At 38.6% G+C, this 72089-nt stretch overlaps 1 protein-coding gene across 3 annotated transcripts; it reads left to right on the top strand.

The window, feature by feature from the left end:
* The first annotated feature begins 7300 nt into the window (after nucleotides 1-7300).
* LOC114373477 (E3 ubiquitin-protein ligase BRE1-like 1) lies at nucleotides 7301-42594 on the top strand. 3 transcript variants are annotated; one of them, XR_003658407.1, is made up of 20 exons: nucleotides 7301-7797; nucleotides 8960-9121; nucleotides 9236-9320; nucleotides 13299-13526; nucleotides 13624-13785; nucleotides 20834-21024; nucleotides 21098-21181; nucleotides 21301-21420; nucleotides 21535-21721; nucleotides 21814-21974; nucleotides 22055-22126; nucleotides 23146-23222; nucleotides 32913-33107; nucleotides 34373-34445; nucleotides 34576-34662; nucleotides 39321-39458; nucleotides 39532-39734; nucleotides 39824-39989; nucleotides 41668-41986; nucleotides 42103-42594. XR_003658407.1 is itself a non-coding variant. In XM_028330939.1 (19 exons), the coding sequence occupies exons 1-19, from the start codon at nucleotides 7681-7683 to the stop codon at nucleotides 41797-41799; spliced, it is 2640 nt and encodes an 879-aa protein (XP_028186740.1). In that variant the 5' UTR covers nucleotides 7301-7680; the 3' UTR covers nucleotides 41800-42594. The 3 variants fall into 3 exon arrangements, 2 of the variants coding, with proteins under 2 accessions (XP_028186740.1, XP_028186741.1); XM_028330939.1 differs by having other exon boundaries at nucleotides 41668-42594; XM_028330940.1 differs by lacking the exon at nucleotides 7301-7797 and adding an exon at nucleotides 8470-8600 and having other exon boundaries at nucleotides 41668-42594.
* Nucleotides 42595-72089: the final 29495 nt, after the last annotated feature.

Consider the following 72089-nt stretch of genomic DNA (forward strand, 5'->3'; position numbering starts at 1 on the left):
AATTATCACAGACTGAGTAATAGATTTGATTTGGGATAACAACTTGGACTTGATTTGGATAGCAGATTGGATTTGATTTGGATAAAAGATTAGATTTGATTTGGATAATATATTAGATTTGATTTGGATAACAGATTAGATTGGATTTCGATAACAGATATGATAACAAATAAGATAACAGATAGGATAACAGATATGACAAGTAAACTTCAAATGCTCATAACTTTTGCTACGGTTATCCGTTTGAGGCCCACTATATATCAAAATGCTCAGAATTCAGAGGAGAATCCTTGGTCAAATTTACAAAGGGGATTTGGCCCCACAATTTTTCCAAAAAATGCCTCTAACTGCCTTAATTTTGTGTTCAAAGATCAAACACCCAAATCTCTTCCAAACTTTTTTTTTACAACTATTTTTTGTTTCTTTTTTTTCTTTCTTTCCTTTTTTTTGTATCAGACGTTCATCTATTAGAATTCGTTCAATAGGCAATCATCATTAGGCAAATTTGACAATTTAGCAATTCGGCAATTAGGCAATTTTTACCCAAACAGAATTCGAATAGGCTGAAACAAAAGTTATGAACAGAAGACAGAATACAATACGACAGGCACAAACAGAATACAATACGAAAAAGAAAACAATGACAGAAGACCAAAAAGAATGAAAAACGAAAAAAAAACAGAAGACGAACGAAATACGAACGGAGTAGCAACGACAAATCGAACTTGAACAATAAACAAAAATAAACGAAATTGACAATCAATGAAAATGAAAACAGAACCTGTATCAAGACCCGAAGCTCTGATACCAGATGATGTGATCCTGACTAGGAGCCGATCACTTGATACAGGCTATAGAGATTTGGATGACGCCACTTCCAGTGAAGGAAGATAAGTCAGGGTAGACGCCACTTCCAGTGAAATAGATTGCAAGCATCTATTTGATCGTTTGCATGCACAAACAATATCAGATAATGAATTAGGAGATGTTATTGGAGCTTGTAGCAATGCACTTGCCTTGATAAACAACTCATGTGTGAGTTTGATACGTAGACAAGCTAATCTAATTGCTCACAACCTTGTTAGGGTGTGAAGATTTCATGATAGTCCACATTCTTTTGATAGCATGCCTCATTGTATTCATCATTTGATTATTAATGAAATGAATTAAGCTCATTGAATAAAAAAAGACATGAGAAAGAGAGAGAGAGAGACAAAAGGAAAAGAAAGTGAGAGAGGGAAAAAAAGGTAGGGGGAACGAAAGAGAGAGAAAAGAAGGGAGGGAGTGAAGCCAAAGAGAGAGAAAATAAATTGTATAAGTTTTATAAAATACAAGAAAAAATAAAAAATACCTCTACATGTATTCTATAAAATTATAAAAACAAAAAATAAAACTTAAAACTTAAAAAAATGAGACATAATTTATCAGTGAATACTCTAAGGATTCTATGAGCAAATTTGACTCTTTTACCTTAACCATTATTTTATTTATCTCTCATGTTTTATTCCCATTAAAATACATAAGTATTAATATAATATAAGTACATGAATTATAGAATATATATGCAATATGAATTATAGAATATAAAATGTATTTGTAGATAAAAATTAAAAAAAATGAAAAAAAAGTGAGGGAGAATAATTTTTTTTATGAAATAATAAAAAGAAATAAAAGAAATAAAAGAAAAAAGAGAGAAGGGTGAGAGTATGAGTATGGATGACAATGGCTAGGGTCCTACTGTACTTGTCCCATACTCGCATTTTATAAAAAATACTTGTATCTGATCTCATACCTGCATGGGTTGTAATACCCTAAAATTTTATTAATTATAAGTTGATGTTTGATTTTATTTATTGTGTTATTTTATCCATGTTTTATTTCAATGGGGTAAGCTTAGTTATTAGAGAAGTGAGTGTAGTTAAACTCAATCTTCTCAAAGAATCCTCTCAAGGAAGCTTCTCAAGGAAGCTGCCTAAAGCTCTCTCGGTAAAATTGCCCTCCTTCATTTGTTAACCGTTGGATCATCTCGAAATTTGTTCAGGAGGTTCATAGGACAACTGTCCACATTCTGACCATTGTGATCTGCGATATGACTTCTGGAGTGTGAGAGATGTTCCTTTTCCCGAGAGCAAAAACACTTGAGTGTTGCGAGCTTTGTTTTCGTGTGGTAGTGGAAAAGCAACCATTTCTTTCCCTTTCTTTTCCCCAAGACCCTTCCCAACATCCCAAGCTTCTTCTCCACAACCCAAAACCATCGGTGGCCGCCACAAACCGCCGTAATTCTCTGTTGAAATCCCACATCGAGAGGAACCCTTTAATTGGAGCGGAATCTTCCAAGCTTATCTCGAGGTTTTGGTAGAGAACGAAGCCTCCAATCTGACCTTCGTGGTTTTCTTCGAGGTAACCGTGATTCTAAGCTTGTTCCTTGGTAGTTTAAGCTTATCTTTGCATCTTTTCTGACTTTGGAACCATCATTGGACATTTTTATGCTTCCTTTGAAAAACCCTAGAGAAAGAGATATTACAAAAGTTATCTTTTTATGAAATGGATGTTATTTTCGTGACCTCCACTGAACCCCGGTCACATTGGTGTGATCAGAATTTCAAAATGATGTTCCTTTTGTAGAATCTGAAACGCCCTCAGCCCTTTCATGTAGTGACATGGGTATTTGACTTAGAGTATTGTTGTTAACTTTATTTTTGAAATCCATAGTAATTTCCTTCGTTTTGGCATAATAGAGACTCGAGTTGGACCATCAAGCGTGAACAAGATAGAGACCTCTAAGTGACGCAAAGAGGAACCGACAGGGAGCTCACGATAGGTGATGGGAGTTTATTATAAATTTATTATTTTTGATACCATAGTTAGGGCCAGGGAACCTAACTATGGGAATATATGTTTGTCCCTGTTGCATGCAGATTTTTTTTATAAAACAATATTTTTGACGAATGGGATGCGATATATCTATTGTTGATGAATAACATTATTGTCTTGATTAGATTCATGTTGTTTGAAGACCTGAGGAGTGTGAATCTCAAGCATTAAAGATATATGTATATGCGAAATGTGACTTATTGTTGATGTTGCTATTGATGAATTTGATTGATATGTGGTGATGTTGATATTTATGATGATATTGATTTGAGATGAAGTTGATAATGATGATTATGTCAACATGGATTGATGTTATTATTGGTGAGTATGTTAATATGAAATGATGTAGTTGTTGTTGATAATGTCATTGAGATGAGATGATATTTATTTGAGTGATATTGAAATGAAATGTTGATGATGTTGGAAATGTATTGAGATAATGCATGTTGTGTATGTTCATGGGGGGTGCATTGACCTTGTCGGATGTCCCTTGTGGGGGAAACAGAGTGGTTAAAGAGTCTAAGCATCTCTGAGGGGATGACTTAGGATCTTTAATTCATCCATGGTCATTGTACTTGATGGTGTCCACGTTCATACGTTGTATGTTGTGTATGTTCAAGGGGGTGCATTGACATTGTCGGATGTCCCTTGTGGGGGAAAATAGAGTGGTTAGAGAATTTAAGAATTTCTGAGGGGATGCTTAGGATCTTTAATTCATCCATGGTCATTGTACTTGATGGTGCCCATGTTTCATGCCTCATATGACACGAAAAATAGTATAAACTATGACAGTATGTACTTATAGTTCCTCGTGAGGAGGACTACTTGTACTAGGGGGTGCGTCACTCGGTTTGGGAACTCCCTTGTGGCCTAGGCTGATCACCATGGGGGGGGGGGAGTTATAGTGCACGATAGGGTGACCTCGACACTTATTGCATAGTTTCCCTAAGTGAGGTGTCGTGTGGACATGCTTAGGCTATTTCCTTAGGAATGGTATGTACCACATTGCATCTGAGAGTTGAGGTCAGGTGCATGCATCATGCTGAACATGATTGATTGGAACGATGGACTGTTGATGATTGTTTGTTGAGTGTGTGCTGGACTAGTAAATGTTTGTGTATTCTTTTGATAATTGTTAATGTTTTTCTTCTACTCATGATTATTTGGTCTTTGTGTTAATTCTTTTTATAATGAACTTACCCTTGTAATTTTGTATCGTGTGGTTATACCTCTGATGATCACGAACCTTGTTCATGGGAGCAGAATGACAGCAGTAGGGTGCAGTAAGTGAGATTCTGTTGAGGAGTCGCCTAGCCAACGTGATGAGGTTGAGATTAATTTGGGAGAGAGTTGTGTTTTGTTAATCAACTCCTGCATAGTTGGTTCCATGATTCTTTTGTTGAACTAAGGATGTAAATCACAAATTTAATTATATGTATGAACTAATTTAATTCCCATTATGTGTATGATGTGTACTGAGTTACTATTCCTATATATATATATATATATATATATATATATATATATATATTCACTTAAGTAAAGTCGTGTATTTTGGTGAATGTATGTCGAGACAGCAAATTACTTTTATTTTCATAAGCAAGGCGGGTCATTACATGGGTAGCAACTTTAATCTCCATCCGCGTACCCATTACATACCTATATACCGATACCCGCACCCACTACCTTAAGTAATCCAAACATAACATTAAAAACATATACACATAATATTGCCTCTATTTATATATATATATATATATATATATGTATTATAAGAACCAAAGACTAATATAAGTGGTTAGATTGGTTAATTTGTCATAAATTTTAATTTTATTTCAAGACTACCGATAACATTAAATGATTTAAGAGGTAATTATTTTTCAAACATAATTTTCTTGACTAATGAGTATACATTATTATGTTGATAGCTCAATAAATATATTCATTTTAATGGAGAAGTGAGTGCATATCATTGATAAACTTCATAATTAATTAGGGGTAAAAAGAAAATTTAACAATAGAGTAATCTTATATTTCTTATGATTAGGACCAAGAAAATATTGCATTTTATTTCTTATATATAGGAATGAAGGTAGTATTAAAATAAAACAAACATAACATATTTATTGAAACTTTAGTCATAAATAAACATTACAAATATAATTATTCATTACAAAGTCAAGTCATTAAATAGGTGCAAATCTACATAACTAATTAAACCACCAAACAACATAAAATATCATTCACAATTTGAAGTCAATTTTAAAATAACTTGTCAACAAATTCATAAATTTATACATAAAAATAAATAATACATAGTTTAATATTCTTAAATAAAATATAAAATAAATTTAATATAAGGTATGTTGAATTATAATTCACTATTCTATGTTAGATTGTTATTGTTAGTTATAAAATTAAGAAAATATATTTTTTATAGAAAAATATATATATATAATATAAATAATTTATTTAAGTAACATATTTTAATACATTAAAATTTATAATATATATATATATATCTGCACCCATCCCCAATAAAAATTGCGGGTAAATATCCATCCCCATCCTTAACCACAATAAGTAAGGGGGTGTTTGGTTTGGTTGTTTTCTGTTTTCATTTTCACTGAAAACAGAAAACGGTGATGAAAATGTGTTTGGTTGGATTTCTGAAAACATTTTCAGTGAAAATGAAAACAGGAAACAACCAGAAAATGAAAACAATAAATTTTCGTTTTCAGTGTTTTCAGTTGAGAACAGAAACCTTATTTCGGGTAAAATGAAATTGTGGTAACAATAAATGTACTTTTAAGCAAATCTAAAAATACAAAAAGACAAGAAGTCAATATATCATAAATTTTCAGTATTTTTATTTCATGAAAACAGAAAACAATAAGTAAAACCAAACATATTTTCAGAATTCTAATTTTTTGAAAATGAAAACAGTTTTCAGAAAATGAAAACAGAAAATGAAAATGTAAACCAAACACACCCTAAATAATTACTCTCTTAGTTATAGATGCTTTTGAGGGCATGATCCATTTTATCATCCCTATGCACGAGTTTAGATAGAAAAGAAAAAAAAAAGTGAGAGGGAAAAAATGAGTAAGAGGAATATATGAGAGAGAAAAAGAGGAAAGGAGTGATGCCAATGATTATGTTCAATTGTCAAGAAAGAAAAAGAAAAAAGTGTACAAAAAAAAAATAAAAATAAAGATAAAAGAGAGTAAAAAATGTGAATGTCAGTTAGAGAGATAATAGAGTGACGAAATGAGAGAAAAAAAAGTGATGCAGTGAATAATAAAATAAAAAAATATAAACAAAGTATTTGTGAAATTCAATTATACCCGGACGATTTTTTGCTTTAATATTTTTTTTCCAAAATAATTTTTCTTTATTGAAATAAAATAATTCTAATTATATATAGAGATACACCAACTTAACTTCATTTTTTAATACATTTTATTATATTACCTAATATTTGATTATATATATAATACATTCTTTTTTGCTTTAATATTTTTTTTGGTAATACATTATATATACCAAACCCAATATTCAATTGTGCACAACATAAAAAAATATTCAACTTTGTAGCATAGGTTGAATTAAAAAAATTGTCCCCTATGAATGTGTCCCATGAGTGATAAACTTTTTCATTTCACCTCAAATGAACGGTGAAAAGTTATAATTTCTTTGCTTTTCATTGCTCCTCTAACTTTTCACGCTTTCTTTGCTTGGAAACCAACTGGGCTTAATTGTGTAATTTTGCTAGCCTAAAGAATGTATATAGATATATTAGATATTAGATTAGATAAAAAAGTGAAATGACAAAAAAATCCAATTAAAGAACCCTTGTCACCAAACTAAGATATAGTTTTTTTGGTCAATTGTGGTATTTGGCTAACATAAAAAAATATATAGATAAATACACATAGAATATAAATATTAGATGTAGTTATTTTTAAGATTTAAAAGCTTAATCAACATATCTATGTTCTTTCTGTTTTGTGTTATCATATATATGTTATTGCTTTTTAAGATTTTAAAAGTTATTTAATATATTTATAATTATAAACATTGGTACAAATATTTATAATTATAAATTTTAATCAATATATGTATCTTTTTTCTGTTTCTTGTCATTAATATAAATATATGCTATTTTTTTTTCACAATTTAGAAACTTATTTTTTAAAATACATTTATATTATATAATTAATAGTATTATCGTAAATATTTATAATTTTTTATAATAATAATATTAAATAATTAATCCTCTGGAATAATATATCCCAACTCATGGAACGGATACATCATGCGTTACAAACGGCGTGGAGTCTTAAACTACGAAAATATCCTCATAACCTTTCCCATATTACGTTATAACCATTTCGTTGAAGAAAAATACAAATGAAGTTCTCTCTCCCTCTTCGGTTTTCACTTAACAGAGAAAGAGAGAAAACAACTATGCACAGAACTGAGAGAGAGAGAGAAAGCGCAACACTCACAGAGATTGGAAAACCCTAGGTTTTATTCCTCTCGATAAGTTCTCGAAGTAGATAGATAGACACATAGAAAAAGATATTTTTTTTCCTTTTTTGTTTTTTCATGTTTGTGTTCTACTTTTGGGTTTGAATTAGGGTTTTGAGGGATGAGTTAAATTCGGTTCGTTTTGAAATTGGAGTTTGTGATTGGGTTTGGGGCATCTTGTGGATGATGGTTTTTCCACAAATGAATTTGAAATTTTGTGATGTGAGTGAAGTGGGTGCTTTCTAGGGTTTGTGTTTTGTGTGTGTGGTTTCAATGGGGAGTATGAATGATTCAGACAGAAAACGACGTCATTTTAGCTCCTTGTCCCCTACACCTGCAGCTGCTACTGCCAAGAAGCTACCCTTCTTGCCCGTTTCAGAAGACAAAAAGGTGCCTGTTTTTGTTTTTTTTTCTTCATGATTTATTTAGTTAACTTTTTCCTTAATATCTGAAGCTTATGTTTCAAATATCTAATTTCTAATACGAAGCATGTGACTGGTTTCCTGTTTTTCTGGGGGTTAGTTTTTGTCCCTTGTGATGAACTATACGGTTTTTAGCCTACTTTATTGAGAAAACTAGTTCAACTTGGTTTAATGTTTTGACTGAAAATTATGTAAGATGCATATGTTTCTACCGAAAGTAAAGCTTGATTTGATTTGGTCTGAACCTCTGATTTAACCACAGAGCAATGCTGTCTGACATTTCTGTTGATCTGAACCTGGTTTTAAGCAAATGCCCTATGTAATTCGTGTATTAGACATATATCAATAGGTTCTTCTACTATTTTGTGTAATTCCTATAATGGATGATATTTTAGTTTGTTAGTTAGTGCATTAATGGTTATAACTCTATGCAACGCTTTTTTAACTTTCTTTTATGCTTGATTGTTTTTTGATTAGTAGTATAACCATTATTGCACTCACTACTCACTAGATTTGCAATAAAAAAGCAAATTCTTGGAGTTTTATCCAATAATGCACTCACAAATCAATGGTTATAACATATGCTATTGTGTTGCTCTAATCAATTTCAATATATATTTATGGCTTTGGGTTGCTTTGGATATAATATTTATTTTTTATGGTTGCATTTCCCTTTGCTCCTAGCAATCCCCTTACTAACTTTGAGTTGAGGATGAAAATGATATTGTTGTATGGGAAGTGAAGATTGATCTGTTACTCTTACTCTGTGAGGTAGTACTTTTACTGGTCTAAACTGCAAATTCTTTTACTAAATTCATTTGATTCCTTGATTAGCAATGCACACTGCTGAGTAATTAAGAAAGATAAATTTATGTGTATGTAGGAAAATGCTGATTTAGTTCCATTTCTTCTAAAACTAATGCTTATACAATGATCCTGAATAAACGTTATTACCCTATTTTACATCATGGGACTTTAAAATAACAACAATATCAGTAATGTATCTTGTACAGCATATGCATTTCATTTACTGATTTACTTATTACTGATCCACTACATAGGAAAAACTGAACTAATAAGCAGTGTCACTGTTTATATTTGAACTTATGCTTTATCTTCTTATGTTGCAGCTTGATATTGTTGTACTTCAGTATCAAAATCAAAAGCTTACACAAAAATTAGAAACTCAGAAGTTAGAGTATGCAGGTCTTGAGAATAGGTTTTCTCTTCTGAAGGAGAGTCAAAAGTCATATGATTCCACTTTAGCAGTGGTCAAGAAGTCTTGGGAGCAGGTAATTGGCTCCCATTTCATTTTTGCTTATACTATTACTGTTATATACTTGATTAATTATTTTTCAATGATTTGTATCACAATGACATCTGGGTATTGTCCATCTTGTGCTTAGCTGGTTGATGATCTGGAGTTGTGTTCTGAACGTACGAGAGAGTCAAGCAGAAAAATAAATTCTAGATTTGCATCAATCATGGAAGGTGAGATCATTTGCAAATTGCGATTGATTTTTTTTTTTGTCTTGTTACAAGACTGATTTAATTCTTCTTTTTATTGCATGCATTGACACTAATATATATTTTTTGTTCAAATAACATCTGTTCCATAATTTTTCTTTATGGTGGAAAGGATTGAAAACTTTGTTCAAAGGTTTCAGTTTATATAATTTGATGAACATTAACTGCTAGCAAGTTGGTTCTATGTATATTCTATAAATTTTAAATGAACGGATTAACGAAAGACCAAATCATTTTGCAGAAAACATTACTTTCTGTAAACATTAATTTTATACTTCGCTTTTGGGGTTTATAATTTTGCTCCTTCATAAGTGTGACCTAAAAGTAATATTTTACTTGCCACATTGATGTGAATTGAAGTCAGGAGGCATAAATGAACTGATTAATGAAAGACCAAACCATTTTAGAGAAAACATTACTTTGTGTTGGATGTAGCTACAAACATTAATTATATAATTCTCTTTTGCGGTTTAAGTTTGCTCCTTCATAAGTGTGATCTAAAAGTAATATTTTACGTGCTTCATTGATGTGAATTAAATCAGAAGGCATTAAAAAAGGTAAACTAAAATTTTGGAGTTTTTCTTTTAAATTGGCAACATGCATCTCATGCATGCATTACTTTTGGGTTAAGCATAAAAATCAATCAGAGTAATCAATTGTATGCTAACTTTCCAGAAAAACCAACCACTTAATGATCTCTAGTTGTGTTCACAGTTTCTTTTGTTCATGTATCAATGAAAGCCGTGTGATTTATCATTCTTGCAAGAGCTTTTAAAGCTCTTGTGCTTGTTTGGATTACTTTCTTTGCTTCAAATTTCAGCCAAAACTTTTCTCTTAGCATTTTAGGACTAGAGCTCTAGCACCGTCTTTGGATGAATTTGGATGAGTCTATTCATAGATGTGTATAAGTTTAAAGAGGGAGAGATAAATTCTAATGATGAAACTTAAATTTTATTAAAATGAATTGAATTGACTACAAGTACAGTGAACTCCTATATATATATATATATATATGTCTAGACCCATTAGTTAGAAACCTAACTAACTTGGCAAATCACTAAACTGCCATGCCATCTCAGCATAATAGAGTCTGACACCTTACAACTATTAAAGATACAAGATACTATTACATTTACAACTTGTACTCCGACAAGATGTAATGTGATTCAATTGATTAAGATTAGGAATTAATAAACTGGAATGTGAATCCTATTCTGATTTCTGGATTGGTAATAGAAATTAGAATAAAATGACATTGAAAGCAATTTGTACTTTGGTGTGTGAGAATGGGTACTATTTAGTGTAGGATCTACTTGATGTAAATGAAATAATTGCTCTTAATTAGGTTAGGAAAATAAAATAAAAGCTTAACTATTTTTCTTCCATGTATATATTCAATACATAATTTGAATGCACATTTTTTATAGCAATATTCAAGTTTCTAGAATGGTACTTGCTACTTAGTATCATCCTATAAATTTAGAAGGGCTTATTAGGAAAGAAAATATCTATTCAATATTTTTTGGAGGACTGAGTTCTTATTTTTTAGAATAGGAATGCTAAACACACTCACACCGCATACACTTTACAAAGTCTAATTTTGGAGGTCCTTTATTGTGGTACTGTGCTGCCGCAGTTCATGCACCTTCTTTACTGTTATTGTTTTAATTGTTGTATATCTTTTTGAGCTTATTTTGTTTTTAAAATTATTTAAACACGATTAAAATAAATAAAATTCTGAAAAATAATAAATGATTTTTTAATCTTGCATTGATTGCAAATTTTGTAAGATTGTGATAAAAGAATAAAGATAGAAAATTGGAAAAAAAATACTTCTTTTCAAATTTGGTGATAAAATAGAAACATAAAATGTGTAAAGAAAACTTTGTTCACTTTTAACATTATTGATAATTAATAATTTCTGTTGTTTAAAATATTTAAATGTAATATTTGTGTTCATATACGATAAAAAAATAATAAAAGTCTAGAAAAAAAACTTTCTTTTCAGATTTGGTGAAAAGTTGAACAAGTAATCTCATTTTAGATTATGTGATAAAGATGTAACAATATAAAAAAAATTAAGTTTTCTTCAATTTGATTTCTTTTACCTTGACGTAAAATTACAAATTTGTAAATTAAAAAAATGGTATAGATATATCATATATGTTTGGTCTCTAAACCATGACCTTTTATGGAATAAATTCATATTCATTTTTGTTTGTTTTTTTTGTCCATGAAAATATTTGAATTATTCATTTGTTGTTCCAATTCTGGTATTGGGCAACCTATCATATTATTCATGCTCCAAGCCTAATAGTACTGAGCATGAAGTGTATTGGGAAAAATCCAAGTCCTACTCCTACATTGACTAGAGATAGGGCCAAAATAGAATGTACAAGTGGGGGGGCAACTCTTACATGAAATAACTTTTGTGGTTGAGTATTGAGTTAGAGCCTATACCCAAAATTGTATTGTTTAGGGGTTTATTAGACCACCCATAGATGTCTAGTCCTGTAAACTTCATGCTTAAGATGTCTAGTCCCTGATATGAGGTGTGTGTGTTGGAGATTCCACATCGATTAGTGATGATGCCAAAGTGGTAAATATAAGTGGGGGCACAACTCACCTCATAAGCCGGTTTGTTGAGTTGAGTTAGGCCCAAACCCAAATTTGAAGATAGTATTAGAATCTATCTAAGATTAATTATTTGCCATTGGAATATTTACAACTTTGTAGGGTTGCTGAAATTATAAACTTTTTCCATATTCTAAAATGCAATAGTAGATCAATTTACTTGAGTATAATTGTTTGCCATTGAAATATTTCCAACTTTTTAGGGTTGTTGAAATTATAAAATTTCTGTGTATTCTAAAATGACTATAGATCAATTTACTCGAGTATTCTGAATTTTATAATAGGTAACCTTTTTTTTTTGATCAGTAAAGATAAATATATATATAAATCTGAGTACCAGAGGTACAAAGGTTACAAATTTAGGAAAGACCATACATTTGGTTCCAATTATCAGACTTAATGTAGTCTTGATAGGAACCAATATCTGGATACAAAGATGAGTGTAATTTCTACTGTTAGTCTATGTTGCTAACCTCAGCTAATAAACAAACCCTGTTCTAAGATTACTAGACCAATGATTATAATGAGTTGCAAAATCCTTCTCCAAACTTCTAAGCCATGTCCAGAGTAGGAAAGCTGCGTCATCCATCACTTTGTTGCCATTTATTCTCTTACAGTGACAGTATTTTTGGCAAACTTTAAATTCAATAGTGTTCGTAATCAATAGGCTTACTGGTAACTGTATTTCATCCGTGGCATTACATTATTGTTGGTTGCCATGTCTGTATATTATAAATTAAGCTGTGAAGATAAAGTGATAAACTTGCTGGAAATATTTTATTTTGAAGGGAGAATCCCATTGGCTGTTACCACTTCTTGTTTACTTATTTTGGAATTAGGTAAATAAAAATTGCACTAAGTTGAGTTAAAGAGATGATATATAGAGAAAGTTTTGAAGTTTTCTATTCATATATTGTCTTATTTTAAACAACATATGTAATTGAAAGTGTTGGATATTTGTTTCTTATTTTAAATTTTAATATGCCCCATATTGGCCATATTTTCTTAATCTGTTTGGGATACTTACTTGGAACTAATGGCCTGGAAAGATGTTTGGACACTTCTGTTATTTTATTTATTTGTCTCTTAAACGTGCAATAATGTGTCTATTTTTCAAGACTCCCTTGAAGTTTGAATTATTTTCAGTGTATGAGTGTTGGTGCTACCTGTGTTTCTGGGGATCGCAAAATCTCTCTTTGAATTACTTGTTTTTTTTTTTTTTTTTTTTATATATTATGCCAGAAGCTTTATAAGTCTGAACCTTGGAAAAATGTATATCTAATGAGGATCCTTTGATCTATTTGCCAGATGGCAGTCCATCTACTGTTCAGGATGTGTTTCTTAGCCGACTAATGCAAACTGATGCAACTGAATGTGCGTCCACATATAATTTTGCAAATCAGATGGAAGAGCATAGAGAAATTACTACTGAAAAAGCTAAAAGCATTTTAAAAAATATGGTGACAGCTGTTAATAACCTTTGGGTTCTGATGGATGGATTGCATACTGCATTTTTGAAAAAGCTTCCTGGAGGTGGTAAGATATGAGTGCTTGTTGTATATGATTGTTGAATTTTGGGCTTATTCTTTCTGAGCAGCCTCTCTGCTTTATTGGTTACACTGCTTGTTTATAGATTTGTGTAGGCAGAAATTGTCCTCTGATCTTGAGGTGATAGTTAAAAACTTGAGATTGGAATTCAGTGAACTTCATTCAAAGCACAAGTCTTTAGCAAGTGAGTTCCAAATTCAGAGAGATCTTAATGCCAAAAATAAAGCTGACCTTGAAAGATTAAAAGGTAAATTGTCTCTACTGTGTCATTTAATCCCTACTGTGAACTATGAAATCTTGACGTTACTTGTTTCAACCATGAAATTTTGTGTTAAAATCATATAGAAATTTCGATGCTTGTAAAGTATGGAGAAATTTCGATGCCTGTAAAGTCCACATTTCCAATTATTTAATTGGCAGAAAGGAAGAAAAAATCAATGTCAATGATCTGCTATTGTTTGAAATAGAAAAAATAAAAATGACACGTATAAAAGCTTTAAGCTCTCAATAATGTGTCTGTCTTCCTGTCTTTAATAATGGAAATCAGTGCTTCTCTAAATCACGTGTACGATAGGAAAATCGCAATATCTTATGCATTTTGGAAAGCCTCCTGTGCTGCATCAGAACTGGAATCAGTATTTGGTGGGATCAAGTGGTATATCGAGTAAGATTGCAGGATCATGGGATCTATGTGTGTCCAGTCCTGCTCTGTTGTTTTACCTGCATAGCAGGTTGGGTTTTGCGACCCACTTCTCTAAAGCAAACCCACTTATCTTGACCTATTTTCCTTTAATTTCTTGTGGCCTCTTATTCCCATGCTTGTGTGCATTTCTCTGCATCTTCACACTCTCCATCCTTCTCATTCCCTGTTCTGTCCCCATTGTTTGTGGACTTATGGACTTTGGTCCTTGGTGAGTTGCCGACTGCTTTGGTCTCTATTCTCTGTTCCTCTGCTTTGTGTTCTGGTCTTTGGTCCATATACTTGTGTTCTGAATATGTTGTCTTTGGCCTCTATTTCTGTGTTCTTCATTTTGGCTTTTGTGCTCTCTGGTTTTTGGAGGACATATTATTGGGGTAGAGCAATAACAAAAAGGAATAAAGGGAAGAGAGAAAAGGCAAAGTGTTTAACGTGGTTCAGCACACAATGTATGTGCCTATGTCCACGGCTACAACTAGGAGAACTTTTATTTCTTGTGTACATAAAAGCGCTTACAAGGTGTCTCTATATATAACACTAATGAGACACAAGTTTTTACAAACCAAGCGATGTGGGACTAAGACTACAAAACTCTAACAATCCAAGCGATGTGGGACTAAGACCACAAAACTTTAACAATTCTCTCACTTGGGGTCTAAGTTCCACACTCTAGCAGTTCCTTGTAAGCAATAAGTTCATCGACTCTTTACCTAGTGTAGCGCCTTCATCTTCAATTATCCTTGAAGGCCAACTGAGACAATGCAAAACCTCAGCTTGTCAGTTGTAACAACTTTAGTCAACATATCTGTTGGATTCTCTGCAACTACAATACTCAGAATAACTTTGATGGTAGTCATCTTTACAATTGGAGAGAAAATCTCTGTGAAATCAATTCCTTGTTTCTGCTGAAACCCTTTCACCACAAGTCTCGCCTTGTACCTTCTTCTATCGTCAGATTCTTCCTTTAGCCTATAGACCCACCTATTCTGTAACGCTTTCTTTCCTTCTGGCAATTTAGTTAAGGACCATGTCTTATTCTTCTGAAGGGATGTCATCTCATCTTTCATTGCTAGCTCCCACTCAATAGAGTCATTCCCCTGCATAGCCTCACTGAAACATTCTGGCTCACCAGCATCAGTTAACAACAAATAATGCAATAAAGAGGAATACCTATCTGGTGGTACTGAAATTCTACTAGATTTTCTTGGAGGAGTTGATGGTTCTGGTTCTGATTCAACCTCTATGCCTGTACTCTGGTTTCTGTTGGCTACATCACTTTTTGAAATTTCTTCAAGTGTTGCTTTCTCAAAAATTTCTGACAGTTTACCTGCACATGTAGATTCTGCAGAGAATTCGTCCTTATAAAATAAGTTCTCATTAAAAGTAACATTCTTGCTTCTGATAACTTTCTTGGTTTGGTCATCCCAAAACCTGTAGCAATACATGTCAGATCCATAACCAATAAAATAACACTTCCTCGCCTTTGGATCCAATTTATCTTTACTATTAGAGTTTATCAGTATATATGAAACACAACAAAAACTTCTTAAATGTGAAAGTTTTACCTCCTTTCCAGACCATACTTCTTCGGGCAACTGATAATTCAAAGGAACTAATAGTCCTCTATTGATGAGATATGCTGCTGTGTTTATTGCTTTTGTCCAAAATGCTTTAGGCAAGCCAGATTGGATCCACATACACCTTGCTCTCTCGTTCAAGGTTCTATTCATCCTTTCTGCAACACCGTTTTGCTCAGGTGTTCTTGGTATTGTCTTGATCATTCTGATCCCATGTTCTGAACAGAAGTCTTTAAACTCCTGATTATCATACTCCCCGTCATTGTCAGATTTCAGACTTTTAACCTTTAGATCTGTCTGATTTTCAACTTCTCTTTTCCATCTTTTAAACACAAAAAACACATCAGATTTATTTTTAAGAAAATAAACCCATACCTTTCTGGTAGAGTCGTCGATAAAGGTGACATAATAGCGTGAGTTTCCAACAGATTTCATTGGGGCTGACCCCCAAACATCTGTGTGCATCAATTCTAGCTTTTCAACTTTAGGAGTCTTCCCTGCCCTTGAGAAGTTGACCTTTTTCTGCTTTTCAAGGATACAATGTTCACAAACACCAACATCAACATGCTTCAAGCTTGGTAGCTTACCCTTTGCTGTCATAAGCTTCATTCCCTTTTCACTCATGTGTCCAAGTCTTTGATGCCACATGGTTGAATTATTGACAGCCTTAGTAATTGTTACCATATCCTCATCTACAATCATGTAAAGAGATCCTCGCTTCTTTCTACGAGCCACAACGAGATTGCCTTTTGTTACCTTCCAAGCTCCATCTCCAAAAGTGGTGTGATGCCCCTCATCATCCAACTGCCTTATAGATATTAAATTTCTCTTTAAGGCAGGAATATGTCTGACATTGTGCAATGTCCATAGGGATCCACTGGAGGTCTTGATGTCAATATCACCTCTTCCGACAATGTCCAGAGATTTTCCATCTGCAAGGTAAACTTTCCCAAATCTTCCAGAAGTATAGTTAGACAACAAATCTTTACAGGGAGTGGTGTGAAACGACGCACCTGAGTCCATGATCCATGAGTTAACAGGACTATCCAAACTGCAAATTAATGCATCATCAAGTTCATCAGTTGCTGTATTTGTGGATTCATCATCATCGCGCTTCTTGTTTTTGTGCGACTTGTTCTTCTTTGGTGCCTTGCACTGATTGCTAAAGTGACCTCTCTTGTCACAATTCCAGCAAGTAATGTCACTGTGAAATTTTCTCTGACCTTTTCCCTCTTGACTTTGATCTGCCTCGACCATTTTGACCCCTCTGAGTAGTCCTTCCCCTGCCTTCAGTATTCAATGCTAAATTGGAAACATGACTTGAAGATTCTCCTGAATCTCTCTTGCGAACATTTTCGCTTAAGATCAAGTCACGGATGTCACTAAGCTTTAATGTGTTCTCCCTTGTAGAATTACTAACTGCAGTAACAGTTGCAACCCAACTATCCGGTAGTGATGACAATAGAATCAATGCCTTCACCTCATTCTCAAATTTAATCTGAACTGATTCCAACTGGGAAAGAATAGTATTAAATTCATTAATATGAAGTGACAGAGATACGACCCATCTTGAGGTTGAACAACCGGCGCATCAAGTATACTTTGTTGGCTGCCGACGGCTTCTCGTACATATCTGATAATGCCTTCATTAAGCCTGCAGTAGTCTTCTCGTTTACGATGTTGAACGCGATGTTCTTGGCTAATGTCAATCTGATCACGCCAAGAGCCTGTCGATCTAGCAAGTTCCATTCTTCTTGCTTCATGTTGTCTGGCTTAATCCCTGATAGGGGCTGATACAACTTCTTCTGATATAGATAATCCTCTATCTGCATCTTCCAAAAGTTGAAATCTCTGCCATCGAACTTCTCGATCTTGACTTTCCCCTCTTCTAATGCCATTGCTCCCACTGGCTCCTCTAAACTGAGAAGACTCCCACTAATTCCTTTAAACTAAGAAAATCCCGTGGAGTAACCGAAAGCTCTGATACCAATTATTGGGGAAGAGCAATAACAAAAAGGAATAAAGGGAAGAGAGAAAAGACAAAGTGTTTAATGTGGTTCAGCACACAATGTATGTGCCTACGTCCACGACTACAACTATTGGGTGTTTTCCAATAGACCCTATAGAAAGATGATGGTCTTGCCGGTCTTTATTAATTTGTTCCAATTGATGCTCTTCCATTCTCTTGAAGCTCTAATGCTGTTGCCTTCATTCTTTAGTTTAATGGATGTGAGCCTATTTGTCTGATGTTGTCACTGTTAAAATAATTGATTTGAGAGAAAGAGAAAGTTGAGTAATGAGTTCAATACTGAATTCAATGAATGGGATATTACAATGAGATACTTAAAACTGAAAATAGAAGTGCTGCAGTTGGCCTATAACTGAAGCCCTATTAGCAGAAACCACAACTAAAGTTTTCTATTCACATATTAGTATGCAACAACCCGAACTTATATTCTAACAGTCACTAACAGGGAGAAGCTTCTATGACTCTGCTTTATGCTTTTTAACTTTGGATACGTGATGAATAATCTGATTTTGACTGTTAACATTTCAACATTTTAATAGTTGAATGATCAATTATGTTTATCATGTAAAAGATGTATTGTATATGCATAAAGATATAAGGATGACCCTAAATCCATTGAAATTCCAACAACACTAGACCCTACTTTGAGAAAGATAAGGCAAGCCACATTTGTTTTGATCCATAGAAATCGAAGACAGGTATACCAAGGGGTTTAAAACAACTCATGTACCCTGCTCAACCAATTGAGGTAGACTCCCTTGGTATATGCCAAGCCATATGAATTATGATCAAATAGAAGAATCCTGTAATTTTGTGTTTGCACTGCTATTACCTGGTTAAATTGGATGATTTTTGTTATTCAAATGGGCTGGACTTTGTCAATTCTCAGTGAGGTTATAACATATTGGATATGTAGCTTGCTAACTGAAATTCTTATCTTTTCTTTCTGCTGGTTAAACTATTCATATTTTTGATAGCACATTTGATGTCTTATTTTTTCCTCCCTAAATTAAAATGGGAATCAGACAGTCATTGCAATTCTAGTGTTTGGTTCCATATGGAGTGATTTCTCATTTTATTTAATTTAGTGTGTCTATCTTCATTACGTGGAATTAGGATGTGATGGACAAATAAATATAAATGAGTGATTGTAAGTTAAGGAACTACACAAAAATGAAACCAGTGCCACTCCTTTTGTTTGAAAGAATTGCAGAATTTAAAATTTTATTCATTTATTGTAATTTTAGATCTGTTTCTTCTCCTTGATTAACATAGGAAATTAGGAATTCTCTATTCGCATTCTTCTGCATTTGAGCTTGGAATGGACCTGCAATCAAATATGTTCTTAGAGTTTAAAATTTTTATTTTTTCTGATTGGAATGCTGATTGGGTAATACTTGAATTGTTTTTTTTTTTTCTCAATTACAGGGGTTGGGTATATTAACCTAGTTTAAGGAAGACAAATAATCTGAAAGAGATCTCTATAAAAAAAATAGAAGTTTAGGACAAATTGAAAAAAAAATATTTCATCACCTTAAGAAATGAATTTTTTTTCTTTTCAAGGAATTTGGAAGTAAATCAAATCATGGTAAAATGTTAATAAATAAAATATGACCGTGTTAATAGAATTGATTTGCTTTTTGGAGAAATGGTAGAGTTGTCTTTCACTTAAGTTCCTCAAGCCTGACCTAGATCTTAGCATGACCCCAGTCGGCCGTTCCTAGTTGTCTGTAGAATTTCAGGACAGAAATTGAAAAAAAAATTTCATTTCTTATGAAATGAAATGTTTATTTTATTTTCAAGGAATTTGTAAGTAAATAAAAATTTATCATAAATAGTTTAATAGAATTGAATGTGACGGTGTTAGTAAAATTGAATTGCTCTCTGGAAGTTTTGTCTCACTCAAGTTCCTCTAGCCTGACATAGGTCTAAACAGAACTTCAGTCATGTGTGGGTATCCTAGGTGAAAGCTGAGCCCCCTTTTCAGTTGCAAACCCCTCTTTTTGTAAGCTCTTCCTGGTCTTCCTAGAATCATCATCTTGGAATCATGAAAGGTTGTCAAAATATGAGGTATATTGTGGTTAACTGCCTAGCCCATGGACCATGTAGCAGGTTGTGTCTGGCTTTGTTGGATGAGGATTACACCCGACTTTTGCTAATAGGTTGGATAACCTGGTGAGGGAATGTATTCCGCATGATTCAAATTACTATTTGGTTACAACTTAACAGTGATGGTATAAAGAAGAGCAGAACTGTAAATGTGAAGGAAACCATAAAAGAGTGAACGGAGAATGAGAGATGCTAAAAACATGGAAACTGCAATTGGGCCACAGTGGGTCTAATGGGAGGGAAAAGACTGGCTCATTTCTTCTCATTTTCGCTATTTTCTTTAAAAAGATCTGTCTTTTTAGAGTTTTAAAGAGTCTGGTCCCGCATAACCTTACCCAGTTTTGGTACGTGACCCACTTTGCCAGCTGCTGCTCCAGACTTGTGCAATTCAGAATCAATTCACAAATCATGGCATTCTGGAGTGATACAAGCGATTTGCTTGTGATTCATACCCAAAAATGATTCAACCTTCAGCTTGAATCGCCTACCATGAGACTCGTAATGTATAGTACGATTCGTATCGCAACTCATACAATATTTACTACCATGGGTTTACTAGTAGTGTAATATATTGCTTTTGGTATTTTCTCAACTGTCCAGTTCTTATATAGTTAGGTTGATTTACTTTTCTGTTTGTTCTCTTCATCTTTCAAGACTCTTTTATACATATTTTTGCCTTATTTGGTTGCAATTGATGGAGATGTATATAATTTTGTTGTTTTAGACAGAATTTTCACTTTTAACATTTATATTCCATTGCTCTGTCTCAAAAGGACATAGGAAAAGAGAAAAGAAATATCTGCTTCTACTAGTTATCTATTTTATTCTTTGATGGTTGGCATGTAATGTGCAATATATTTGTCTTACTCATTGATTTACTTAGGGGAACTGGCAAGCACTGTCAAAGAGTTAGAAGAAAGCAATCACAAGCTTGCAACTCTTAAGGCAGAGAGAGATGCTGCAAAAGGGGTTCTCCCACTCTTAAATGTTGGAAGTACACACATTCCTAGTGATAAGATCAAAGACAAGCAAAAGGATTTGCAAGATATGGAATCTACTTTGAAGGAGCTATTGGTATTGTTCTTGGATTCTTTGATTTTGTTTTAAGATTCATAGGATATTGTACCTTAATTGTTGAGTTTCTCAGGACCAAGGTTCAGCTCGATTAATGGAACTGAAAAGTCTTCACGAGGAAAGAATAAGAATATTACAGCAGTTGTGTGATCTACAGGTATTTTTTTCCCTTAATACTATGTACTCCAGTATTTTAACTAGTATTTTTTTCCTACAATGCATGTATGTGTATTTTCTTTTTGCTTTTATAATGTTTGATGTTAATGATTGGATCAGAACACTTTGAAGAATTTGAAGTGTATTACTTCTTCCCATGCTTTCCAATTGGTTAGAGATCAGATAGAAAAGTCGAAAGCAGAAGTCCTGGAGTATCAGGCCTTATATGAGAAACTACAGGTTGTAACTGGTCGGTAGTTTCATTTATACCTTTTGATTGTTGTCTCTTTTGCTAGGATATATTTCTGATGATGAACCCCTCCTTCCAAATCAATTTTTTTTTTTTATTCATAGGTTGAGAAGGATAATCTTGCATGGAGGGAGAGGGAGTGGTACATTAAAAATGATTTAGCAGATGTTTTTCAAAGATCTGTGGCAGTTTCAGATTTTAGGGTGGCTGATCTACGCTTTGAGATACAGAAAAAGATAGAGGAAAGATATGTGATTGAAAATAAGCTGAAAGAGGAAGCAAGAGGGCCTGGTTTGGATTCCTTCTCCACCTTTTTCTGTAAAGCATGCTATCTCTTCACTGTTTGGTTTTATTATTCGTGATTCCTTTTGATTTGGCTTTAGGAAGGAAGCAAATTATTGCTGAATTTAAATCTCTGGTTTCTTCATTTCCTGATGAAATGGGGTCTATGCAAATCCAGCTAAGAAAATATAAAGAATCGGCTTCAGATATCCATTCACTGCGTGCAGATGTGAAGTCTGTTTCTAGTATTCTTGACAGAAAGGTTGGTGTATTTGTTTACATGAACTGCACATTTGGTAGCATAAATTCACAAGCCCTGAAAAGTTTGTTTTTAAATAACAGGTAAAAGAATGTGATGTATTTTCTGTTAGGTCTGCTGGTCAACTTGCTGAGATAAAAAGACTGCTTGGTGTGGTATGTTGCATTTGACTCAAAAACTTCAGCTGTGCTGCATTTGTGTGGTTTATTTGAGCTTGTGTCATTCAATGTGTTGTATCATAAAACATTATTTGATATTCTTTGCATTATTGACATTTCAATTTACTTGGATAATATGTAGGGATTATTAATTTGAATTATTATGCACTCTGAAGCATGGGTACTCCTAAAATCATGCCACACGTATTGGGTACGGTTACTTGTAAATAAGTACCGGATACGTACCAATATTTTTTTTAAAAAAAAATTGGGTACTTTTTGGGTACGTATTGGGCCCGTACCCAAGTTCAATAATTAAAAATATTAACCTTTCATAAAGAAAGAGTAAGAGTTATAAAGAGGGTGAGAGCCAAATGTGGAATATTGGTGGAGATGAATGGGATCCACTTGAAGGGACTGGAATTCTTGAAGTTGCTACTCTTTCTCTTGATGAACCAGATTTGGAGTCAATTTTTTTCACTGACTATGGACAAAAAAATGATGAGATTGAAACTGTTCATGTGTGATATCATAGTTATGTTTAGGTTTCGTAAGTTTTATTTGAACATTTACTTATTACAGTTTTTTATTATTAGATACTTTTTTTGTCATGCTGAAGAATTTAATCTTGTTTTATATTATAAATTATGCTTATTTGTGTTTTTTTATCATTTATAAAATGTAGTCACACTTCTATTAAATTCTATTGTTAATATATACATATTTTATTATTTTTTTAAGAATTTGTATTAACGTACCTGTACCCTAGATTCATGGAAAATCCAGTATCCCGTACCCGTATCTGTTCCCGGGACTGGTACCGTACCCGTATCCATGCAACATAGATTATGCAAGATATATATATCTTAAATTGTCAGTTCTGACTTGAGAAGAATACATTATGAAATTAATGATGCATTCAAAGTCATATTATGTAGGCAGATAGAGTTGATTTTCTATTCCGCCATTTCCTTTCATCAGTTCATGTTAAAATCATTCCTTTGCTTTTGATTCAGGTTCAAGATTTGAGGGAGAGTGAGCGGGACTTGAAGTTGATATTGGTAATGTTTAGACGTGAGTCCATTGATTCAAGGTTCGAGTTTCAATCATCATCTTGAATTCAGTTGATATTCTGTATCGTTCTGCTTTTCATATTTTTTCTAACTAGGTTTTGACATTGCAAGGAACCTTCAACAAATGCTTAGAAACTAATGAATTGTGGAAATAAGTTAAAAATTATTTTTATTGGACATGAGAAGAAATGTTAGCAGCATAGTTTTTATCTATCCTGAATAGCAGTGTTGACTTGATGACCTTGGAACTGCTATAGTGGGATAGTGGGATGGCCATTATTGTGAAACTTTAAATACATATGTTAGAACTTATGGCAGAGAGAATTTTGTGAATCAAATTATAGATAGAAAATGAAAGTTCTATGTATTGATTTGAGCTGATACAATATGCATTTTATAGACAGAGATTGGGATGACTGATCCCAGTTACAGTTGCACCAAACTAGTGGACTATAACTGTCACTACATCTGACAGCTGTCAATGACAGCTAGGGGTGATTACACCCTTTTATATTCTAAGCCATACAGACAATACATATTCACTAACATCTACCCTTCAAGCTCAGGGATGGTGTGAGGAAGACAAATGATCACACATTGAGGTCTAATACCTCTGCTCGATGCTACATTCTATGGATAATGGATGTGAAAATTCTAGCATGGCTGGAATGGGAGCTGTAGTAAAACAGTTAACAGTATTGTAGTGTCTAAAGGCGTGTCCAGCTTCAAAATTCCTTAGGAAAAATTATGAGTGGCTTTGCGATCTTAGTATCTTACCATAGTTCTTCATGAAATGCTTGTAAGTAGCTGTTAAGCCCCGGAAATCGACGTAGGTTTTTAAACGAATCTCAGAAGAGAGAAAAACACTAACAGAAATGAGGTGAAAGATTGTGATATTCAACCCAAATGAGAATCAGTTACACCTCACCTTATATAGACAGTTACAGTTGAAACTGTCAACTGACTCTAGTCAGTTAGTTAACTAACTATGAAAGTACAGAAAACCATAGTTAAGCCTATACACAGTAGCATATGAAAATAACAGACTAAATCGAGGGCTCAGGAGGTTGGAAGTAAACTTCTCAGCCACTCTGAGCTTGGATCTGTAAGTAGCAAAGTTGGAAGGAGTTAGAGCCTTGGTCAGAATGTCAGCTTTCTGATTAATGGCAGGGGCATGAATCACTTGAAGCTACTTGTCCATAACCTTTTCTCTGACAAAGAAGAGATCCAGTTCCATATGCTTAGTACGGGAGTGCATAACCGGATATTGAGCAAGAGCAACAGTGCTCAAATTGTCACAAAATGACTGGAGAGTGACGAGGAATTTGCAGTTCTGACAGAAGGGACTTAATCCATGTAACCTCAGCTATGGCCAATGCTAAACTTCAATCACTTGTGAGTAACAGCAAGAGAGAGAAGAATTCTGACTGTGACAGGTTTGATTACAGGAGAAAAGGTCTCATTGTAATCATAACCAAACTGTTGGTGTAAGCCTTTGGCCACAAGTCTGGCTTTGTATTTGCTGATAGTACCCATCAGGATTTTCTTTAACCTGAAAGACCCATTTGCAACCCACAAGTGATCTGTTAGGGGGCAGATCAGTGAGACACCAAGTTCCATTATTCATCAATGCCTCATATTCAGCTTTCATGGCTGCTAGTCATGTCGGATTAGAAAGAGTAGACTTTGTAGACTTAGGTTCAGTATGAGCTAAGAGAATTTTAGGCTGCAATCTGGGCTTAACAATACCAGCCTTGGCCCTAGTGCACATTGGAGGAGTGTTTTCTGGTCTGACAGGAAGTAGCGACAGTGGATAAAGACTCTTGGTTTAAGGATTCATGTGAATCTGGGAGATCAGAAGCAGGACCAACATCCACTGAGGATGGATTTGGTGGTGACTGGTGAACAACTACCTGAGAACCAGATTGAGAAGCAGATGTATGATCTACTGGTGTGGCAGAAGTTGCTGCTGTAGAAGGAACAGACAAGACAGTCAAGGATTGCTGAGGAGAAGCAGGTGCAGCAGCTGGAGAGTCTAAGGCTGGGTCACCAAACAGCCGAAGAAAAGAAAAACTGAATTCATCAAATTGCACATCCTTGGAGATATACATTCTTCCATCTGCAGCCATGCACTTGTAACCTTTGTGAGAAAGGGAATACCCCAGAAAAAGGCATTCTTGAGACCTTGGCTGAAGTTTGTGCTGGTTAGGGCCTTAGAGGAGGATAGCGAGCACAGCCAAACACTTTTAAGAACTTTTAATCTGAAGTCTTTTGAATAACTTCTGATAAGGTAAGTCTTTATGAATAGATGATGATGGAAGGCGATTAATGAGATACACAGCAGAAGTAACAGCATTATACCAATACTCAAGAGACATGGAAGCTCGAGACATCATGGTTAAAGCAGTCTGCTCCTATGTTGCACACCAAGAAGCAACAGAAGTAACTATGTGTCTCTGCACTTCCTTTCCACCACTCCATTCTGATGATGGGTATGTGGACAGATCAACCTATGTTGCACACCAAGTTCTGCAAGATAATTGGTAAATGGCCTATACTCTCCCCCAGTCAGATTGTACAGCTTTAACAGGTAAATTGAATTGAGTTTTAACTAGAGTATGAAACTGTTTAAACAGATCAAGAGTTTCAGATTTACTTTTCAACAAATAAAGCCAAGTAAATCGAGTGTGAGCATCAACAGAGGTTACATAATATCTGTAACCAGTGCTGGATAAGAAAGGGGATGGGCCCCACAAATCTGTATAAATGAGTTCAAAGGGAGTAGAGTACTCAGTAAGGGAAGGGGAAGAGGGAAGACGATGAGACTTGCCAATGCAGCAATGAGAACAGAATTCAGAACCTGTTTTATTGATAAAGGGTATATTACACAATTTGGACACAATTTTTGTAACATTAGGATGACCTAATCTGGAATTCCAAGTGGCAAAAGAAATAGCACTACTAGAGGCAGTATTTACATGAGACACACTAGGACAGATTCTATCTACACAAGTTGCAGAATCTGATGAAGCGCTTGGCATAGGTTCTGAGCTAGCAGAGGAAATGGTATTGACGGTGAAAGAGGCGGTTGAATTGCTGTCTAGTTGACTGAAGCAAGTCAGGGAATTAATAACGGCAATCACAGCCTACCATCCCTTTAAGAAGCACCTCTTTAGATACCCGAGATTTGACCAAACATAGGTCAGAATGAAACTCTAAAAAGACAGAATTATCCCTACTGAATTGACTGACACTGATTAAGTTTTTGGTAATTGAAGGAACAAACAAGAGATTATTAAGGACAAGAGGAAATTTAGGATTAAAGGGAGAGACAACCTGAAGAGTTGATATTCAACCCTTGGACATTACCAATTGTTATTTGATCTGGTCCTTCAAAAGGAGTAGTCTGATGAGTATTCTGAGAAACATTTGTGACATGATGGGAAGCCCCAGAATCTGGATACCAATTTGGAGAGGGGGTCAAAGCGACACTAGTCAGATTAGCCTATGGAGGATGCTGATTCTGATGTTTCAGATAATTGTTAGAATTCTGACTGACTTTGATACTCATTGGGATTGGCTGAGTTCTGGGATTGGTTCTGGTCAGGATATTCCATAGGCTGAGTAGGAACATAATCATCATTGTGCCTTTGATAACAGTATGTTGCTTCATGACTATACTTGTGACAGATTTGACACTGAATGTTAGCATAACGATCTCCGCCGCGTCCACCAAGGTGACCACCACGAGAGAAATTCAGGCCGCCACTGCCACCACGGCTGGTGCCGGTGTTGACATAACGATTGCCTCTGTTGTAATTGCTGTAGCTTGAACCAGAACTCGACGAAGAGCTAGAATTACTGGGAGCAACATATGCTTGCGGATTAGAAGAGGCCGAGGAACTGGAAGCTTCTTGTGCAGAACTGAGACTGAAATTGGGGCTAAAATTAGGTTTAGCTCCTTCGGTGAGATTGATTGAAGCAATAAATGAGGCAAGAGTTTTCTTGCGAGCAATGCGAGTCTCATGCGCAAGGAGAGGCACAACCTCATCAATGGACATAGACTCAAACTTTCTAGTGACAAAAGTAATGAGCGATTCAAACTTGTCTGGTAATCCATCAAGGATGATATCTCCGATCGATGAGAGCGAATCAATTATAGTTTGAATACAAAACAAATAGTCAGAAATGGAACAGTTGTTGAAAAAATGTTACGCAAATCGTTGTGGAGTTGTCTCTTCTTCGCATGAACAATGGAGTAGAAATGCATATGAAATTTATCCCAAAGATGCCAAGCAGTTTTGCATCCGATGAGTTGCAGTAAAAAACCAATTGATACTTATCTAACTACTGTTGAAACTGAATGTCTGGTTCTAAAGTGATCTCAGCTCCCATTGACTGCCTTTCTTCATTGACTGCCTTTCTGTCAGAGATGAGAGAATAACCGGAGCAGAGGCAAATAATACATCCTGTTCCCATACCTTCTTCATCAAGTATTTAGAAGAAAGCACTGTTTGAGTTAAGCAGGGGTCACCAGTATCTCAAAGGTTTTTCGCTGCTGCATACAGGACACAGATATTGTTCCGATTCACTTTTGCCTCCTACAATGTCTTCGACCATGCAACCACGATCACTATGTCCATCCCTAAGTCCAAAAATTTAGAAGTTTGCGGAGAATTCGTAGTTAGTAGTCAAATTTAGTTTCAAATCCTTACAGTATCCCTATGATTTCTTGTGAAATCCACCACCTAGCTGAACTCCGAAGGGGGTAGTAGTTGTCACCTTCAACCTTAGTTTTTGAACAAGCCCTTGAGCAATGAGTTATGGCTTGCACATCTATCAAACATCACCAAGACAGAAACATCTCTAGTTAATCCCCTCAATTGCATGGGCTCTGGTTGAATCAAGCCTCGGGCAGAATATAGATATAAATCAAGCCATTGACAAGAAGTGACAGGTTTGCCAGAAAATGGCCAGAGGTCAGAGTTGACTGAAAACTCTGGCGAACATAGGCTGAGGTTGGGGATGGCTAAAACTGCCAGTCTTAGGATCCGATAAGGTGTTGGACTTGATTCCCACATTGGAAGTATGAGATTCTAGCATGAGACCTATAAGCCATTAACTCTTCAACTAAATGGCTAGCTTTTGTGGTGTGGTCCTCCCAAGGTTCTTATCAATTGTTATTAGAGCTCTCCATGTGTCTTTGTGGTGTGGGTGGTGATGCCGGCATTGCGATGTTTGCTCAAGACTAGTCGAAGGACTAGTATTACCACAAGCTGATTCTCATTTTTATTTGGGGAAAAATTCAACAAGCATGTAGTGCCACAAGTCACTTCGTAACCTGAAAACTACCAGCCAGGGACAGATCCTGAAAATTTGTTTAGTGGGGGCAAGAAAATAATATTTTATTATCAATGTCCAAAGAAAACAGTTGAAGTTGAGTGTAATTTTGACTCACTGAACTTGCTTTATTGATTTCAAATACATGTATATATAGGATACAAAAAGTAGGAGAGAGACAGCTCATGACAATGACATAACACTGCTGTCTCTCTGAATAAAGATGAATCACTAAGCAACCATACATAAACTACACATATATTTAACACTCCCTCAAGCTGGAGCGTACAAATCATATGCACCAAACTTGGTGAAAATATCTGCTGGCTGCTCATTAGAATTAATGAACTCAGTGACAATCTCCTTGGACAATAATTTTTCCCGAATGAAATGACAATCAATCTCTATAAATAGGATGAATATGAAGGAGACAAACGATGATAGTTCAAGAAGTTATAAATAGGATGAAGATTACGAGTAGACCGAGTACCTTTTCTGATGGCAATGGGCCAGTCTGAATCAGAGTGATGAGAAGAAGAAGAAGAAGGATCCATGGTTTGAGGATTGGTTGAAGAAGGATGAGGATCACGAGGAGAGACTTCAGGCACTGTAGAACCAACTTGCTATGCCCCGTGTTGATAAGTAATAAGAGGTGGAGGAGCAACTTCAGTTGAATTTGGTGAAGAAGATGGGGCTTCACCAACATTTTGGTCTGAGTTACCTAGAGGACTAGGAGAAGGAATTGGAAGTACGTCCTGGAGAGAAGAAGAATGGTCTATGGAAGGTGAGAAGAAGGGTGTGTCTTCAAAGGTTACATCCATAGACATATAATATCATCTTGTGGTTGGAGTAGCACTTGTAACCCTTTTGAAGACGAGAATAACCCAAAAAGACACATTTGATGGCCCTAGCAGAAAGTTTGTCTAAACCAGGAGAAAGATCATGGACAAAACAAGTACAACCAAACACTTTAGGAGAAACATGAAATAATGGATCATGAGGAAAAATAATAGAATGAGAGATTTGGTTTTCAAGGGAAGAAGAAGGCAGCCTGTTAATTAAAAATCAAGCAGTAAGCACTGCATCTCTCTAATGGTGTGTAGGAACATTGGAGTTTAACATTAGGGAACGTGTAGTTTCAAGGAGATGACGATTCTTCCTTTCTGCTATACCATTTTGTTGTGGTGTATGAGGACATGTGGACTGACGTAGAATACCTTTTGAAGATAAAAAGGAAGACAAATCATGAGAAAAATACTCTTTAGCATTATCACTCCTGAAAATCTTTTGTTTTTCCAAATTGATTTTCAATCTCATTAAAGAATGACATGAACATAGGCAAAAGTTCAGATCTATCTTTCATTAAATAAACCCAAGTACATCTAGAGAATTCATCAATAAAGGTTACAAAATATCGTAAACCAAAAGATGTAACACGACTTGGTCCCCAAATATTAGAGTGAATGGTAGAGAAAGTCGAGTTACATCTTTGTACAGTTTGAGGGAATGATGACCTAACATGTTTTCGTAGTTGACAAGACTTTCATTCTAAGACTCGAAGATTCTTAAGACAAGGAACCATCATTTTCAGTTTTGGTAGACTTGGGTGACCCAGACGATCATGCAAAAGTTTGGGTTTTGAAGTTGCAAAACAAGACACAGGGCAATTGGACTCTAAGTAGTAAATTCCTCGTGATTCATGTCCTTCTCCAATTAGTTGACTTGTGTCATGTTCCTAAATAACAAAAGAATTAACAGTAAAAGTTACTGAGTAATTTAATGAACGAGTCAACTGAGGGAGATAAAGAGACTTGACCACTTCCTTGAGATGCAACTTTGGAATCATTAGCTACAGTAACAAGGTGAGGAATTTTTGGATAAGAAATGGATGAAAAGGAAGACTTGTTACCAGAAATATGATCAGAGGCACCTTCGATAGATTGAGAAATACATGCTGTTGAAAAACATGGTACGGAGGAAGAGCTTGCTTTGTTGTTGGACTTCTTAGATTTGAGCTTCAAATACTCTTGGTACTTCTCATCAGAGAATCTAGACTCTGATTTGTCTGACTTAGACACTTGTGTTACTTTGTCAGGGAAACCATGCAAAGAATAACAATTTTCTTGAGTGTGGCCCATCCTCTTGCAATAGATGCATTGAGGACGTCCACCTCTTCCACTGCGGCCTCCTCTATTGTTACTGCCTCCTCTTCCACGAGGTGCAATCATGGCTGATGTTTCCACAATGTCAGCTACATTTTCATCTTTCAATGCATGAGGCACACAAAGAAGTCTAGTGATGAGAGAGTCCATTGACGGAACTTGGTCTCCAACAAGAATTTGATCACGCACATGATCAAAATCTGAGTGTAGGCTCCTCAAGATAAGAACCATATAAAACTTGTCCAGCTTCCTATTCACTTCCTCCAATGAATTAGCCACAAGAAACCTTTTTAGCTCTTCCACTGCTGCTCGAGCTTTTCCTATATGTGCAATCATGTCATGACTAGTTTGCTTGAGAGCTGTAACTTTCATGGTTGCATCAAATAGACTTTGAATATCGTTGGCAAAAATCTCTTGGGCCTTCTTCCAAAAAGAGCAACATGTTTTGAATGATCTAAGAATTTTCAGAACATCTGGCTCAATTGATTGCCATAGCACAACACAGAGCTGAAAGTCAAGCTTTTCCCATTCACGTCTCATGTCGTTTGGAAACACATCAACACTTTTCTCCAAGTAGTCATGATATCCTTGACCAAGAAACCACAGCTCCACTGAAGTAGACCAAGACATAATTTTTCAGTTGAGTTTTGTAGTTGTGATGGTTGGAGTTCCAGAGAAAGAAAAAACAGGACCAGCGGAAGCCATTTCTGATAAAAAAAGGTAAAACGTAACAAAGAAGTGGAGGGAAAGCAAGGGCTGGCACATGCAACTTGCCAAAAAGCAAAGACGAGGTCTGAAACGTGTCCAGGAGAAGAGGACGAGGCTGTTGGAGCAAGTCCGGTGACCGGACGGCGGCGCGTGGACTACACGCGCCGAAATTAGCGCGAGATTGTGGCAGTGTGTGGCGGCGCGACTTCCAGGGGTGAGTCGCGCCCTTCAAGGCGCACCTAACCCTGGCTTCATCGGAAAAAATGGTGGCCGGCGGCAGCGACGGCGGACGGAGGCAGCGAACGACCCCGGAGAACTCAGCTCTGATGCCAAGTTGAAGTTGAGTGTAATTTTGACTCACTGAACTTGCTTTGATTTCTAATACATGTATATATAGGATACAAAAAGTAGGAGAGAGACAGCTCATGACAATGACATAACACTGCTGTCTCTCTGAATAAAGCTGAATCACTAAGCAACCATACATAAACTACAAATATAAAAAAAAAAAAAAACTTCGTACCCCATTGCCTAGAGGCTCTTCGCTATGCGAAGGTATGGGGGAGGGATGTTGTACGCAGCCTTACCCTTGCATATGCAAAGAGGCTGTTTCCGGATTCGAACCCATGACCAACAAGTCACCAAGGCACAACTTTACCGCTGCACCAGGGCTCGCCCTCACATAAACTACACATATATTTAACAAAAACAGTATATTATATCTTTACAGAAGAAAAATATTATATATTTCTACCAAATATATAATTTTATGATAAAAAATCGAATTTACTTATATAAGCTTTCACAAATTACAATCGAGTGAAGGTGTGTTTCTCACGAACTTCATGCATGTGTTTAGTATTATAGGAGCAAAATAGTAAAAATAAAAAGGTTAAATTATTATCTCTTCGCCATAACTTTCTACATTCTTCTAAAAAAATATTCTCTCTAGGGAAACACCTGTTTTTTATGGGAGCAAAATCTTTTTTTATCAAATACATATAAGAAAAAAAAAATTATTGTGGGGTAATTGCCCCCTTAGTCCCTAACCTACATCCTTCCCTGCTACCAGCTACTACTTTTTCTAAGCCACATAATGAGAGCAGAGTTAATCGTGTCTGCAATAAGTTTGGCACACATGATTCGTGCCCCATCTTTAGCAAGATTGTTAAGAGTTGAGGATATTTTAGTTTTTATATTTTATTTGTAATATGCGTGTATGTCTGTAACTTCATTAGTTGTGAATAGTCTGGCACCCAATTGATACATAATTTTCTAAACTACAACTTCTTTCAAATGGAATTCTTCTAACAACTTGTTAGATAACAAAACTTTGAAAAATAATATAAAAGAAATGTAAGCTTTGGCTGTGGTTGACATTTTGGTTGAACTAATAACATGGTGAAGTTGTGTGTCTCATCTAGTCCTTGTTTGCCATGCTAGGTTGCCCAATCCATCTAACAGAAAATGTGGAATACTAATAGAGATCTGTGTCTGCAGGGATGTCATGGATGCACGGGAAGCAGAATACAGAGCTTGGGCTCGGGTTCAAAGTTTGAAATCATCTCTTGATGAGCACAACTTAGAACATCGAGTTAAGACAGCCAATGAAGCAGAGGCAAGATCTCAACAAAAGCTGGCTACTGCTGAAGCTGAGATAGCAGACATGCGACAGAAATTAGAAGATTCTAAAAGGTTAACCACCAAATTGATGCTACTAATTGAGAGTTTTGTCTAATGTAATATGCATCTTACACATGCTTACCATAAGATGCATTATCTATTCTATTTTGCCTATTTGCCTCTGATTGCATTGGTTTCATGAATGATGAGATGTTCTTTTGTTCTTCTTTCGTTTTGGTTGCTTGATTTTGTTTATCAAGAATAAAGGCAGTTGACAAAAGTTATAATAGGTCTTTTTTTATTTCTATATTATTTATTTTATTGAGTTTTTGTTTGATAAACAATACTTGCTTTTTTCTTAATCCTTTTCTACATGAGCTTCTCTGTACTTTCTCTGAGCTTCCAATTGTTGAAGCCAAATTACTTTGTCATTGTATTCTATCAAATAGTGCTTTTGTTAATTCTCCTAATTGGAAAAATCCAAGTCCCACATTGGCTAGAGATAGTGTCAAGATAAAGTATATAAGTGGGGGGCAACTCTCATCCTATGAGCTAGCTTTTGAGGTTGAGTCATGTCCAAATTCACCTTTTAAGGTTGTATCTGAGCCTATCTTAGATCCATTAAACAGGCCACACACTAAGCCCAAAAGTGTCGGGCGTGAGGGGGTGTATTGGGAAAAATCCAAGTCCCATATCGGCTAGAGATAGTGCCAAGATAATTAGAATATATGAGTTGAATTACTCCTGTTCTGTTATAACTATAGTTAGCTATGTTAGTTATGATAGATAACCTCTACTAACTTTAGGTTAGTTAGTAGTTTCCACTGTTAGTTACAACATTTGCTTAGCTCTTGTATAAATACTAGAGATGTAACAGAATTCAGTAGGAGTTAGTTAATATCAAAAAGTCCATTTCTGAAGTTTGAGCATTTCTCTCTTTTCATTTCTGAAATCCTTTTAGGATAGGGTATATAAGTGGGGGACAATCCTCACCCTATGAGCTAGCTTTTGGGGTTGAGTTAGGCCCAAATCCACATTCTTAAACTCCTGATATTTTAACATGCGAAAAATACAGTTTGACACGATGTGTACCTACTTATGTTTGTGTTCTTGGAATTTGAAACTTGATAATTATCTTTTTTGTGTTATTTGATGAATTTGCTTATCCTTTATGTCAGTAAGGTGCAAGTTGATCCATGTTTTATGTGAAAGCAGCTGAAAGGATCTTATGAGACCATGTTTTAGTCCTTCATCTGTGTGCAACTGTATGCCCTTAACCATGCTGTATTATTTTAGTGATGGTTAACACTATTTTTCCATATTGTTTTCTATTTCAGGCAAATGTGTGATCTGTCTGATGTCTTGAAATCTAAGAATAAACAAAATGAGAACTACATGTCTGAAATAGAGGTTGGATTTCTTATCTGAATGGGGTGGAATTCTTTGCTGCATAATGCCATTTTTTTTACTGATTATTCTGTTAGTAATTGTTTTACAATTTTAATTTTGATCTGTTGCCATTGGGATAATTTTCCTGCAGAGTATTGGACAGGCATATGACGACATGCAAACTCAAAACCAACATCTGTTGCAGCAGATTACTGAAAGAGATGATTACAATATTAAGGTAATTTGTCTTGAAATTGGTTGCACCTTTATAGTTTTACTTTTAAAGTTATGATGATTTATTTCTATGGTCTTTGCCATCTACATATAAAACAAGACTCTCTGTATTTCACAAAACATACATTCTCTGATGAGCATTGGTTTGGTTTGGCAAAACATGGAGCTAATCTGTTGATATTGTTCTATTCTGGTTGTTCTGCATCTGTCATTTGCTTTGCCTTTCTTTATTCCAACTATTATAATTTTAACTTTTGGTATTCAGCTGTTATTACTGGTTGTTGTTAGAGAGCATTCCATGAATTAATTCCCCCTCCGCTAATGTTTGTAGACATCCATTTTATCTTAGACTTAATAATATTTTTGAAACTTTGGTTTTTAACTGTACTGAATGGCGTTGTGTGATTAATGTAGCCAACCTAACCTAGAGTGATAAGGCTTTGTTGTTGTGGTTGTATAGATATGACTGTAAAATCAAATAAATAGTATTAATTTGAGTTAACATAAAATACTAGGTTTGAGATTGGTACATATCAACTTGAATTAAAATTGTTACTTGCAAAACAAAGTGAAGGCAGCAAAATGTGTCACAAGAAAGGGAGAGAGGGTTTAAATGTGACTTGTCAAAAATTTGAAACATGATAACTCAATTTTTATTGATTTCTAAAGTCTTATTGTTTAGGATCCTTCTCTCACTTCAAAAGATTCCGAGTAACTTCAGCTTTTGCACTTTCAGTATTTGAACTTATAAGATTTTAATATATTTAAGAGATGCTTCTGAATAATACTTAAAAATCGTTTTGATGATTTTCATGATTCCATCCATATAGACATTTTCATTTTTGCTGCTAACCTGTATAATGATAAGATGAGTGATAGCAACACACTCTCTAATACACTCCTTCAAGCACACTCTCTAATTGGTAAGTTTATTGAAAACTACAAAATTAGGAGATAGAATCAATGAATATGAAGTCGGACCTACAAAATTGTCATTTTCAGTAAATTTTTACCTATAAGAGAGTGTGCGCAAAAGAGTGTTTCTAATATTTCTCTAATGATAAATAGTATTTTCAATATAGTTTGTTAATCATCAAAACATATTACAAAATTCTTTCATTCAAAGGGACTTTGGATCTTGTTTGCCAAAAATTGTTATACACTGAGCATTTATTATTCTTGAAGATCAGTTATATGTTTATATAATGATATTTGTCATTTTTCTTGGATTTTATTAGAGTATTGTAAAGAGAGTAGCAGTATTCAACTGCACTCTCGGGTAGTTTACTCTAGTTAATTCAGTTAACTCTAGTGAGTTAGTTACTGACAGCTGTTGACAGCTTTCATAACTAACTATCCAAGTCTATTAATATCAAGCTGTAATACAGTATTCAGTGGCCAATAATATATCCCATTTCTCTCCTAAAGTTTTTTTTTCTCAAAATATCTTCTCTTGGATTCTGTTAGAAATCTGTTATGGTATCAGAGCTCGGTAAGATCATCAATGGCGGCACTAAACTACACATTCCTCACTTCTTTTCCTCATTTGATTGCTCATAAACTTGATGATTCGACTTTTCTTCCATGGCGCCAACAAGTTGAACCTGTTATCAAGTCTCATTGTCTTCAATGATTTGTTGCAAATCCTCAAATTCTACCGCGATTTCTCTCCGAAGAAGATCGTGCAGTTGGAGTTGAGAATCCTGCGTATGAGGTGTGGTTACAACAAGATTAGGTACTTCTTACTTGGCTTCAATTGACGATTTCAACGTCGATTGTCTCGAGTTTTAGGATTTGCTCACTCCTATGAAGTATGGGAGTGGATTCACCATTACTTCCACAAGCAAACTCAAGGCACAATGTGCCAATTGTGCACTTAGTTGTGAGCTACGATGCTTGGAGGAAAATCGGTGCGAGAATTTTTGTCGCAGATCAAAGCGGTTTCCGACTCTCTTGCCTCGGTCGGAAGTTCAATCATGCTTTAGGAGCATATTGACTCGATTCTTGAAGGTCTCTCGTCCGATTATCACTCGATTATCGAGATAATAGAGAGCAAATTCGAACCTATTCCTATCGCGCAGGTTGAATCTCTTGTCTTAGCTTATGAAGCTCGTTTGAACAAGTTCAAACAAACTCTAATTCTTCTTCAATTAACTACACACAAGTGCACAAGTCCTCGATGGTTACACGGTGCCAAACAAGTCCTTTCAGCAAATGGAATCTCAGTTTTTCTTACTATCATGGTGGCTCTAGTCATGGCGTTGTTTTTAACCTCGGTGGTGGTCGAGGCCGCGATAGTGGTCGTTTTGCTGACTTTCAGTGCCAATTGTGTCGACTGAAAAGTGACGGCGGTCGGTGGTGGCCGGAAAAGGAGCTGCAAGTTGAAGGGCCCACTAGAATGCATAAAATAAAGGAAAGAAGTTCACTGGAAAAGGTGTGGCGAATATAAAGCTCCAGCGGGGATAAACTGTTTTCGTTATTCTCTCAACCTGGCTCTAGATACCATGTATAATAAGAGACAATAAAGAGGGATATTTGACTGAAACTGTGTATCAAAGCACACAGCAGATGCTCTATTATATAGTGATCATTACAATAAATATTGATAATGAGAAGATATTCAGTTTCCTCTAAATCAGGACGAAGACTAGGGTGGGAAAGATAAATTTATTTCCCACTGTAGGAAAGGAAAATGTGATGTAATATGGTCTGTTAGATACAAACAATCAACGGTTAAGAAAAGTGAGGATCACGGTAGAAGTGCCTACACTAAATTAAATTAAAAAAACATCATTTTTTTGTTCTTTCTCTTTCTTTCGAATGCATAAAACTGTATCTCTAGCCGTTTTGAAGCCGGCAATAGGCGACGACTGAAACATTTGCAAGGTTGGATTCTGACGTGCCGACGACAAATCGACTTAGTAGGCATGTGGAATGTGAGGCAGCGGTAGATGATCACGGTAGAAGTGCCTACACTAAATTAAATTAAAAAAACATCATTTTTTTGTTCTTTCTCTCTCACGTTTCTTTCTCTTTCTTTCGAATGCATAAAACTGTATCTCTAGCCGTTTTGGAGCCGGCAATAGGCGACGACTGAAACATTTGCAAGGTTGGATTTTGACGTGCCGACGACAAATCGACTTAGTAGGCATGTGGAATGTGAGGCAGTGGTAGATGGGCGCGTGGCAAAGGAGAAGGTGAAAATGAGATCATTGATCCCAGATATGTTGTGTGCGAGGCCATGGATCTGAGGTGCGAGTCTGTTTTCAGATCTGAAGCGTGAATTGTGTTTATAGATCTAACGCTCAACGTGTAGCAATGTCGGAGAGGGAGGTGGCAGTCTTCGACACGCTGGTGCCATCACAAGGATTGACGAGGATCTTGATTATTGTTCTTGTTGTTGTTGGGGTGTGGGGCTTGAGCCATTTGCCGAAAGGTTTGAGCTTTTAGTGATTTCGGGCGGTGGTGGAAGATTTTCCGGTGAAAAATATCGAACTGCAAGTGGGACATGGCTTCGTGGATGACAAGTGATAGATCAGTAGTGTTTCCTAGAAGATGAAGAGCCTCGCGGTGGGAGGCCGCACTTGATCATGAATGGTGTCGACGGTGCTGGCAAAAACAATGGAAAAAAGGAAGGGAAGAGGAGAACGACACATTCTGTTTTTTTCTAGTTTATTTCATTGTAAGCATTTTCATTTTAAGCATGCCCACCGTAATCCCCACTTATTTTAACTGTTGATTGCATCTAATGCCCTATATTACACCATGTTTTTGTTTCCTATGGTGGGAAACAAGTTTACCTTTCCCACCTTAGTCTTCGTCCTAAATCCGATCCTAATAAATCTATATGCCTGCTGGATTTTAGATTCTCACTGGATTGCAGTGAAAAAAATCTTAATTCATCTTAGGCTTGCTGTTTTGTGGCAATCCTACTCTCTTAGAGCCCTCTGTGATGCAGACTGCGAATCTGATATTGATGACAGACGACCTACTTCTGGTGCAGCTATCTGCTTTGGTCCTAATCTCATATCATGGTGGTCCCGCAAGCAGCAAGTTGTTGCAAGATCCGGTACAGAAGCAGAATATCGAAGTTTAGCCCAAACTACTGCAGAAATCTCTTGGATCCAGACTCTGTTGACTGAATTGAAGGTTCCCTTGAGCACTCCCATTGTCTTCTGTGATAATCAAAATGCAGTTACTATTGCTCACAATCCAGTCCTTCATGCAAGAACAAAGCATATGGAAATTGATGTCTTCTTTGTTCGTGAGAAAGTTCTGACCAAGCAACTCGTTGTCCATGATGTTCCTGCTCTTGACCAATGGGCAGATGCACTCCCCAAGCCACTCTCTCAAGACAGATTTGTTTTTCTAAGAGGCAAACTCAAAGTCTCCAACCACCTTGAGTTTGAGGGGGGGGGGGGGGGTATTAGAGGTAGCAGTATTCAACTGCACCCTCAGGTAGTTTACTCTAGTTAATTCAGTTAATCCTAGCGAGTTAGTTACTGACAGCTGTCATAACTAACTATCTAACTTTATAAATATCAAGCTGTAACACATAATTCTGTGGCCAATAATATTTTTCATTTCCCTCTTGGAAAGTTTTTCTTTCTCAAAATATCTTCTCTTATATTCTGTTAGATTTTATTTGTCTTTTTGGTGCAGCTTGTTTTGGAGGGTGTACGGGCGAGACAGAAGCAGGACTCATTGCTCATGGAGAAGCGGGTCATTGAACATGAGATTCAGCAAGCAAACATATCATTGAATGTATATGATGTGAAAGCTACAAGAATTGAAGACCAGGTAGCTGGGTCTTGATTTCAGTTGCAGTTCAGATATGACTTTGGAATTTTACTTATCCATACTTGGTATGCAGTTGAAGTTTTGTTTGGATCAGCTTCAAAAACTTGCAGAGGATAAGCTTCAAAGTTCCGTCACTTTGGAAAATACACAAAGAAGGCTGTCCGATGTTAGAAGACAATTTCAACAGGTTAGGGATACAGTGGTGGAAATGCAATCTAAAATTGGTAGTAATCGAGTGACGTGCATGGAGTTACAAGTAGAACTTGAGAAAGAAAGGTATTTAGTCTGTAATAATGCGTACAAAATTTTTCTTCGAATGATTTGGTACACAGAAGTTGTGAACCTTTTTGTCTTTTTATATCTAGGTTTGCCAAGAAAAGAGTGGAAGAGGATCTGGAGGTCGCTAGGAGAAAGTTTACGCGCCTTAAAGAGCAGAATGAGGGCTCTTCAGTAACTGAAAAGCTTCAAGAGGAACTTGAAGAGTACAGGGACATTATCAAGTGCAGTATCTGCCAAGACAGGGCAAAAGAGGTATTTGTTAAATGTACTGCATGGTATTATATGTGTTTCACAAAAAATGTTAGTAAATATGCAATTGGATGCTGAGGGTATTAGCCTTGAGGTGTGGATCTGTCGTCAAAGTTAGCTCCATGTGGATGGACTTCACCTGCGGTGCATGGGTCTGAAAACCATTGGAGGCACCTTGTGGTTATGGTCAAGCTGATTCTGGAGAGGGGGCTAGCTCCACATAATGGGTCTAAACATGCTCAAAATTTTAGAAGTGATTTTTCCTTTAAAAAAATGCTGAAACAATTAGCCTCCATAGGTGTTTGGCCATGCTCTGGTATTGCTAAATAATAAAGAGTGCTAATATGTAATATCCTTTCCAAATATAGCTGTAAAAGAAAAGTGATGTTGCTGAACTATAGGCTTGGAAACTTGTCTACAAAAAAGGTATAGGTTTGGTGTTCACACATAAAAGTTTTTTCCGTAATGAAGTAACTGCTTTTCAAGGAAAAAATAAATAAACAGCTGTTTCTGAAATAGATTTACTCGTGACACTGCATTTTCAAATGTAGTATCATAACAACCACAACCATGTGGATCCTTACTATAATTGTGGGCCTATCCTAGACTAATTGTGCTCCTCCCCCCCCCCCTTCCCCGAAGCCTGCCTTAGTTGCGACCTCTTTAGAGGCTGCCTTAATTGTAGCCTCAAGGATGGTGGTTTAGTCCCACATCAACTAGTGACATAACCAAAATAGTATATATAAGTGGGGAACAATTCTTAAGCTTATAAGGTTTTGTAGGATTTGTTTTCTTGAAATCTAATGGTTATGATTTGTTACACATTATATATAGGGGCATAGGGGGATATACTATGAGTGTCTTATGTGAGAAAAGAGAATGACTAATCTCAATCAAGCCTAGATTAAAATACTTTGGAATTCATTAAAACCTCATGTGACCATTAAATTTCTAAAAAACTCACCAAAAATTCAAATATCTCAAGATTTATCTCAATTAACACATCACTCTTCTTTAAGATTATCGTTAACCCATCACTGTCACAACCATGAATGCCGCCACCACCACTGCTATATGACTGCTACTGCCATCATAGACACCAATACTATCACCATGATTGTTGCCGTTGCCATCACCATCACCATCACCGTCACCGTCTCTAGAACTTGGAGGAAAGCTAGGGAGAGAATTAAAAATGATTTATAAGCTCAATTAAAAAACAATTATCAACAAATATTTTTTTAATGCATGGTTGGTTTATTTTTTGCCAAATCATTATATTTAAATTCAAATTTATTGATGCTTGCTCTGGTCACTGTTAGATATAGGTTATGTTTTGATAAACTTATCTAAACACACTCATAGGAGAAGAAAATAAGAAGGTAAAATGAAAAAAAATTCTCCCATAAACCAAAATTTGCTTATGCACAAGTCAAAATCAGCTTTTGGAGAAACTAAATGAAACAAGCTTTTCAATTAGCTTATATAGAAGTTAAAATTAGCTTTGAGAGAAGCTTATTTCTTTTTTATTTTCTTCTATAAGTGCTTATGGAGAAGTATCTAAGGGGTGTGCACATGTTTTAGTCACTTGCTAGTCTGTTTACAAATTTTTAATTTGAATAGAACGAAAAAATGACTTTTCTTTTTGGGGTGAAAAGCTTATACATTTTTTTTTTGTCAGGTGGTAATTACAAAATGCTACCACTTGTTCTGCTACTCATGTATCCAGAAAGTTGCCGGGAGTAGGCATCGCAAGTGTCCACAATGTTCTACAAGCTTTGGGGCTAACGATGTTAAGTCCGTTTATTTATAACTAGAAACTTGGTTCTCTCCGACATGTCAAGAAGAGGCCGGTGTTTTCTTGAAAAACATCTGGTGTAAGGATACCTACATAGGGGTTTCAATTGTATGCTTAGTGCCAACTGTTGAGATAAGGAACATTGGCAGCAATCAATGAGTGCATGTCTCCCATTTGGACCAAAAATGATTATTTTTTGCTGGTACTTAATCTTAGTACCACCCGTTCGCATTTTTGAATCTGGGATGATGTTTAGCTTAACATTAATAGATAGAACAAACTTGGAGCCATAGGAAATGTGATATTTGTTCTTTGCAGATTTATCATAATGCATCTTCCAATGCGATTTGGAGAGGTCATGAAAGGTTGATCTTTGACCCTGCAATTAATAATTCAAGTTTTAAAGCCTGAATTGGCATCATGGCAAATATCCTTGGAAGTTGACTCCAAAGGTGGCAACCACGATGTCTTACATCTGTAGTTCTGTTTCTCCTGCCGAAATGACACAAGTACAAATTTTGGTTTCTGGGGATTTGTATATATCTTGGAGTTTATAAGGGGTCGTTCAATTTTGTTTATAACAGCCTGTAATTTGTGTAATCGGTAGATGAGATATGATATCATTGTAATCGATGTGAAAAGTTATGAAAGCTCGATTGTATCATTTTTTCCATTTATTTTCAATGTTGCCTGAAATTTTAACCGATGTCTTGTCTGAGACTTTCACTGCGAAACCCCTCACTATTGATGTGGTTGTATTCGAAATTGATTTGAACACATTTTATTCAAACCTGGCATCTTTAAATTGCATTGACGCAGCCACTTGATGGGTATGATCATGTAAAACATTAACTGATGGTATAAATTGTAGTTTTGCACATTTTTTTTCAGTGTTCAAGTTGGTTTAGTTGAAGTGTACTTTATCAAATTAATTGCAAGAATACTTTCATAGAGAAGTCGATCAATGTAAACCGTTGCGTGTTGTCTTAGCTGCGTAGGTCCTTGTAAGAGTAGTAAAATATTTGAAGTAAGTTTTAAGTTTAGAGGAGTGTTTGTAGGAGGACAATTAGTGGTCAGTGTTTTCTTGTAAGAGTAGTAAAATATTTGAAGTAAGTTTTAAGTTTAGAGGAGTGTTTGTAGGAGGACAATTAGTGGTCAGTGTTTTCTTGACAATTTAAGACTCATGAAAAGATTTATCCTATGCTTGATTTAGAATAGGTAAGCATGGTGTTCACCATAATGTTTTGGAGACATTACCGTTAGTATGACACATTGTAAGGATTTTTGGAGTTGAATAAGAGATATAAGAGATGGATAAAATCCTCAAAAATCTTGTTGATAGTTTAGTTTTAATCGTTTGAACTAGCTTAGTTGGAGCTTGAGTAGGAAACCCTTGATATGATTAGTGTCCTAGTTATAAAGTTAGACATCGTAAACAACAATCGAAACCTTAACTTCAAGTGCTAAGTTTACAAAAGTGAGCAGTAATTTGTTTTACTTATCTAGTTAACACCAGTTAGTATCAAGTCGGAAACTAGAATTGGTAGAGCGTGAGAGTTATGAGTCTAGTATACCAAAGTCAGGAAGATCATGTTGAGGGAAGAGGGTTAAATCTGAGGGTAGTTAAATTATGTATTCTCGATTATCATTTGTGAACTAGAATTGGTAGAGCGTGAGAGTCTCGAAACTCTTTTTCTTGAATCGTTCGATGTTCGAAAAAGAGTCAACCATGTGGTTAGTCGTGTTTCCTTGTGTCTGTCTGTTCGTTTCAAATTGTCATCAGTGTCTCTTATGATGTTACCCTACTTCAAATAGTATGTCATTCACATTCTATTATCGTTGAAATGTCACTTTTGCGATAAAACTTAACTTATGAAATACTATCACTGATGAAATGAGGATCGTTAGATTTAGTCACTAAGTGCAGAGGAGTCTTTTGGTTGAAGTCATTGAAAGTAGCTTCAATTGGACACACAACTTGGTGTTGGGAACCAGATGCGTAATATCTTTATTCGGTCTTTCGGCAAAGTTTCGGGACGAAACTTCTTTTGAGGGTGGAATTGTAAAATCTCATTTTTCGTGAATTAAATTAAAAATGTTTTTCATTTAAAATAAATAGAGTTTTAGAAAAAAAGATAAGGTTTTTATAATTAAATAAATAAGGAAAAATAATTTTATTAAAATAATGATTTGAAGGAAAATAAAAATGATATTTTATTTATCCATAAAATAATAAACAAAAAAATAGAGTAAATAATAGACTGTGAGTATTATAAATAGAGGCATCTTAGATCAGTTTTTAAACTAACAATACTTCATACGTCTCCTTTACCTCTCAATTTCGTTTTCCCTTTTCCTCCTCCCAACATCCTCTTTTTTTTTTCGTATACCACTAAACTGCCTCAGAAAAATGACGATCTTGGTCTCATTCATCGATTGACCGTTGTAAAATTTGAACCCCATGTTTGAAACTCATTTACAAACATTCTCATCGTTGGAAATTATGAAAACGTGTTGGAAATGAGAGAAATACCCCTTTGCATCGTAACTTTTTCTTTTCCGGTCGAAACCCAAAACTGTCTCAATAAAACTAAGATCCTGGACTCATTAACCGTTGGATTGTTGTAAAATATTTAGATATGTTTGTGATTCATTTTCACACATCGTCATCGTTGGGATTTGCAAAATAATGCTTATGGAGGGAGAAATACTCATCGCATGTAGACAATGGAATGGAAGCTTCAATCCCTTCTCTTCCCTCTAACGCTTGGAAATCTTATCAGAACAATAAGAGAAAAAGCTTGAGGAATCTCAAGAAACTATTAGAGTTGCCGCTGTCCTTGTCAGAATACACACGTGAGCACGCTTAGACGTAAGAGATGAGTTTATCGCAATTGGGGTTAGAATGAACATGTGTAGGGGTTCTTAAAGGATCAAATTGAGCTTTCTTTTGGGATGTTTATTGTATTGAAATTCTTGTATAATTATGTGAAATTGTTTGAGGGGTTTTACTCCTCGTGGATTGAGAAATAATTTTGTATAATTTGTTTGTGTTTTGAATAAGATTAGCGTAAAAAATAGTTATATTGGGATTATGAAATTATGATTGAGATTGCATATAAGTGATAAATTGAATATATGATGAATTGTAGAATAATATATTACTTTGAGATTATAATATTGTTATGGAGATTGAGTATAAGTGCAAAGTTGAATGTGTTAAATTGCGAGATACACATAAACATAAGATGGTTAATTGTGATATAATTAGATGTGAAGTTGTGAACATGAGTTTTGGTTGTGAATAAGTGTGTGGTTAACACTTGATGTGACATTACTTGTGTTGTGAGCTGTGAATTATACAATAACCCGACCAGTGTTTATCTAGAGGAAAATGTTGATGCGCAATGTTAAAAGAAAAATGTAGGTTTCCTAGTTAGGAACCAGTGTTAAATTGTAGCACAATGTGTTAAACGTGTTTGAAACACAAGTGTGATGTTGTGAGTATTGTATAATTCATGAGCAGTGTTTGCTTATAAAATTATTGTTGAAATCGAGTATAAGTACAAAGTTGAACATATGTTAATTTGTGAGATACATGTAAACATGTGATGATGGATTATGACATTATGATATGTTAAATTGTGGGCATGATATTTGATTGTGAATAAGTGTGTGTGTTTAAAACACTTGATGTGACCATAATTGTGTTGTGAGCTGTGAAGTATACAATAACCCGACCAGTGTTTATATTGAGAAAAATGTTTATGAGTAGTGTTAAAGAGAAAGTGTAGGTTCCTAGTTAGGAACCAATGTTAAATTGTAGCGCAATGTGTTAAACGTGTGTGAAACAAGAGTGTGAGGTCATGGGTATTGTATAATTCATGAACAGTGTTTGCTTGCAAAAAAATATTTTAGGGGTTGGACCTGAATCAGGAAGATAAGGCCTTAACGGATTCTTTAGAGTCTAGACCTTGGGGGTAAAGACACTCGGTTTGAGTGCTCCTTTAAGCCTATGTTGATCCCATATGGTTGGAGCATTCTTGCAAAACAGTGACCCCGATTGGTCACCTTATGATTTTACTTAGTGGGAGTGACTTGACATACTCATTGTGTGATATGTCTTGTTATGTACTCCTAAGCGCCCCAGGGTGATTTTTCACTAACATGATACCACATTGCATATAGGCTTGAGTCTTAGCATAACTGTTGCATAATGCTTGCTAATTGTTTATTATGAAATTGATGAGTGTTATTATGTCTTGATCAAAGTGTGTGATTCATGTGTAATGTGATTGATGATTGAAAAATAAATTTTAAATGACAGTGGTGGAATTACGTGAGTTATGTTTAAGTAAGTTGTATCTCATTTATATAATATATATATCTAGTTGTCTTGTTTCTCTACCAGTTAGGAATGTGATGACTCACTCCTTGTGTGTTTTTTGTGCTTGGATCCTGTGATGATCTCGAACTTGTGTTCGATGGAGTAGATGACTAGGTGAATTGCTTTAAGAAACTTTGTGCTAAAAGATGTTGGAACACAATGCTCTGATAGGATGTGACATTGGGACATAAGTTTCTATATTAATTGCATGAAGTCTTGAACGGTCTTATTTTTAAGCCGAGATGATTTTAGTATTTATTGGACAAGTCATTTTATGATGTTAGAAAAGTAAATGTGAGCCTTTTACCCTTTTGAAAGACTTTTATTTAAATGTGTTTTAAGAAATTTTAATTAATTATAATTTATTATTTCTTATATTATTAGTACATATATGTATGAGGTAGAGGGTGTCACAATTTTGATGCATAATTTGTGATGGTTTGTAACTTTAGGTGGATTTAGAAAGAACCTTTTCTTATTAAATTGAGAAACTATATTTTGAGATAAAAAATAACATTTAAATTTAAAGGATTTTCAATTGTTTAAAAATATTACAATCAAACTAACGAAGTTGACATAAAAAGGTATGATTGTAGTGTTTTTAAATAATAACTATTTTTTTTATTTTTGTAAAATTATCAAAGTTCATTTTTCATAACTATAAAATTTAAATATGACTTTTTGGTCCGAAGTTAGGTTCAGATTCTACATGGCATATTTTTTTAATTTAAATTTTAAAATATAATTTCAAGAGATTTAAAATCATCACAAATTACAAAAGAAAATTAAAAAAGATCAAAACACAATTTTTAGGTATTAAAAATCGTCAAATTAAAAGAAAAAAATGCAAGAAACCCTTTTTTCCCAAATTTAGACCAGACTCCCAGTCACATTATAAATGTTGGTGTCCACCTTTGCTCTAGAACGGTGGTGCGTGTATCAAAATGCATATTACATTAAAAAAACAAATAAAGGCTCAAACTTTAAACAAAAATCAAACCATTTTTTTTTAAATTCATAAGAATCATTTCAGCCCCATAAGAAGCACCACACCACACAACCGACACATAGTCTCTTTTTTATTTTCTTTCTTTGATGCGTTTCTACAAAGACAACCTTTTAACTATTTTTTTTCTTTCTTGCTTGCTTGCTCCTTATTTCTTCACTGAATCCTAGAGTGTCATCGTCAGGGTTCATTGGTGGCAGTGGTGTGTCAGACTTTTCGTCGGGACAGGTGGTTTCAACAATATATCAATTCTGGCGGCTACCATAACATTACTGCTTCCGTGACCACCAACCTCCACCCTCTCTACCATACCCAACAACAACAAAATGCTATGCAAATTATAAAAATGAAGCAATTTTCAACGTCAAGAACCAAAAAGGGGAAAAACCTAGGGCATCTGTTTTCAAGTGAGTACTTGGGGAACTCCGAAAATAGTAAATAGGGTAGGAGTGGGGGAGAGGGTGTGATCATTGTAGTTGTGGTAGTCATGGTTGGTGAAGGTGGCGACAAATCACCCATGGAAGAGGGACCATCTTGGAGATTGGGGATTTTGTTTTTCATGTAGAAGAGAAAGAGATAAGGAAAAAGAAAGATGTGTCTAATTTTTAGTGGTGAGACATGATACATATAGGTTCGGATATAATCGAACCCAACTCTAGGCCACAAATTTACACATTTTATTTTTACGAGGACGAAAAACATTTTAGCCTTAAATAAATGGAGGATGTGATTCAACTTTTTGATAATTGAAGGATTCAATTGAAGTGCTTTTAAACAATTACATGACCTGATTGAACTTTTTAATAATTGAGGAATTTAATTGAACTTTTAATTATAATTAAGGGACCAATTGTATAATTGTAATGAAACCATAATAGTAATATATATTTGAATATATAAACAATAAGAGATATTAAGATATAATATATTTGTATTTGTCAAGAGAAGAGAGTATATGTTTTAATACTAAATAAAAGGAAGGGTGGTGTAACACATTCTTCACTTAGGAGATAATAGTGTCAAGGATATCTTAGTAATAATTTTTTCAATAAAATTTTAACAAAATTTTAATAAAAAATTAAAGAGTAATAAAGTATGTTTTCGTCCATAAACTTTTTTGTATTTATGCTATTGGTCCCTAAACTTTTCAACATCCGGCAAACATCCTCAATCTCTTTTCACATCAAGTGTTTTAGCCTTTTTTTGGTCTATTTTGGCCATTAAATGATGATGCGACATTGCTTTTATTATTTTTTTCTGGTGGTTAAAATCGCCAAAATTTGCTCACACATAAATAGTGAACCGGATCACATTTTGACCTAAGATAAGATCTGAGTTGTTCTATTGATTTGGCTAACAAAACAATGTTAGAGCCCAAAGAATTTACCTTTTGCATGCTTATATTACTAAATTTTGAAAACTTAGAATAGAAGAATACCATAATTAACTGCATGTAAACTAAAACTTACACATACGTCATAAGAACAAAACTTATACAAAGCCTTTGACACTTATGTGCCTTACAAAACATGATCACCAAGGTACATAAAACATAAACTAATTCTCATACATTGGGAGATACAAACTATATTAATCTTTTTACATGCAAACAACTCCATGCCCAAATACTTAACTTGTAAAAACATTAAGCTTAAAGGAATAAAATTTAATGTCTCAGTGAGTGCTCTAAGGACTCTAGATTGACTATCTATTCTAGAGATCATTTTCTTAACCCTCGTGGTTTCTTCTTTTCTTTTCTTAAACACTTTATCTCACAACTATTATCCCATCTCATTATCATTTATATCTCCTTGGACAATACCTTAACCTCACCTAGAGTTTATCACCTTGACAATCTATAAGGCCACTAATGTCCTATATCACCTAAACTTTAGTTTCTTACTTTAAGAACTTTTTGATATTTTTGTGGAGTTTTTACAGGAAATTGAATCAGAAGTACAAATGAAGTTTTTCTTACTTAAGCATGGCTTGTTGTGCGCTAAATGGAGCCTAGACAAAAACATTTAGAGGAGTCTCTAACATGTCTCGCTCAAGCAAGTCTTCCTCAACGCTTGAGTGAGAGAAACCTTGAAAGTAGAAGATGAAGTTACAGTCGCTTAATAGCGACATGCTATGCGCTTAAGCAAGCCAAGTCAATGAGCAAAACAAGATTAACTGGAGGCCCTTGCTTAAGCCTAAGCCAAAGGTGTATCACCTTTAATTCTTTTTCTGAAATATAAATTTAAAATCGTTTAAATAATAAATATTTCATAATACACATCATTAAATTTAGTTTCTATTTCTAAGTTGATAAAATCTCTCTCCCTCCCTCTCTCTCTCTCTCTATATATATATATATCATGTTTGATTAAAGCATGTACATATAATTAAAATGCTTATGAATGAATAGTATTTTTTTAAAAAAATTCTCTTTTTAAAAACCATTTCGAAAGTTGTTGCCATTTTCTTCCACCTTTACACTATGTTAAGTATAACCTATAAAGAATCAACTTGCACAAAATTAAAAGATGATAAACTGAAAGGAACAAGTAATCATACATACTGAGCCTTAGTGACCCTTAAGATTTAAACATAGATGTACCAAAGTCATTACAACTATTAGCAAGAAAATAAAATATCCACCGCCTTTTAAAATATTACACAGTATCACTAAAAGGATTAATACAACAAAATATTACGACACTGAGTATAGAAATCTTCCCACCCCAAATATACATCAAAAAGGGAAAACAATCTTACACTCAAAGTTGCTACTACCCAAGACCCACAAACTACCTAGGGCAGAGTCATATCCTTAGAAGGGTCACTCTCATCTTCTGAGGAATCCCATTCCTTGTCGGATGAAACCATTTCTACCCTGGATATCTCTTCACAGCAAACACCTTAGTAAAACATGATCTCGAATGGTGTGAGATCCTCATCGTTGGCAAAATCTCCTACATCCTTGTAGAATTTTACGGTCGTATCTTGACAGAAGGTAGATCTAGTGGTCCTCCCATTAGCATCATGTCCAAAGAAGTGTCGCACGAACCGCAATGGGTTGTCTGGTCATTACAATCCCAAGTAGGTGCGGTAGGTGATAACATGGTTAATGTTGAGCCGAGGAGTACGCTCGAAAGGAACATGATACGTAGTATGTGCCTCTACAATGATCAGTAGTATCTAGGGCTCATATAACAATAAAAAGTGGCGCCAAATGTGATGTAAGCTCCATTGGAGCTTGTAGGACTAGGATCTTCTTCATCAATGGATTCCTTTGCTTCTTGGAAGATGAATGGCAGCGGGATGGAGAAGGAAGAGAGAGAGAGGAGACGCCACTTCAAGGAGAAGATGAGTCTAGAAGAAACTCACCACCATAGGAGGCCATGAATAAGAGCTTGGAGGAAGAAGGAGATGAATGAAGGGAAAGGAAGAGAAGAGCAAGTAATTTTGTGCTCTAAAAGAGCTCTGAAATCTGAAGTTTAATTTTCAAATGATCAAAGTTGAAAAAAATGCACACACATGACCTTTATCTATACCCTAAGTGTCACACAAAATTAGAGGAAAATTTGAATTTCAATTGAAATTTCACTTGAATTTGAAATTGAATTTGTGGAGCCAAACTTTGGAGCAAAATTTCACTAATTATGATTAGTGAATTTTAGTTATGGTTCAGCCCACTAATCCATGATCAATTCCAAGATTCTCCACTAAGTGTGCTTAGGTGTCATGAGGAATGTAAAGCATGAAGGACATGCACAAAGTGTGACTATATGATGTGGCAATGAGATGTAGTAAGCAAATGCTCACCTCCCCCTCTAAAATTTAATTAGATTGGGCTTCTACCAATTCAATTAAATTTATTTCCAACCAAACACATCAAATATCCACTTAGTGCATGTGAAATTACAAAACTACCCCTAATACAAAAACTAGTATAGGTGCCCTAAAATACAAGGGATGAAAAATCCTATATTTCTAGGGTACCCTACCTACATTATGGAGCCCTAAATACAAGGACCAAATATGATGACATCCAAGTCTAATATATACAAAGATAATTGGACCCAACCTTGGCCCATGGGCTCAGAAATCTATCCTGAGGTTCATGAGAACCCTAGGGCCTTCTTCAACAGCTCTAGCCCAATTCTCTTGGAGCCTCTTACTCATGGCTCTAGTGATTGGTCCCTTCCTAGGGAGGATTGCATCATCCCCTTCCCCTTGAAGAGGATTTGACCTCAAATCTGTTAGTTCCTCCTCCTCAATATCAGCTCCACCTGCAAAAGGAATTAAATCAGAAATGTTTAAAGCGGTGTTGACTTCATACTCTTATGGGAGGTCCAACCTATAGGCATGGTTATTAATCCTCTCCAAAACCTGAAAAGGTCCATCCCCTCTAGGGCTAAGCTTGGATTTCCTTTTAGTAAGGAATCTATCCTTCCTAAGATGGAGCCAAACCCAATCACCCTCATTAAGAACTAGCTCTTTTCTTCCTCTATTGCCTTTAGTTGAATACACCTTTGTTTGGTTCTCTATTTGGTTCTTAACCCTCTCATGCAACTTCTTTACAAACTATGACCTAGATTCCCCTTTTTATGTATAAAGAGTGGGAGGGGAATGAGTTCTAACGGTGTTAGGGGATTAAACCCATAGACAACCTCAAAAGGGGTCTGCATGGTGGTTCTATGAACCCCCCTATTGTAAGCAAATTCTACATGAGGAAGATACTCATCCCAAGACTTATGGTTGCCTTTTAGAAGATCCCTTAAAAGGGTGGATAAAGACCTATTCACTACCTCTGTTTCCCCATGAGTTTGTGGATAACAAGTGGTAGAAAAAAGAAGTTTAGTTCCTAGCTTAGCCCATAAGGTTTTCCAGAAGTGGCTAAGGAACTTAGCATCTCTTTCTGACACAATGGTCCTAGGCAAACCATGGAGTCTCACAACTTCCCTGAAAAAGAGTTTTGAGATGTGGGAAGCATCATCCACCTTGTGGCATGGTATAAAGTGTGCCATCTTGCTAAACCTATTGTCGCAACCTACCCTTCGGCGGGAGGGCGACGCGAGGGCTCACAGGTGCGTCTTCCATGGGAGGAAAATGCGCAGAGTCGCCACCAACGTTTATTCGAGGAAAACGTTGAAAAAACCGAAAAGGTGTGGTCTACGAACTTTAAGTGTGAAAGGTTTGGGAGTTGTATTTACGCACGGGGAAAGTATTAGCACCCCACGCGTCCGTCACAAGGGACGACAGCCTTTAATCAAGTGTGCAAATATGACTTCAATTTTTTTTATTTTCCCTTTTATTTTTATGACTTTTTATGCCTTTTGTATTTTTTTTATCTTTTTGTGGTCGACAAGGGTGTTTCCCTTGCTCCTATGTATTCCTCAATTGTGATAAGGAAATCAGACCTACGTAGTTCTTTGAGAACTGAACGTTGGTTAAGTTGTTTTTATCTCTTTTTGCAAGATATATTTTGACTGAACAAAAGGTCATTTAAGGCGTTGGACCATTTAATCGATCTTTTGATTCTTTTGAAAGGAGAGAAACATTAAGGTGTTGGACCATTAACGATTTCTTTGTTTTTTGAAAGGAGAGAAACGTCAAGGCGTTGGACCATTAACGATCTCATGGGGTGGTCGACAAAAGCGGGGATTTTGCTCCTACGTATCCTCAATTGCGATGAGGAAATCAGACCTACGTAGTTCTTGAAAAAGCAGTAAAGTTATGTGTTGATTTTATGCTTTTGTACGGTCCATGTTAACCGAAAAAAGCAAAGAGGACCGTTTAAGGCGTTGGACCTTAAAACGTTTTTTTGTGATTTTTGCGGACAAAGCTTGGTTTGTGAGTTGATTTTAGCCTTAGTTTCACTTTGGTTATTAGTCAATTAATCCAAGGAAACTTCCAAAGAAAAATGTCCGATTGATTTTTTTGATTATTTTATTCAAAGATATTTTGATTATTTTATTATTATTTTGCCTGTTTTTGGTTTAACCGTAGTTACAGCGTGAACGATCGGTTAGATTTTGTTTTAACAGCGATTAAATGAGATTACAATGTAAATGATCGGTTGAAATTCATTTTATCATTTATTAGGCGAGGTAACGGCTTAAACGATTGGTTAAAGCTCGTTAAAAACGAAAGAAAAGAAAACCGAAAATGAACGAAATGAAGAAGAAAGCTAAAAAACAAGAAATGAATTGAAAGTCTCAGATTCGAAAATTTACCCGTTGAAGAACGAAGAAAGAACGAAGAACGGATGAAGAACGGTGAAGAATGACGGAAAACCTTCACGGATTTGCTCACGGAAACGTCTCGGAAGCGTTACGGAAGCACCTCGGCTTGGATTTTCTTCACGGAAACAATTTTTTTCACCTAAAACAGCTGAAATGCATAGCGAAGGGGGTTAGGGATATTTGGAATAGCCTCCCTTCACCTATTTATAGGAAAAGGGGGGAGGAGGTTGCTGCCTAGCTCCCCCAGGAGAGTTGGGTTGCTTCCTCCATAAGCAACCCTGCTTCGAAAATATTCTGGAAGAGCCTAGATTCGAAAATTTGAAAATTGCTATTTGCACCCCATCTTGATAAGTTCACCCCTTTCTTTCGTTATTTACAGAAAAGTTACGGAAGTCTTATGGAAGCATATAGGACTTGACTTTCATCTTTTTTTCTCTTTCTTCTCACCCATATTAAGTGAAATATGCTTATTTAGGGTTACGGGAATTTTACGGAAGCATTACGGAAGCCTTACGAAAGCATATAGGACTTGATTTCCCCCTTTTTCCTCTTATCTTTCGCCAATATTAAGTGAAATAGGCTTACTCAAAGTTTTAGGAATTTTACGGAAGCATTACGAAATCCTTGGAAGCTCCGGAAACCATTTTCCAAGAAAACGTGGAGGATCTTGATAAGTTCACCCCCCCTTTGCTAAATGCACTCCTGTTTATTTACACACACCCCATTTTGTTGAATACACTCCCATTTTCGTGTTTTTTTACCGGTTTCTTCCCAAAACATTACGGAACTTTACGAATTACGTAACGACACCCATTTCCTTTCCGGAATATTGCAACAAGGCTCTTCTTGACTTCCGAAATGTTGCGAAACTTTACGGATTGCGCAACAATGCTTCCTTTCGACTTCCGGCATGCTGCGGAACTTCATGGATTGCCTAGCGATGGCTGTTAAGTACCTTGAAGCGGTCAAGCAAAGGTTGCATGCCACCAAACAATGGTCCCCGTACGAAATTAGGGTATGACAGTTGCCCCTCTTTACTTATCTTTTATTGGAGATAAAAGCGAAGTAAAGATAAGACACTAATTTTGTTCGAGCATAACATCATTTGGCCGGTCAATATCCCCACCAGCGAAACCTATCATTCAGAAAGAAAAGAAAAGGCATCAGAAGCGTCAACAAACTTCAGTGTCTTGAAAGCGACAAAGTTGGACAACCTCGACACTTCCCTACGCCATTGCATTCGATCGTCCCTGCCCAGCAGAGAAGGATCTCCCTCGTCGTCGGGCTTGAATGTTTCTGGACGACGAGAGTAAAAACCTGCAAAAATTTAGAAAATAATCAGAATCGAACGACCAACATCATCCTGATACCGTCGAATTCATTCCCCTTGGTTGACGAAAGGTGCGGATGACCATAAGGTATCTCCGCCTGCTACCTGACTCACTGTCCCTGGATGGCAAAAGGTGCAGAAGACGATATTATTCTCTGCGCGTCAACGGGCTCGCTTGCCCCCCTGGTTGACGAAAGGTGCGGGTAACCATACAATAACCCTGCATGTCACCTGACTTCACAGGTCAGGACGACAAAAGGTGCAGGAGACGATGTTAGTCTCTGCGCGTCAACGGGTTCGTTTACCCCTGGTTGACAAAAGGTGCAGGTAACCATACGGTAACCCCGCATGTCACCTGACTTCACAGGTCAAGACAACAAAAGGTGTAGAAGATGATGTTAGTCTCTGTGCGCTATCGTGCTTTGAGTCTTATGGATAGCGAAAGAATGTTTATACAGATAACCACTTGGGTATTTCCGCCTACCCCCTAACTTCACGGGTTAGTATTGGCAGAAATTGTCTGTGCGGAGAATTACTTGTGTATCTCCGCACGTCACCTGACTTCACGGGTCAGGATAACAGAAAGTGTGGGGCGGTCGACAAAAGTGAGGCTCTTGCTCCTACGTATCCTCAATTTGTGACGAGGAACACAGACCTACGTAGTTCTAGCTAAAGAAGTGTGAGACTAAAATAGTCTCTACCGAAAGATGCTGACATCTCCAGAAAGGGTGCAAATGACCACATTGGTCTTTGCTTGTCAATCCGACTTGGGGTCTCCGAATGACGAGGTGCGGATAACCGCAAGGTGTCTCCGCATGCTACTGGACTATCGGGTCACTGGATAACAAAGGGTTTGTGCGGGTTACCGTCGGGTGTCTCCGCATGCCATCGAACTCTTGGGTCACGGTAGCAAAAGGTAGGGTGGTCGACAAAAGCAGGGCTTTCGCTCCTACGTATCCTCAATTTGTGATGAGGAACTCAGACCTACGTAGTTCTTGCTAACTGTGTGGGACTAAAATAGTCTCGGTGTTCTTTAACTAAAATGTGAACATGCTTTAGTAAAGAAACAAAACTCCTAACTGATCAGAGCAACATATAATTTTTGATGAAAAACAATGTGTCTATTAGGGAAGGAGAGTATGCTGATGAAATTTTCTCACAACCATAAATGAGATTTCGGATGTTAGCGTTTCATCTCTAAACGAGCATTTAGAAAAAAACACCGGGTCCAACAAAATAGAAGAAAATCACTCAAAGTGTATCAATCTCGCACAGGTAAGTGTTTCATCCTAATTCCGAACCATAGATATGTCATGACTTGATTTTGCAAATCATTTCCTATCAAATCAAAGATTACATGCGTGATCATGAATCAATGGGACTTTTTTGGGAATGGTGTTCTGGTGAGGAATTTGGCTCTGAGTGTTTTGGCCTTTTCCTTTTCTATTTTTGTTTAGTGCGAAACGAAAAAGCCGCTAGCACACAGGATTTTGGTTGGCAATCAAGGGGAGAGGACCACTTCAAGTTGTGGTTTCCTTTCTTTTCTTGTTTACTTGCGACAATTCTGTATTGTTCAGATATTGTCTGGTCCAAAGACCCTTCTGTATATTTGTTTTCTTTCGATCTTTGATCGGGAATTTTTCTCTTTTTTTGCATTCTTCTAATCTTTGATTGAGAATTTTCATCTTTTGCTCTCTTCCGATCTTTGATCGGAAACTTTCTTTTTCTTTCCTTTCTCTTCTTTTGAGGGCTAGGATGGGCATTCTCACCCTGGGTCAAGGTTTATGATGAGTTGGGATTTTGGCTCAAAGCTTGTAGAACGGCTGGACATGATGTATGTCAGAGTGTTGGTTTGGCCAGCGGTTCAGGGATAAAGGGGATGTCCCACATTATTTCCATGACACACATGCAACAATGATGATTAGGAAATTTTATGCAAAACTGGTCATGCATGCACCCATGTGGACACTCAAGCATCAAGTTTTTATGGTCATGTGACACTAGGGCTCAGGATTCATTTTTCCTATTTAAGTCAACCCAGTGTTTCCAAAACATGTTCTTTTATCAATTCATGCATTCATCCGAGTCCATTTTGGCTGTTCGGGAAAATTTTCACAGCATTCACCCTTCAGGTGTATACACATTTTTTCAACAAAACCCTTTGTTTTGATCGGTGAATCTCTTTCAAAGAAAAGCTGGAAGTTAATTCTTTTCAAAAGCATGCTGGCTTTTCAGCCGAAAGATATATTTTTTGTTCTTGTTTGTTTCTGTTTTTTTTTCTTTCTTCCTTTTTTTTAACAGCTTGTAACCTGGACACGGTTGATGCCCGAGATCACATCTTTTTTCCGAAAAAGGTGTGCGAACGAAAGTGCACAAGACATACACATTTTTTTTTGCGTTTCAGAAAAATCATCGTAAAGTAAGTACGATCATATGCCAAAAGCGGTAAATTACTCACAATGCGACAGATAACTGCATGTGCAGTTCAATCACAATGGACATAATAATTGGAAGTAGATAACATCAGATCACAAGAGAAATAACAGAATAATAGAATAACTGAAAGCAGTAATGAAAGATAAACCACAAGTTTGGCGATCCCGGCTGTATGGCTCCGCCTCCTCCAAGAAAGTGCGAAAATTCATCATCCCTTAGCTGCCTCTATCTCTGTCTAAGGAATGACCATCCTTGGATGGCCTCGAAATGCTATTGATGTTCCACGCTCTGGAATCGGTGTTTGTCAAAGCCTGTGTCAACTTGTGGGGCCACACTGGAATCCTCTTCAATGGTGCCCTTCCTGGACCTCTTCGTGGGGAGCTTCTTCGCAGTCAATTCTAGGTTGCCTCCTAGTAGCGCTTCTTTAATATCTTGAGCTGGACGCGTGATGACTTGTCGATGACGGACCTAGTACTTTTGCTTACCTTTGGCTTTGGACTTGGTTGCTTGTTGGGCGGCCACGGGTCGTAGGTAACGCTCCAGCCTTTGTAGATGAGCTGAAGCGCTCTGGAGGTGGCGGCGATGCGTTTATTGCCCGCTGTCGGCCATCCCCAGGCTGCTGTGGTGTCTCGCCCTGCGCCTGCCTGGGGGCGCAATACTTCTTGTTGAAAGCTCGGTTAGTGGGGGGCCTAATGACCTTGCTGGGGGTGAAAGGAACTCCGTAAAACTGACAGAGGCTTGTAATCAGAACTGGAAACCCCAAGACCTTGTTGGACTTCTCCGGGTCCACTGGGTGTCTTGCGGGCGCGATCCCTACAAACAATAGATGACATCAGAAATCAGTTGAGAGAAGCGCATACTTACCTATGTCACGATGGCAAGACCTTGCTGGGGGGACAGGCACCCTGTAGGACTGATAGAGGCCCGTAACCAGAGCTGGAAACCCCAGCCAGGGCCCTGTAGGGCTCCTCCGGGTCCACTGGGTGTCTTGTGGGGGCGATCCCAACTAATACTTATGCAGGGAGAGATCGACATTGTGGTTGCTGGATGGAATGTTGCTAAGTAGCAACGTCATCCATATCTGTGTAAGAGTGGTCATGTTGGCGCGCATGATCTGCACTCGTCTCTTTGCAGCGGCACGTGTGAAATCTTGCCCCGGTATGCACAGTAGTTGTGTGATACCCTCCTCCTCTCATTATGCTCGCATAGTTGGCCCTCCTCCAGGATTAGGGGGTGGCTCAGGTGTCGCAACGTGCCCTTTTGCGGGCGAGCGAGGCGAGGCTCACGGGTGCGCTTTCCAAAGGAGGAAAGATGCGCGGAGTCGCCACCAACGTTTACTTGTGGAAAACGTCAGAAAAATCGAAGGAAACCAGTCAAAATGAAAATTCTAAGTTCGGGAGTTGTATTTACGCTTGAGGAAGGTATTAGCACCACTCACGTTTGTCTCAAAAGACAACAGCCTATTTTTTAGAATTCTGAAAATTGTGTTACCTTAACTTTTATTTCTTTTTATTTTTTGAGGTCGGCAAAAGCGGGGCTTTTGCTCCTACGTACCCTCCTTTGGAGAGGAAATCAGACCTACATAGTTCTTTCTTAAGAGTGAATCAAGTGATTCTTTTTACTTGAAAAGTGATCATTTTAAGGCGTTTGGACCTTGAAGTGATCCATTTACTTGGTAAGGAAAAAATTGAAATGATAAACTTTCAAACCCCATTTAATGATCCTTTTTTGTGGACTAGCTTGACTAGGCGAGTTGATTTTAGCCTTAGTTTCACTTTAGTTATTAGTCAATTCAATTAAGAATGAGAAATCCCAAAGAGAAAATGTCCGATTGATTTTTTTCGCTTCATTTTACTAAAAGATATTTTTTATTATTATATTATTATTTTACCTCTTTTTTGATTTCCAACGTGGTTACGGCACGACCGAACGGTCGGAATTCATTTTAACAGAAATTAACGGACGATACGATTCATACGATCGGTGGAAATTTATTTTATTTTTTGATTAGGCGAGAAATGACTTAAATAAATGACTGAAGCACGTCAAAAGGGGGTATAGAAAGCGAATGAAAACGAGAATAAAAATACATGAAACAAAATGTGGACCACCACGGGTACATAGAATGAATTGAAAAGCTCGGTTTGGGGTACTTACCAGTTGAAGACTGAAGAAAACGAAGAACGAACGATGAATGTCGAAGAACGGCTGAAAATCTTCGCGTAATTACTCACGGAAACGTTACGCAAACGTTACGGAAGCGCCTCGGCTTGGATTTTCTTCACGGAAACAATTTTCCTCAGCAATTTCGAGAGAATCAGAAGTGCCAAGAAGGCTGAACCCCTTCCCTCTTCACTCCTCCCCCTATTTATAGCAAAATAGGGGAGGAGCTTGCCACCCAGCTCGCCCAGGCGAGCTTAGCTCGCCCAGGTGAGCAAGGTTGCTTCCTCCAGAAGCAATAGCCTTCTGGAGGAAGAATCTGGAAGGCCCAAGTGGGCCTGATTGCTATTTGTACCCCCCCTTTTTACTAAATTCACCCCCTTTACCTTTTTTTTTTTGGTAATTCTTTTTCCGTAATGTTACGAAACTTTACGAATTTCGTAACGATACTTATTTTCCTTCCGCAAGGTTACGAATCCTTACGGATTACGTATTTACTCTTTTTTAGCTTGAAGTTACGAAAACTCACGGATTGCGAAAAACACCTTTCGATTTTCGTCACATTACGGAATTTTCACGGATCGCATAAGCCTGCTTCCTTTTGATTTTTCGCACGTCTCGGGACTTCACATATTGTGCAACAAAGGGTGCCAAGTATCTCGAAGCGGCCAATCAAAGGTTGTAAATCATCAAATAATAATCCCTGGACGAAATTAGGGTATGACACCAGGAGCTGATAAAAGGAAACTACAGGCCCCTTAACCGGGAGCGAAAGTCTCAATTAAGCATTAAGGGCAGAGGACCTTAAGGTGCGGATATGGAGCCCACTGAAAGTGAGGACGCGTAGCCCTCTAAAGGCGAGGGGGCGTGCATCCCTCCGAAGTCGAGGACGTGTCGCCCTTTAAAGCCGAGGGTGTGCAACCTTCTGAAGGCGATGGCGTGCAGCCCTCTAAAGGCGAGGACGTGTAGTCCTCTGAAGGTGAGGGCGTGTAGCCCTCTGAAGGCGAGGACGTGTAGCCCTCTGAAGGCAAGGACGTGTAGTCCTCTGAAGGCGAGAACGTGTAGCCCACTGAAGGCGAGGACGTGTAGTCCTCTGAAGGCGAGGATGTGTAGTCCTTTGAAGGCAAGGGCGTGTAGCCCTCTGAAGGCGAGGACGTGTAGTCCTCTGAAGACGAGGACGCATAGTACATTGAAGGCGAGGACGTGTAGTCCTCAGAAGGCGAGGACGTGAAGTCCTCTGAAGGCGTGGACGTGTAGTCCTCTGAAGGCGAGGGCATGTAGCCCTCTGAAGGCGAGGACGTGTAGTCCTCTAAAGGCGAGGACGTGTAGTCCTCTGAAGGCGAGGACGTGTAGTCCTCTGATGATGAGGGCGTGTAGCCCTCTGAAGGTGAGGACGAGAACTCCTCAAGGCGAGGACGTGTAGTCCTCCGAAGGTGAGGGCGTGCAGCCTCTAATGGCGAGGGCATGCAGCCCTCTGATGGCGTGGACAAGTTGTCCTCTCACGTTGAGGGCGTGTAGCCCTCTAAAGGTGAGGACGTGTAGTCCTCAAGGTGAGGACGTGTAGTCCTCTAAAGGTGAGGGCGCGCAGCCCTGTAATGGCTAGGGCGTGCAGCCCTCTGATGGCGAGGACGTGTAGTCCTCTGATGGCGAGGGCGTGTAGCCCGCTAAAGGCAAGGACTATCAGCCCTCTCAAGGCGAGGGCGTGCAGCCCTCTGAAGGTGAGGACGTGCAGACCCCTGAAGGCGGGGGCGTGTAGTCCTCTCAAGGGGAGGACGTGCAGTACTCTGAAGGAGAGGACATGTAGTCTTCTGATGGCGAGGGCGTGCAGCCCTCTGAAGGTGAGGGCATGTAGCTGTTGGAAGGCGAGGATGTGTAGCCTCTGAAGGTGAGGGCGTGCATCCCTTTGATGGCGAGGACGTGCAGCCCTCTGATAGCGAGGACATGTAGTCCTCTAACGGCGAGGACGTCTAGTCCTCTAAAGGCGAGGATGTCTAGTCCTCTGTGTAGCCCTCTAAAGGCGAGGACGTGTAGTTCTCTAAAGGCGAGGACGTGTAGTCCTCTGATGGTGAGGGCGTGTAGCCCTGTGAAGGTGAGGACGTGTAGTCCTCAAGGCGAGGACGTGTAGTCCTCTGATGGTGAGGGCGTGCAGCCCTCTAAGGGTGAGGACGTGTAGTCCTCTAAAGGTGAGGGCGTGTAGCCCTCTGAAGGTAAGGACGTGTAGCCCTCTGAAGGCGACGACGTGTAATCATTTGAAGGAGAGGACGTGTAGTCGTCTGAAGGCGAGGATGTGTAGTCCTCTGAAGGCGAGAGCGTGTAGCCCTCTGAAGGCGAGAACGAGTTGTCCTTTGATGGTGAGGGTGTGTAGCCCTCTCAAGGTGAGGACGTGTAGTCCTCAAGGCGAGGAAGAGTAGTCCTCTGAAGGTGAGTGCGTGCAGCCCTTTGATGGCGAGGACGTGTACTCCTCTGATAGCGAGGACGTGTAGTCCTCTAAAGGCGAGGACTTGCAGCCCTTTCAATGCGAGGGCGTGCAGCCCTTTAAAGGTGAGGACGTGTAGTCCTCTGAAGGCGGGGGCGTGTATCGCTCTGAAGGGGAGGACGTGCAGTTCTATGAAGGCAAGGACGTGTAGTCCTATGAAAGCGAGGACGTGTAGTCTTCTGATGGCGAGGGCGTGAAGCCCTCTGATGGTGAGGGTGTGCAGCCCTCTAATGGTGAGGGCGTGTAGTCTCGGAAGGCAAGGACGTGTAGCCCTCTGAAGGCGAGGATGTGTAGCCCTCTAATTGCGAGGACGTGTAGTCCTCTGATGGCGAGGACGTGTAGTCCTCTGAAGGCGAGGACGTGTAGTCCTCTAAAGGCGAGGGCGTGAAGCCCTCTGAAGGTGAGAGCGTGCAGCCTTCTGAAGGTGTGGACGTGTATTCCTCAAGGTGAGGGCGTGTAGTCCTCTGAAGGCGAGGGCGTGCAGCCTTCTGAGTGTGAGGACATATAGTCGTCTGAAGGTGAGGACATGTAGTCCTCAAGGCGAGGACTTGTAGTCCGCTGAAGTTGAGGGCGTGTAGACCTATGAAGGTGATGGCGTGCAACCATCTGAAGGTGAGGGCGTGTAGCCCTTTGAAGGCGAGGACGTGTAGTCCTCAGAATGCGAGGATGTGTAGTCCTCTGATGGCGAGGACGTGTAGTCTTCTTTAGTGGAGGACGTGCAGTCCTCTGATGGTGAGGGCGTGTAGCCCTCTGAAGGTGAGGATGAGTACTCCTCAAGGCGAGGACGTGTAGTCCTCTGAAGGTGAGGGCGTGCAGCCCTCTGATGGCGTGGACAAGTAGTCCTCTCATGTTGAGGGCGTGTAGCCCTCTAAAGGTGATTACGTCAAGTCCTCAAGGCGAGGACGTGTAATCCTCTGAAGGTGAGGGCGTGCAGCCCTATAATGGCTAGGGCGTGCAGCCCTCTGATGACGAGGACATGTAGTCCTCTGATGGCGAGGACGTGTAGCCCTCTAAAGGCAAGGAGTAGTAGCCCTCTCAAGGCGAGGGCGTGCAGCCCTCTGAAGGTGAGGACGTGCAGACCCCTGAAGGCGGGGGCGTGTAGCCCTCTAAAGGGGAGGACGTGCAGTCCTCTGAAGGAGAGGACATGTAGTCTTCTGATGGCGAAGGCGTGAAGCCCTCTGAAGGTGAGGGCGTGCAGCCCTCTGAAGGTGAGGGCATGTAGCCCTTGGAAGGCGAGGATGTGTAGCCTCTGAAGGTGAGGGCGTGCAGCCCTTTGATGGCGAGGACGTGCAACCCTCTGATAGCGAGGACATGTAGTCCTCTAACGGCGAGGACGTCTAGTCCTCTAAAGGCGAGGATTTCTAGTCCTCTGAAGGCGAGGGCGTGTAGCCCTCTAAAGGCAAGGACGTGTAGTTCTCTAAAGGCGAGGACCTGTAGTCCTCTGATGGTGAGGGCGTGTAGCCCTCTGAAGGTGAGGACGTGTAGTCCTCAAGGCGAGGACGTGTAGTCCTCTGACGGTGAGGGCGTGCAGCCGTCTAAGGGTGAGGACGTGTAGTCCTCTAAAGGTGAGGGCGTGTAGCATACTGAAGGTAAGGACGTGTAGCCCTCTGAAGGCGAGGACGTGTAATCATATGAAGGAGAGGATGTGCAGTCCTCTGAAGATGAGGACGTGTAGTCCTCTGAAGGCGAGGGCGTGAAGCCGTCTGAAGGTGAGAGCGTGAGCCCTCTGAAGGTGTGGACGTGTAGTCCTCAAGGTGAGGGCGTGTAGTCCTCTAATGGCGAGGGCCTGTAGCCCTCTGAGTGTGAGGACATGTAGTCGTCTGAAGGTGAGGATATGTAGTCCTCAAGGCGAGGACTTGTAGTCCTCTGAAGTTGAGGGCCTGTAGCCCTATGAAGGTGAGGGCGTGCAGCCATCTGAAGGCGAGGGCGTGTAGCCCTCTGAAGGCGAGGACGTGTAGTCCTCAGAATGCGAGGATGTGTAGTCCTCTGATGGCGAGGACGTGTAGTCTTCTTAAGTGGAGGATGTGCAGTCCTCTAAAGGCAAGGACGTGTAGTCCTCTGAAGGCGAGGGCGTGGAGCCCTCTGAAGGTGAGGGCGTGCAACCCTCTAAAGGTGAGGACGTGTTGTCCTCAAGGCGAGGACGTTTAGTCCTCTGAAGGAGAGGGCGTGTAGCCCTCTAAGGCTGAGGACGTGTAGTCCTCTGAAGGTGAGGACGTGTAGTTCTCAAGGCTAGGGTATTAGTACCCAAGGGCAACCCTTATGAGAAAGCAAGAGATTGAGTCATTGAGAGAGCCGATCATCCCAAATTCAAAAAGATTGAACAGTAGATGTAGGAAATCTATGTAGTTAACATGATTTTTAGGGATGCAAATGCATGCAACCTTTGTCTTGAAATGCGGTAAATGTGGACTTCATATGCAGCAATGCAATGTAGTGGAAAGTTGTATAATGTTCATGACATTCTTGCCCTATTTTGTGATTTTGATTTAATTTGATTTGATTTTTTTTGGAAAACATTGATTGGTTGTCCGTCTGAAAGAGGTGATAATTCATGCAACCTTATCCTATCTTTTGCAAATCTCTCCGGGAACTCCCTCAGAGTGTATGTTCTGTTTGATATAAACACTTGACCATTTTGGAGTGACGGTAATGGAGTCGTTTGATGTTTAATCAATCCATTGAAATTCCATGGTTTGTCCCCCCCCTGATGGCGAGGACGTGTAGTCCTCTAAAGGCAAGGACTTGCAGCCCTATGAAGGTGAGGACGTGCAGACCTCTAAAGACGGAGGCGTGTAGCCCTCTAAAGGGGAGGACGTGCAGTCCTCTGAAGGCAAGGACGTGTAGTATTCTGATGGCGAGGGCGTGAAGCTCTCTGAAGTTGTGGGCGTGTAGCCCTCTGAAGGTGAGGGCATGTAGCCCTTTGATGGTGAGGACATGCAGCCCTCTGATAGCGAGGACGTGTAGTCCTCTGACGGCCAGGATGTCTAGTCCTCTAAAGGCGAGGATGTCTAGTCCTCTGAAGGCGAGGGCGTGTAGCCCTCTAATGGAGAGGACGCGTAGTTCTGTAAAGGCAAGGACGTGTAGTCCTCTGATGGTGAGGGCGTGTAGCCCTCTGAAGGTGAGGACGTGTAGTCCTCTGAAGGTGAGGGCGTGCAGCCCTTTAAGGATGAGGACGTGTAGTCCTCTGAAGGTGAGGGCGTGTAGCCCTCTAAAGGTAAGGACGTGTAGCCCTCTGAAGGCGAGGACGTGTAATCATCTGAAGGAGAGAACGTGTAGTCCTCTGAAGGCGAGGACGTGTAGTCCTCTGAAGGCGAGGGTGTGTAGCCCTCTGAAGGCGAGGACGTTTAGTCCTCTGATGGTGAGGGCGTGTAGCCCTCTGAAGGTGAGGATGTGTATTCCTCAAGGCGAGGACGTGTAGTCCTATGAAGGTTTGTGCGTGCAGCCCTCTGATGGCGAGGACATGTAGTCCTTTAAAGGCGAGGACTTGCAGCCCTCTCAATGCGAGGGCGTGCAGCCCTCTAAAGGTGAGGACGTGTTGTCCTCTGAAGGCAGGGGCGTGTATCGCTTTGAAGGGGAAGACGTGCAGTCCTATGAAGGCGAGGACGTGTAGTCCTATGAAGGTGAGGACATGTAGTCTTCTGATGACGAGGGCGTGAAGCCCTCTGAAGGTGAGGCCGTGCAGCCCTCTAAAGGTGAGCGCGTGTAGCCTCGGAAGGCTAGGATGTGTAGTCCTCTGAAAGTGAAGGCGTGCAGCCCTTTAAAGGTGAGGACGTGTAGTCCTCTGATGGCGAGGACGTGTAGTCCTCTGAAGGGGAGGATGTGCAGTCCTCTGAAGGCGAGGACGTGTAGTCCTCTGAAGGCGAGGGCGTGCAGCCCTCTAAAGGTGAGGACGTGTAGTCCTCAAGGCGAGTGCGTGTAGTCCTCTGAAGGCGAGGGCGTGTAGCCCTCTGTGTGTGAGGACATGCAGGCGTCTGAAGGTGAAGACATGTAGTCCTCAAGGCGAGGACGTGTAGTCCTCTGAAGTTGAGTGCGTGTAGCCCTATGAAGGTGTGGGCGTGCATCCCCCTGAAGGCGAGTGCGTGTAGCCCTCTGAAGGCGAGGACGTGTAGTCCTTGGAATGCGAGGATGTGTAGTCCTCTGATGGCGAGGACGTGTAGTCCTTTAAAGGCGAGGGCGTGTAGCCCTCTGAGTGTGAGGACATGTAGGCGTCTGAAGGTGAGGACATGTAGTCCTCAAGGCGAGGACGTGTAGTCCTCTGAAGTTGAGGGCGTGTAGCCCTATGAAGGTGTGGGCGTGCAGCCCCCTGAAGGAGAGGGCGTGCAGCCCTCTGAAGGTGAGCGCGTGTAGCCTCGGAAGGCTAGGATGTGTAGTCCTCTGAAAGTGAAGGTGTGCAGCCCTTTAAAGGCGAGGATGTGTAGTCCTCTGATGGCGAGGACGTGTAGTCCTCTGAAGGGGAGGATGTGCAGTCCTCTGAAGGCGAGGATGTGTAGTCCTTTGAAGGTGAGGGTGTGAAGCCCTCTGAAGGTGAGGGCGTGCAACCCTCTGAAGGTGTGGACGTGTAGTCCTCAAGGCGAGGGCGTGTAGTCCTTAGAAGGCGAGGGCATGTAGCCCTCTGAGTGTGAGGACATATAGTCGTCTGAAGGTGAGGACATGTAGTCCTCAAGGCGAAGACGTGTAGTCCTCTGAAGTTGAGGGCGTGTAGCCCTTTGAAGGTGAGGGCGTGCAGCCCCCTGAAGGCGAGGGCGTGTAGCCCTCTGAAGGCGAGAACGTGTAGTCCTCAGAAAGCGAGGATGTTTAGTCCTCTGATGGCGAGGATGTGTGGTCTTCTTAAGTGGAGGACGTGCAGTCCTCTAAAGGCAAGGACGTGTAGTCCTCTGAAGGCGAGGGCGTGGAGCCCTCTGAAGGTGAGGGCGTGCAACCCTCTAAAGGTGAGGACGTGTTGTCCTCAAGGCGAGGACGTTTAGTCCTCTAAAGGAGAGGGCATGTAGCCCTCTGAGGCTGAGGACGTGTAGTCCTCTGAAGGTGAGGACGTGTAGTCCTCAAGGCTAGGGTACTAGTACCCAAGGGTCCACCCTTTTGAGAAAGCAAGAGATTGAGTCATTGAGAGGGCCGATCATCCCAAATTCAAAAAGATTGTACAGTAGATGTAGGAAATCTATGTTGTTAACATGATTTTTAGGGATGCAGATGCATGCAACCTTTGTCTTGAAATACGGTAAATGTGGACTTCGTATGCAGCAATGCAATGTTGTGGAAAGTTGTACAATGTTCATGACATTCTTGCCCTATTTTGTGAGTTTGATTTGATTTGATTTGATTTTTTTTTGGAAAACATAGATTGGTTGTCCTTTTGAAAGAGGTGATAATTCATGCAACGTTATCCTATCTTTTGCAAATCTCTCCGGGAACTCCGTCAGAGTGTATGTTCTATTTGATGTAAACACTTGACCATTTTGGAGTGACGGTAATGGAGTCGTTTGATGTTTAATCAATCCATTGAAATTACAGGGTTTGTCCCCCCCCCCCCCCTCTTTTTTTTGTTTAAAAACATTGACGGGTGAGAACTTTTGATCTGCCTCTATGTTCACTTGAGGCTCATGCATGATGCCCCTCATTGCTCTAGTGTAAGGCTTTGAGGTACCAATCATTGTATTTTGTCATGACCTTGTAGCAGGGAACCTATTGGGTGTGAACTTCTAATCTTCCCCTAGGTTCACTTGAGGTTTATGCATGATGTCTTTCATTGCCCCAATGTACGGCTTTGAGGTACCAATCGTTGCCTTTCGCCATAACCTTGTAGCAGGGAACCTATTGGGTGAGAACTTCTAATCTGCCCCTAGGTTCACTTGAGGTTTATGCATGGTGTCTTTCATTGCCCAAGTGTAGGGCTCTGAGGTAACCATCGTTGTTTTGTTTTCACAACCTTGTAGCAAGGAAGAATGAAAGAAGCGGTTGATTCTTGCAAAAAGAATTTTCCAAGGACGAGAAATAGTTGAAGGATTTTTTTTCAGTTGACGGATTAAGTCAAATGACTCCTATTCTTGATAACTCACTTCTCTCTAAAAAAGAAAAACTTTCCGGAATGATAAAACGAGGTCACATGAATGTCCATATTTTACGGGTTTAGGCAAGGACAACGGCGGCATAACTAGCCTGATAAACGCCAGAGGAAATCGTGGGAAGTTTGGGTTAGGCTATAAAACCACACAGGAAGATATAAGGAAAAGCATTGCGGGTAGGAAAAGCGAAAGTCAAGGCTCGCGATTAAGACAAGAAGATGAAGGAAGCCCGCCCTGCCACATAAGTAGGAGCTTTATAAGCGCGGGTCTAGGGGACGAAGGCCAAGTCATTGCAATATGCGAAGATGATGCTCCGAGTGGGTCAGATTTGGTACGACCATGCCCTCCTGATTTCCGACTAGGAAATTGGCGAGTGGAGGAGCGCCCAGACATTTACGCGACAAGCATAATGTAAACCTTTTATAGCTTTAAAAGCTCTACAGTTGGGCCTAGGCTTTAGAGTTTCCTTTTGTTAAGGCTTTGTGTCTTTTGTTCCTGAATTTATAATACAAAGATCTTTCTTCATCTGTTCTTGCGTCTCTACCCATTCTCATCCATTTGCATGTTTATTTCTTTACGTTTAAAACGCCAGATCCGACGATGAGTCCCTTGAAGGTACTAATACCTGGGACCCGCCCATCGATTTCGAGCAAGAAACGAATCAAACAGAAGATGAAGAGAACGAGGATGTGGGACTTCCCCCGGAGTTGGAAAGGATAGTCACCCATGAGGACCAAGAAATAGGGCCTCATCAAGAAGAGATAGAACTAGTAGACTTGGGAACTGGCAGTGGAAAAAGGGAAGTAAAGATAGGCATAGGTATGACCGCACCCATCCGTGAAGAATTAATAGCCTTGCTAAGAGACTACCAAGACATCTCTGCTTGGTCATACCAAGATATGCCCGGTTTGAGTTCTGACATTGTACAACACCAATTACCCCTAAATCTCGAGTGTCCCCCGGTAAAACAGAAACTGAGAAGGATGAAGCCCGAGACATCCTTAAAAATAAAAGAAGAGGTAAAGAAACAATTTGACGCTGGGTTTTTGGCTGTCGCACTGTACCCAGAATGGGTGGCCAACATTGTACTCGTCCCTAAGAAGGATGGGAAGGTGCGAATGTGTGTGGATTATCGGGACCTGAATCGGGCCAGTCTCAAAGACAACTTTCCTTTGCCGCACATCGATATCCTTGTGGATAATACGACCAATTTCGCTTTGTTTTCCTTCATAGATGGGTTCTCCGGTTACAATCAGATAAACATGGCGCCAGAGGATATGGATAAAACTACCTTCGTCACCCTGTGGGGAACGTTTTGTTACAAGGTGATGTCCTTTGGACTCAAAAATGCCGAGGCAACTTATCAACGGGCTATGGTAGTTTTGTTCCACGATATGATGCACCAAGAGATCAAGGTCTACGTGGACGACATGATTGCCAAATCTAAGACCGAGGAAGACCACGCTAAGTGCACTTTTAGGGTCAAATAAGGGAAATTGCTAGGTTTCATCGTAAGCCAGAAAGGGATAGAGGTGGACCACGAAAAGGTGAAGGCCATCCTTGAAATGCCAGAACCCCGTACCGAGAGGCAAGTCCGAGGTTTCCTGGGACATTTGAATTATATTGCCAGATTCATATCACAGCTCACTACTATTTGTGAGCCGTTGTTAGAACTCTTACGCAAAAACCAAACCGTCTGTTGGAATGAAGATTGTCAAGAGGCATTCGGGAGGATCAAAAAGTGTGTCATGAATCCTCCTGTGCTTATGCCACCGGTACCCGGGAGGCCTCTCATCTTGTATATGATGATTTTGGACGAGTCGATGGGATGTATGCTGGGGCAACATGACGAGTCCGGAAATAAAGAGCGCACTGTCTACTACTTGAGTAAGAAGTTCACGGCCTGTAGAATGAATTACTCCCTGCTCAAAAGAACGTGTTGTGCTTTAGTCTGGGCGTCCCATCGCCTAAGACAATACATGCTGAGCCATACCACCTGGTTGATATCCAAGATGGACCCGGTTAAGTACATCTTTGAAAAGCCAGCTCTTACGGGACGGATCGCCCGGTGGCAAGTCTTGCTATCCGAGTTTGATATAGTTTATGTCACCCAAAAGGCGATAAAAGGAAGCGCCTTAGCAGATTATTTGGCTCAGCAGCCTCTCAACGACTATCAGCCCATGCATCCCGAATTCCCAGATGAGGACATCATGGCCTTGTTTGAGGAAAAAATAGACAAGGATTGGGACAAATGGAACGTGTGGTTTGATGGAGCGTCAAACGTTCTAGGCCATGGCATTGGAGCAGTATTGGTCTCTCCAGACAATCAATGTATACCTTTCACAGCCAGGCTGGGGTTTGACTGCACCAACAATATGGCTGAGTACGAAGCATGTGCCCTGGCCGTCCAGGCAGCGATTGACTCCAATGTCAAGCTACTCAAGGTGTACGGGGACTCAGCGTTGGTGATCCATCAGCTGAGAGGGGAATGGGAAACTAGAGACCCCAAGCTGATACCCTATAAAGCCTATATCAAGGAGTTAGCTAATTCCTTTGATGAGATCTCCTTCCATCATGTTCCCCGGGAGGAAAATCAAATGGCTGATGCGCTTGCCACTTTGGCGTCCATGTTCCAGCTAACACCGCACGGGGATCTACCATACATTGAGTTCTGGTGTCGTGGCAAACCCGCACATTGTTTCCAGGTGGAAGAGGAACGGGACGGTAAGCCTTGGTATTTCAATATCAAGCGATATGTCGAAAGCAAAGAGTACCCACCGGAGACTTCCGACAATGATAAAAGGACATTGAGGAGATTGGCGGATGATTTCTTCATGAGCGGGAGCATACTATATAAAAGAAACCACGACATGACTCTCCTGCGATGTGTGGATGCCAAAGTGGTGAACCACATGATCGAGGAAGTCCACGAGGGTTCGTTTAGAATGCATGCCAATGGGCATGCTATGGCCAGGAAGATCCTGAGAGCAGGTTATTACTGGCTCACCATGGAAAGTGATTGCTGCGTCCATGTAAGGAAATGCCACAAGTGTCAAGCGTTCGCGGATAATGTCAATGCTCCGCCACATTCTCATGGCGATAGATTATTTCACCAAGTGGGTCGAGACGGCTTCCTACACCAATGTCACGAGGAGTGTAGTGGTCAGATTCATAAAGAGGGAGCTGATTTGTCGGTACGGACTCCCTAGGAAGATCATTACTGACAATGGCACCAACCTGAACAACAAGATGATGAACGGACTCCCTAGGAAGATCATTTCAAAATCCAGCATCACAACTCCACGCCCAATCGGCCAAAGATGAACGGAGCCGTGGAAGCAACCAACAAGAATATTAAGAAAATTATTCAGAAGATGACAGTGTCATACAAAGATTGGCATGAGATGTTGCCTTTTGCCTTGCATGGATACCGAACTTCAGTACAAACTTCTACTGGGGCAACGTGTGACATCCTGGAAATTTCTACCCGGAATTTTTGAAAACGATGCATTCTGAATGATTATATATATAAGTATTATTCAGTGTATATGCATATATGTCCTTGGTAGAAGTAGGAATAGTGGGGGTGGGATACGCGGGTTAGGCTAATTAAGGAAGAGAAGCCCATAACTGGGAGGTTATGGGTTGATTCTTAATTAATTAGTTTAAAAATCATCGTTTTGCGTGCGACTTAAAATTTAACGAAACCAACCTTTGAACCACGCTCGGGGTTTTATTCTGCGCGTTTTGATATATATATATTGCCTACTTTCGAAAACTAGCCCCGACGGACGCAGAGAAACACGAGGAACTAGAACCAGAGAAATGGCACGCAAACTGAGGTAGGATTTTAGCGTTTCAAAGGTCAGATTTTTCTCACTTTTTGTGGCTGAGTATGGGTCACAATCAAAAGAGAAAGTGGGCCCTTTTTGCTCCACTCAAATGGAGACATGTGGCATTGCTTAAATAAAATAATAGAAAAAGAGAAAACCCTTTTATTTAAAACCAAAAAGCTATATTCTCTCTCCTCACTCAGCCAAGAAAAAAATTCAGAAGCTCTCTCTCTCTCTCTCACGTTGCCATTCTCTTCTCCTTCATTCTCCATTGAAGCTCCAAACAAAGCTTCGACCTTTGGTGCCCATTTCTGCTCCAAATCGCGAAAGGAGGGTATTTTCGGAGTCGTGAAGTGCGTGTCTACGAGTGGGACTTCGAAATTTC

The sequence above is a fragment of the Glycine soja genome, chromosome 11 (assembly GCF_004193775.1).
Source record: "Glycine soja cultivar W05 chromosome 11, ASM419377v2, whole genome shotgun sequence".
Taxonomy (NCBI): Eukaryota; Viridiplantae; Streptophyta; class Magnoliopsida; order Fabales; family Fabaceae; genus Glycine; species Glycine soja.

Bases quoted from the DNA above. Each gene is read 5' to 3' on its own strand.
- LOC114373477 (XM_028330939.1), top strand. From the start codon at position 7,681: ATGGGGAGTATGAATGATTCAGACAGAAAACGACGTCATTTTAGCTCC. The intron at 7,798-8,959 runs GTGCCTGTTTTT...CTTATGTTGCAG, and splicing joins CCGTTTCAGAAGACAAAAAG to CTTGATATTGTTGTACTTCA. The intron at 21,722-21,813 runs GTTTGGATTCCT...ATTTGGCTTTAG, and splicing joins AGAGGAAGCAAGAGGGCCTG to GAAGGAAGCAAATTATTGCT.